This window comes from Cebidichthys violaceus, unplaced genomic scaffold, assembly GCF_023349555.1.
Source record: "Cebidichthys violaceus isolate CVI_PGR_0920_01 unplaced genomic scaffold, fCebVio1.0.p SCAF_50, whole genome shotgun sequence".
Lineage (NCBI taxonomy): Eukaryota > Metazoa > Chordata > Actinopteri > Perciformes > Stichaeidae > Cebidichthys > Cebidichthys violaceus.
In genome coordinates, this window is record NW_027176706.1 from 1,794,642 (window position 1) to 1,861,426 (window position 66,785).

The window sequence follows — 66,785 nt, forward strand, 5'->3', positions numbered from 1 at the left end:
AAAGCCGCCCAACTGCACAGTACCATCAGCTTATCCCATTTTTTTTTTTAAATGTATTCATCGATTTAAGTTCATAATGTGATACTAACAATATAGAGCCATGATATCCAGCAAAAACGATACGAGGATATTTTACTGAGCTGTTCCAAGACAAATGGCAAATTAGCACAACAACAACCCGCCGAACGAAAAGCTACAGAGGCCGTTTGGAGGGGATTTGTTGTTTTTCACGCGTGACAAAGCTCATTTCTTTGAATTGTCTCGCCGGCCAAACGTACTGTATAGTTGAGTCCAATGGCTCTCATCAACTCTTAACGACGTCGTTTCTGGCACGCAAGCTCAGCCGAGTGAACGTTCACTATTTGGCACCAGAGACGGTCGTGCGATGCGCTCTTTCCACTGGTTACTCTCTCTGTCCTCTCAAAACTACTCGACTCCATCTGAAACGAGACGCTGCAGGATGTAGCGGCCTCTCGAGAGTCTCCCGGTTTTTTTTTTTAGGACTGTATCTGAGATTTGAGTGTCTATAATAATTTGTGTCTGGGTTTAACATTTGGAATGTGTAAAGTTTGGAAGGACCAAAAGTTAATTTACTTGGCGAGAGGATTGTGTCAAAGTATTTCTGGATGCAATCAGCCTGTAAAAATAAGGGTAAAGGTTTGGAGACTATCTACTGCTTGGATGACCCCACTACTTCTACTGTGTTTATATCTAAATCCCATTCTGACTCGGCTTTAACTAAATTCAACCTTTTACCTCCGCTGACCTTTGAGAGCTCTAACTTTGCCTCACATGCCTCGACATTGCCGCCCGGTTCCAGGATGAATCTGCAAAAAACTGAGAGTAAAAGAGGTTAAATAATGTAATGTATTTCTCCAACCCTTTGGTTACAACAGAAAAACGCTCCAGTTTAGCTCTCGCTCTAATTGCTCTTCCCCGCGGAGCTGCAAGCGCACCAGCCGAGCGAGGAGGGAACGTCTTTGACTTCATTAGAAAAAAAAAAAAAACGCTCCTCCTGTTGCCATAGAAGCGTTTGCATTAGTCGAACATTTACAGCAAGAGTAGTCCGTCTGCCGTTGACCGAAACAATTGTCCTACCCAATATTTAAATGAATATTTAAATGTTTCTTCCAGTCTAACCACGAAGGAAGCACTTTGCTGTGTAGCCTGTGAGGGATATTGAGCGATGATGCGCCGGGAAATTTGAGGGAACAGTTGTAAAATCTAGATCTAATCAAAGTCCCAGGAGACTGAGCCTCCATGTCATGCTAATGCATATGTATATATATATATATACAGTATGTGCAGTATGTGTATATATCTATGGCACAACTTTCAGCCCGTTTAAGTTGCTCATAAATGTTGTTGTTGCCAACTTTAAAACGTTAAAACCGGACCGCTCCCTCTCTGTTGACTTCAGTCCATCAGTTCTAGCTGTGTTCATTGTAAATGTGTGTTTTAGGGCAGCAGAGAGGCAGCGAGAGGCGCATTCGTCAGGCAACGGCCATAATTATTGACGGTATTATAGATTAGGTTAGACCATAATGACACTATAATGACCCCCATGGGGAATTGTGGTTGTCACAGCAGTAGAGAACAGGATATAAATAACAGTGTATGGGCATACGGGGAGGAAAAAAAAAGACGGCGTGTTCCTGGTACTTCAGAGCTGAAGTGGATGGTCAGCTATTCAGCCGCAACCATTATCAGGCCTACGGACAGAACAATGCTTTAATGTATCCAGAAGGGCAACTGCGCGGCGCAGGCTGTTATCAGAGCAGGTAGTTACAGGTAACATGCGTGCAAGTTGTGTAAAATGAGTATTATTGGCTTTTTGCGGAAACATAATACAGATTCTGTTCAGCAAAGTACAGCAAGCATCTGGCACGAAGTTCCGCAGCCGTCCCTAAAGAACCGAGCGTAATAAATACATATTGACAAGCCACAAAAGTGCTTGGGCCGAGATCAATGCCCACGTGTGTGTGTGTGTGTGTGTGTGTGTGTGTGTGTGTGTGTGTGTGTGCGTGTGTGCGCGCGTTTGAGTTATAGCAGTGTTTTCAGACGATCGAAAAAAATATATATATATATTTCTGAAATGATTAAAATATTTTGATCAGACTCCATGGCGGTGGTGGATTCGACTTCTTCTCCTTCTTGCCAAAGACGATGTTTTTTTAAAAAAGTTCCAGGGAAAGTAATCATGCTTATGTAATTATTGAATCTGGGTTTGAGCAGAATACTTTTCCCGCTAATTAAAACTCTGCATCCTAATCACACACACACACACACACACACACACACACACACACACACACACAGAGTGAGACATACTGGAGGAAATTCACCAAACCACAGTGGGGGAAATAAGATATTATTTGGTCATTTTGAGAAATGATTAGACTCACAGCAGGTCGCAAAGCTATTAACTCAGTGGGAACATTCGTCTTATTTGTTATAATTTGTGTAAAATGACTCGAGTGAGCTCCTATCGGCTCAGGTTTCTCCCCCCGAGGCAGGTTACCCCCCCCCCCCCCCCCGAACCATCCTGCTCTCCTGACTCGCTGCTGCCTCTTTCTCAGGCAAGTAATCGCAAACCCAGCATTCAATGTCACAGATTTTACACTGAATGAAAGTAATTTTAAGGTTGTGGGAGAAGAATTAAGACGAGGATAGAAAAATACACTTGACTGACAGTGTTTGGACGTGGAGTTGACAGGCGTGAGGCCCTGTGCTGACGTTGAAATGCAGCGTGTTACTTACTTTTAGTACTAATGGTTATTGAATACATCGTTAACTGCGGGGGGAAGGGGGGGGGGGGGGGGGGGGGGGTGCAGAAGCCTATATCCCAGCATGCACTGTGTGAGTGGCAGGAGGCCGTCAGTCTTTTTCAGGGCTATAAATAGACAAATATATATTTAGTAAGTTTACAATTCCCCGAAACTGCAGCCAGTAGTCAATAAATGACATAAATGAATGTGGAAATGAAACGTTGTGAATGTAGTTGAGTTGAGCAAACACGTGTTCTTTCACTTTGCAGTTGGCTGTGCACAGTTATTGCCTCGCATATCCGAAAAAAAATAAAGAAAGTCACACTCATAGTAACCTTCTGACAGGGAACTTTGGTCCAAAGTAAAACATCTCAACAAATATCGGCTGGACTGCCAGACACAGACATTGAAATAACGTTTGGTTAATCCCCAAATCTAGCGTCATCATCGGGTTAAGATTTCAGTTTGTCAAATAAAAATATCTGCAAAAACATCATTCGCACAACGACATCCACAAAAACACCTCGGCTGTAATTTGTGTTCAGCGCTAACCAGCAAATGCGAACACTTTAAAAATAAAATGGTGACGATGGTAAACATTTCTTTCTGACACATCTGTGTTTTAACGCTGTTGGCATTTATCCCCAAAGCACTGCTGAGCCTCTCATCCACTGTGTGGTAGACTGTCCCCGAATGCTTTCCACTGGAAAGCTCAGGGAAGCCAGTTGTCTGCGCGTTACAAAGCTGGACACAAAGATGAAATGCTATCGGAGGTGTTTCAAAACCATGTTTTTTCACTTTTACAACGGAGAAGGCTTCGAGGATGAGCACCAACTGATTCTGGTTTACTTCCTGGAACGGTCTCCCATGCGGTAGATAAGACATTCCCAAAAGGGACTAGTGTAACTATAAATAACCTGACCATTTAAGTGTAGTATTTTTGGCTTTAATCTGCACTTTTGCAATAATGCTAGTGTCCTGCTGTCACGTTATGGCGTGAGCTACAGATCCACGAGTTAGGTGTCTTCTTGTAAAGCACGTAGGAAGCAGAAGTCCGCTTCTATATGCATTTGCTTCATCGGCAGCACCGACTGTTGGTACTAAAGCCCTTTTCATCCTGTATGTTACTGGTTTCATTCACGCGCGATCCCATCATTGTTGTGAAATAAGATGCCGTCTTTGTGAAGAAGCTTATTAAGATGGTTTTCTGGAAGAGAGCGGGAAGCGTTGAAACTCGATCTGAGAGCAAACACACACGAGACACTCAAGTGCACACAGTGGAGCCCAGCGGGGGTGAATGAATAAATCCATTAAAAGCATGGGCGTGCCGAGGACAGAAACCAGGCTCGGCACTTGAAGTCCCCCTGTTTGTGAATCACACCCACTCCCAGCGTATCCGCGGGGATCAGAGGTGAGGCCGCCGCCTCCCTCGTTGTTTGGTTTGCATGCTTGTCTTCAGCTGTGACAGGGGTCAGAGTCCCCTGATCGCTGAGACGGATAATTGTGTGCTTTTAATTTTGATCCTCCTGCGCTTCTGCCTACATCAGAGGCTTCTCGGTGTGGAGAACGGGCAGGCGGGAGGGAGCGGAACATGCACTCAGCCAGAAAAGCCTCCGACAGAGAGAAAACAATACAAATACGCTGGTCAAATACGGAGGAAAAGGGACAGTATCGGGTTTTTAAAAAAAACAACAACAGACAGACTCCCTTGTGGACGCAGGAGAGCAGAAAGACAGAGGAGGTGTGAAACTTACTGGTTACCATGTGAAAAAACACACACGAATGAGCTCCTTAAGGATTTGGACAGGAGCAGATATATTTGTCTTGGCTTCAGACTCGTTTTTTATTTTGGATGTGGAATGACAGCATGTGGTTAGAGGGTGGATTTCAGCTCAAATTTTGAATTTCTCTGCAGCGACTCCAGAGCTTTCGACGTTGCCATGTGCTGCAGAGCTTTAATGTGCCCCGCAAAATGCAAAAAAAATGTGGTGTTCGGGGAAACACTTTGCACGAGGACTCAGAGGATGGATTGATGACCCAGCCATAAAGCGGATAATGAGTTAGAGAGAGAATACAGAAAATATGCTACTGACGATATGCAACTTAATGGAGAGGCTCTTTTGCTGAATATAATAATATTCAGCAAAGTACTGTTTCCTCTATAATCTATCCAAATGGTTTTGGCAATCCCAAAATGGGAGAATGTAACATTTCCTTTTCAATTTCTGGTCCAATTCGGCTTCAAATCCCCTCACGGAGAAGCTGACAATCTGTGCTCTTAACCTTGCAGTTATTTCATCATTTCACATTTAAAAAATAAGAACATATAGGCTTGTTAGCAGCTGGCCAGGGACCTATGGAGCCGTGCCGAGGAAGAGAACCAACTCCGTATTGTTCATTTTAATGTTGGCTGTGGACGGCAGCCAACAGAGACTTTCTGATGTGACTCTGACTAACAGAAAATTAAAATCCTCTCATCCTCTGCTTTTACTCCTCAGTAAGCCGGCTGTGTAACTAAACTAAAATGTCTGTACTGTAGCTACACCTCGTCTGATGTAAACAAGCCTCCATCGCTACTGTGGCAACCCACGCAGTAACATTGTGATGTAAATGATTGTGATTTTTAACCACTTTAGCAGCAGATTGCGTAGAATCTCCTATATAATCAGTGAAATGCAGTTTGATTAAAGAGAGCTATGTGTGGCTGTACTTGAGCTAAAAGCACATTAGCATGCTAATACGTTTCCAATTGTGATTCTGGCATGTTGATGTTCAGCTTTAGCGCGTTAGCGTTCAAACATTTGCTAATTAGCGCTGAACACAAAGTGCAGATGGGGCTGAAGGGACTTTTCATGAAGTTTTGAGCAGATGACAGGTCCGTATGAAAAACCCAGGGGATCAAGATCATCGGGATGTGTTGCATTTCATCCTCTGGGGACCATGCATGCTTGTAGAAAAGGGACATGGTGCTTCATCACATTATTGTTGAGATATTTTAGTCTAGACCAACAGACTGACGTGCCGCTAGCGGGGCTAACAACTGTTCAGACAGCTAGAGGTACTAACAATGAACTTCACAGCTAAAGACGATTGCTAGCTAGCTGGTGAACTCGATGGAATGTTTTCTCGGTCAAATCTGCAATTTTGCGATGCAAGTAATGCCGACCGGAATTTAATTGCACTTTCACATCGCGATGACGACTTCTCCAAATCCATATAAGCAGTTAATTGCTTCTGCTGCTGCTGCTGCTGCTGCTGCTGCTGCTGCGGAGAAACTGCAACTCCAGCTGTGCCGATCAGTTATATACATGGTCCTTAATGGGTTTAGCAAGTTTTAGCTCTCTAGGGCAAAAAAAACTAAAAAAAACATGCTATATGCAAAACTGAGTCTATACTGAAAAATGCATGAGGCTCAATCGGTGAGGAGGACTTCCTTTTCTTTGAGGCCACTCGGTTGGAATGACGTCTCCATGGCAGCAGAGCTGTTGACTGAGCAAATACTAAAGGGGGAAAATGTTTTGCTCGTATATTCACTCTCATGCGCACATTCTCACCTGGAGAAAATCTTTACAAGCACAGCGTTGTGTTTTCACAACGCTAATGTCATCATATGTTTCTAAGCACAACATCAAAGTCACAAGTATCTGAGCCACGAAACACGACGGATTCTTTAGAGGTATCTATTTCTCAGTGTTACACATTTCAAAGAGGAACTTTCTGTATGGTATTCTCGTATTCCATTTAATCCACACATAATTAAGTGACACAAATAAAGCAAAGTATATTGTTTGTAATTAGTAACACTTAATTAAATGCTGAAAAAATGTTCAGTGTCCTCCGGGGGTAACTTTGACTTAATAACCAAGTAATCTCTTATAATTATATTTTTAAAATATGTATGAACCCTATTTCAGCAGAAAAAAAAAAAATAGATTATCATTAAAAGAGGGAATATTTCAGCCGCGGTAGCCTTCAGAAGGCACGATGACTGAGACAGTTAATTACTCGCGCAGCATTGTCTGCACGTCTACAGCGCTCACCTCTCAATCCGTCAGGTTTTTGACGTGCGAGTCGGCGAGGGTCTACTAAATGAGATAATCAGAGCCTTTTGTTTTACACTTCACGAATCTCTCAGCAACCTTCTCTTTCGCGTTTTGTTCGCCGTCACCTTTTTGTTGTTGTGAGATCAAACGCGTCAGCCTCCTCTGTCAATGACAAACCCCACAAACCAAATAGCAGGCTTTTGAAATAGTCTTAATCGCTGACTACACTGCACCTTATCTGAAGCACTATTTATCTCGCACACTGAGGGGGTGTTGTTGCTGTTTTGTAATGTAACACAACCCGTAGTTAATCTTTATGTGCTTTTTTTTCTTCTTTCTTTTCTTCTCTCCGTAGGGTGAGTGCTCCCAGAGGTGCTACAACATCTTCGTGCTGGAGACGGTGTGCGTTGCGTGGTTCTCCCTGGAGTTCACGCTGCGCTTCATTCAGACGCAGAGCAAGTGCATGTTCTTGCGAACGCCTCTAAACGTCATCGACGTGGTGGCCATCCTTCCCTACTACATCACCCTCATCGTGGACTCTCTGTCGGTGGGGGGGAAGCCCGCGGGCTCGGGGAACAACTACCTGGAGAAGGTGGGGTTAGTCCTCCGCGTCCTGCGAGCTCTGCGGATCTTCTACGTGATGAGGTTGGCTCGCCATTCCTTAGGCTTGCAGACGCTCGGGCTGACGGTGAGGAGGTGTACGCGGGAGTTCGGCCTGTTGCTGCTTTTCCTTTGCGTCGCCATGGCTCTTTTCTCCCCGCTGGTGTTCCTGGCTGAGAGCGAGCTGGGCGCCAAGCAGGAGTTCACGAGCATCCCTGGCAGCTACTGGTGGGCCGTCATCTCCATGACGACGGTCGGCTACGGCGACATGGTGCCCAGGAGCATCCCCGGCCAGGTGGTGGCGCTCAGCAGCATCCTGAGCGGCATCCTCCTCATGGCTTTCCCCGTCACGTCCATCTTTCACACCTTCTCCCGCTCCTACTTGGAGCTCAAGGAGGAGCAGATCCGGGCGCTGAGGCAGAAGCCGGACTCGCAGGACAGCACCAAGTCCCAGAACAGCGAGGACTCTCAGGAGACGGACAGCTACCACGGCATCGCGGAGGCCGCGGCCTCGTCCATGCAGCGGAGGAAGTCCATGGCTGCTCGCAGGGCTGCTGAGATTAAAGCGGCCATGCAATCTTAGAGCTGCTCTGGCTGTCTGTGTTCAAGCGGCAGTGTGGGAGGCCGTGGCAGCCACCAGCGCTGGGACTTCCAAGTTGACAAGCTGCAGGACTTGTGAGCAGGGAGGAGATTTTCTCCTCTGGAGATTGAGGTCTCCGCTTTGATCGTGGGAAGCCGCTTGTGCACCAGAGTGGATCTGACTTTCTAACGTTTTTTTCTCCACAAATTTGACTTAGAACTTAGATAGTTCAAGTACATCATTAAAGAACCAGTCGAATGAGAGAAAAAAGTGACAGACAGGATTCTCTCTGACTGCGATTGAGACGTGAGACGAGTCTGAGCAAACGGACACGAAAAAGACAAGTTGTTTTTCAGACCCTAGACTTATAAATAATGTTCCTCATGTAGCTGCATCTGAGAGGATTGTCTGAAATAAAGGTATTTGCTGAGTTGTGAGACATGTAGTCTGTTATTGATGTGCAATACCATCTCCATATTGCATTTTGTCCAAACCAAATAACGTTGTTATGTAAGGTACACACATGCACGTGATGATGTCAGCACATTTATTTGCAATGAAGCGGAGCTTATTAATCTACGACATAACACAAAACTCATTTATTTGTCAAAGGGCTATGCACACACTCGTGTCTGCAAACAATACCTGGTTCCCATGCAAGAGTAGTACGAGTAACAGGCTTGTTCGCTTTTATCAAGGTTTCAGCAAAGTTTTAGTTGTTGCCTTGTTAAAAATGATACACGCATATCTGTTTGTTCAACCCTTTGGTTCAGGAGCAACTTGCCATGACGCGCAAATTGCCGTGAAATCTGGTTTGGCCACTCGTATTTTCAAAGAGGTATCTCCTATTGATCGTAGTGACCTCCTCCTGAACTTTTGTGTTGCACCATCATCAGGTCAAATTTATACTTGCTTTGTACTGTTAAAAAATAAATAATATTAATAATTTGCCAGATTTCCTTCAAATTGCTTGTCAGTAGTCAGGGTCAACAGAAGATGACTTAATGATTTTGCTTATAATTCAACATTAAAATGTATCTGAGCTGTCATTTTGTTGAATTGTTTTTGTGTTTTTTGCCCAATCCTCTACATAAATCTGGAAGGTTTGTATATGTTTCATTATAGTTATAACCACCCAAAGTTTAAATTACTGCTCAGTTTCTCATTTTTTGGGTATTATGAGTGATTACTTAGTGTCCTTGATACTGACCGCACTAGTTAGAGCTACTGTGTCTTTTGGAGAGATGGATGTTGGTGCCAGACGTCTTACCGCATTTTGAGGTAAAGTGACCAGTGGACACAAATATTAAAATAAATTCATAAATTAAAATGAAACCGGTTAGAGAAGCACAAACACACACTTACAAATATGTGTCATCATGTGTAATTTTCTTCAAAGGGGCTGACTGAAAACAATGGACCCCAAATGCTCACGTCTAAAAATATTTCAGATTATTAATAATTCTAATAATAATGTTCACAGTCTTACACGATTTCCTCATATGATTGCAAATAAAACACTTCATTTTTTTGACTTGAGTGCCTTGTATACCTTTGAAGTGACACATTAAAAAAACGAATTATTGTCAGGTTAGAACCTATCAAAGCAAAATGCTCGAGTGTGCAAATTAGTTTTAGATATGTTTAATGTGACATACAGGTTGTAAAGACACATTTAATCTGCTAACTCTAAATCGCAGTCTTTGGATTAATTGACTTGTTAAACAGTGTGGAAATATGACTCTCTTAAAACTATTATATCTACAGTATTAAATATTGTTTTAATGATGAGGGATGGTGCAATGACACACCATTTGAATAGAAAGCCATCTTAAATGGATTTGTGCTTTGCGTTCTGAATCCGTAGCCTGAGGAACAGCTTCTTTTAAAAAAATGTAATAAAGATCATATTGATCATATAGAAGCTTTGATTTAACAATTTATTATACAAAAGGATGCCGTTGAATTTGCAAGAGAGTGTGTGCTTTAGTTTTTGCACTTCGAAACTCCTATCTGCTCTTTGGTTAATGTTTTATTTTCCACATTCGTTATTGATGATAAATTAATTCTGTTCATTTTATGACTTTTTATGACATCTTATATGACACACTATACAATGACATTGTCTGTCACATTTTTATGACATACTATACTAGGATTTTTTATGATTCTCTTAAGGAAATATGACTTTTTTATGATTTTTTTCGACATGCTATACTATGACTTTTTTATGACTTTTTTCAACATACTATAATATGACTTTTTGGTCTTTTTTTACATACAATAATAATATTTTTTTTACATACTATATGACTTTTTTTTGACATACTATAATATTACTTTTTTTTGACATACTATAATATGGCTTTTTTTTTACAAACTATAATATTACTTTTTTTACATACTATACTATGACTTTTTTTACATACTATACTATGACTTTTTTTTTACATACTATACTATGACTTTTTCACATACTATATTTTTCAAATTTTTTTACATACTATACTATGACTTTTTTTTACATACTATAATATTACTATTTTTTTACATACTATAATGTCTTTTTTTTTTACTAACTATAATATGACTTCTTTTTTACATACTATAATATGACTTTTTTTGACATACTATACTATGACTTTTTTAATGACTTTTTTCAACATGCTATACTATGACTTTTAAGTCTCTTTTTAGAACCTCATGTTCTGTGACTCTTCAGTGGCACAGAGGTAGACTCAGGGTCTTTCCTTCATAAGATCAGCAGTTCAATCCCTGGTTGTTCTTGTACATGACAAGACAAAAGTAATACGTCCTGAAGCTGGTTCCATCAGAGAATTAATTTGTTTAAAAGTGTGAATGACTTTCATTGCAAACTGGCTTTTATCACCTAACATACTATACAATGACTTTTTTCAACATGCTATACGATAACTTTTTTCGACATACTATACAATGACTTTTTTCAACATGCTATACGATAACTTTTTTCGACATACTATACTATGACTTTTTTAATGACTTTTTTCAACATACTATACTATGACTTTTTTCGACATGCTATACTATGACTTTTTTCAACATACTATACTATGACTTTTTTCGACATGCTATACTATGACTTTTTTCAACATACTATACTATGACTTTTTTATGACTTTTTCAACATACTATAATATGACTTTTTGGTCTTTTTTTACATACAATAATAATATTTTTTTTACATACTATATGACTTTTTTTTGACATACTATAATATTACTTTTTTTTGACATACTATAATATGGCTTTTTTTTTACAAACTATAATATTACTTTTTTTACATACTATACTATGACTTTTTTTACATACTATACTATGACTTTTTTTTTACATACTATACTATGACTTTTTCACATACTATATTTTTCAAATTTTTTTACATACTATACTATGACTTTTTTTTACATACTATAATATTACTATTTTTTTACATACTATAATGTCTTTTTTTTACTAACTATAATATGACTTCTTTTTTACATACTATAATATGACTTTTTTTTGACATACTATACTATGACTTTTTTAATGACTTTTTTCAACATGCTATACTATGACTTTTAAGTCTCTTTTTAGAACCTCATGTTCTGTGACTCTTCAGTGGCACAGAGGTAGACTCAGGGTCTTTCCTTCATAAGATCAGCAGTTCAATCCCTGGTTGTTCTTGTACATGACAAGACAAAAGTAATACGTCCTGAAGCTGGTTCCATCAGAGAATTAATTTGTTTAAAAGTGTGAATGACTTTCATTGCAAACTGGCTTTTATCACCTAACATACTATACAATGACTTTTTTCAACATGCTATACGATAACTTTTTTCGACATACTATACTATGACTTTTTTAATGACTTTTTTCAACATACTATACTATGACTTTTTTCTACATACTATACTTTGACTTTATTTTTTTTACATTTTTCGACATACTATACGATGATTTTTTTCAACATGCTATACTATGACTTTTTTCAACATGCTATACTATGACTTTTTTCAACATGCTATACTATGACTTTTAAGTCTCTTTTTAGAACCTCATGTTCTGTGACTCTTCGGTGGCACAGAGGTAGACTCAGGGTCTTTCCTTCATAAGATCAGCAGTTCAATCCCTGGTTGTTCTTGTACATGACAAGACAAAAGTAATACGTCCTGAAGCTGGTTCCATCAGAGAATTAATTTGTTTAAAAGTGTGAATGACTTTCATTGCAAACTGGCTTTTATCACCTAACATACTATACAATGACTTTTTTCAACATGCTATACGATAACTTTTTTCGACATACTATACAATGACTTTTTTCAACATGCTATACGATAACTTTTTTCGACATACTATACTATGACTTTTTTAATGACTTTTTTCAACATACTATACTATGACTTTTTTCGACATGCTATACTATGACTTTTTTCAACATACTATACTATGACTTTTTTCGACATGCTATACTATGACTTTTTTCAACATACTATACTATGACTTTTTTCGACATGCTATACTATGACTTTTTTCAACATACTATACTATGACTTTTTTCGACATGCTATACTATGACTTTTTTAATGACTTTTTTCAACATACTATACTATGACTTTTTTCGACATGCTATACTATGACTTTTTTCGACATGCTATACTATGACTTTTTTCGACATGCTATTTTTTTTACATTTTTCAACATACTATACTATGATTTTATTTTTTTACATTTTTCAAAATACTATACTATGACTTTTTTCGACATGCTATACTATGACATTTTTCAACATACTATACTATGACATTTTTCGACATGCTATACTATGACTTTTTTAATGACTTTTTTCAACATACTATACTATGACTTTTTTCTACATACTATACTATGACTTTATTTTTTTTACATTTTTCGACATACTATACGATGACTTTTTTCGACATGCTATACTATGACTTTTTTCGACATGCTATTTTTTTTTACATTTTTCAACATACTATACTATGATTTTATTTTTTTACATTTTTCAAAATACTATACTATGACTTTTTTCGACATACTATACTATGACTTTTTTTGACATACTATACTAAGACTTTATTTTTTTTACATTTTTCAACATACTATACTATGATTTTTTTAATGACTTTTTTCAACATGCTATACTATGACTTTTAAGTCTCTTTTTAGAACCTCATGTTCTGTGACTCTTCAGTGGCACAGAGGTAGACTCAGGGTCTTTCCTTCATAAGATCAGCAGTTCAATCCCTGGTTGTTCTTGTACATGACAAGACAAAAGTAATACGTCCTGAAGCTGGTTCCATCAGAGAATTAATTTGTTTAAAAGTGTGAATGACTTTCATTGCAAACTGGCTTTTATCACCTAACATACTATACAATGACTTTTTTCAACATGCTATACGATAACTTTTTTCGACATACTATACTATGACTTTTTTAATGACTTTTTTCAACATACTATACTATGACTTTTTTCTACATACTATACTTTGACTTTATTTTTTTTACATTTTTCGACATACTATACGATGATTTTTTTCAACATGCTATACTATGACTTTTTTCAACATGCTATACTATGACTTTTTTCAACATGCTATACTATGACTTTTAAGTCTCTTTTTAGAACCTCATGTTCTGTGACTCTTCGGTGGCACAGAGGTAGACTCAGGGTCTTTCCTTCATAAGATCAGCAGTTCAATCCCTGGTTGTTCTTGTACATGACAAGACAAAAGTAATACGTCCTGAAGCTGGTTCCATCAGAGAATTAATTTGTTTAAAAGTGTGAATGACTTTCATTGCAAACTGGCTTTTATCACCTAACATACTATACAATGACTTTTTTCAACATGCTATACGATAACTTTTTTCGACATACTATACAATGACTTTTTTCAACATGCTATACGATAACTTTTTTCGACATACTATACTATGACTTTTTTAATGACTTTTTTCAACATACTATACTATGACTTTTTTCGACATGCTATACTATGACTTTTTTCAACATACTATACTATGACTTTTTTCGACATGCTATACTATGACTTTTTTCAACATACTATACTATGACTTTTTTCGACATGCTATACTATGACTTTTTTCAACATACTATACTATGACTTTTTTCGACATGCTATACTATGACTTTTTTAATGACTTTTTTCAACATACTATACTATGACTTTTTTCGACATGCTATACTATGACTTTTTTCGACATGCTATACTATGACTTTTTCGACATGCTATTTTTTTTACATTTTTCAACATACTATACTATGATTTTATTTTTTTACATTTTTCAAAATACTATACTATGACTTTTTTCGACATGCTATACTATGACATTTTTCAACATACTATACTATGACATTTTTCGACATGCTATACTATGACTTTTTTAATGACTTTTTTCAACATACTATACTATGACTTTTTTCTACATACTATACTATGACTTTATTTTTTTTACATTTTTCGACATACTATACGATGACTTTTTTCGACATGCTATACTATGACTTTTTTCGACATGCTATTTTTTTTTACATTTTTCAACATACTATACTATGATTTTATTTTTTTACATTTTTCAAAATACTATACTATGACTTTTTTCGACATACTATACTATGACTTTTTTTGACATACTATACTAAGACTTTATTTTTTTTACATTTTTCAACATACTATACTATGATTTTTTTAATGACTTTTTTCAACATACTATACTATGACTTTTTTCTACATACTATACTTTGACTTTATTTTTTTTACATTTTTCGACATACTATACGATGATTTTTTTCAACATGCTATACTATGACTTTTTTCAACATGCTATACTATGACTTTTAAGTCTCTTTTTAGAACCTCATGTTCTGTGACTCTTCGGTGGCACAGAGGTAGACTCAGGGTCTTTCCTTCATAAGATCAGCAGTTCAATCCCTGGTTGTTCTTGTACATGACAAGACAAAAGTAATACATCCTGAAGCTGGTTCCATCAGAGAATTAATTTGTTTAAAAGTGTGAATGACTTTCATTGCAAACTGGCTTTTATCACCTAACATACTATACAATGACTTTTTTCAACATACTATACAATAACTTTTTTCGACATGCTATACGATGACTTTTTTCGACATAGTATACTATGACTTTTTTCGACATACTATACTATGACTTTTTTAATGACTTTTTTAATGACTTTTTTCGCCATACTATACTATGACTTTATTTTTTTTTTACTTTTTTTTGACATACTATACTATGACTTTATTTTTTTTTTACTTTTTTTGACATACTATACTAAGACTTTATTTTTTTACTTTTTTCGACATACTATACTATGACTTTTTGAATGACTTTTTTCAACATACTATACTATGACATTTTTCGACATGCTATTTTATGACATTTTTCGACATGCTATACAATGACTTTTTTTGACATGCTATACTATGACTTTTTTTGACATACTATACTATGGCTTTTTTCGACATGCTATTTTATGACTTTTTTCAACATACTATACTATGACATTTTTCGACATGCTATTTTATGACTTTTTTCAACATACTATACTATGACATTTTTCGACATGCTATTTTATGACTTTTTTCAACATACTTTACTATGACTTTTTTAATGACTTTTTTCAACATACTATACTATGACTTTTTTCGACATGCTATACTATGACTTTTTTTGACATGCTATACTATGACTTTTTTCGACATACTATACTATGGCTTTTTTCGACATGCTATTTTATGACTTTTTTCAACATACTATACTATGACATTTTTCGACATGCTATTTTATGACTTTTTTCAACATACTATACTATGACATTTTTCGACATGCTATACTATGACTTTTTTCGACATGCTATACTATGACTTTTTTCGACATGCTATTTTATGACTTTTTCAACATGCTATTTTATGACTTTTTCAACATGCTATTTTATGACTTTTTTCGACAAGCTATACTATGACTTTTTTCAACATGTTATGTTATGACTTTTTTCGACATACTATACTATGACTTTTTTGACATACTATACTAAGACTTTATTATTTTACATTTTTCAACATACTATACTATGATTTTTTTAATGACTTTTTTCAACATACTATACTATGACTTTTTTCGACATATTATACTTTGACTTTATTTTTTTTACATTTTTCGACATACTATACGATGATTTTTTTCAACATGCTATACTATGACTTTTTTCAACATGCTATACTATGACTTTTAAGTCTCTTTTTAGAACCTCATGTTCTGTGACTCTTCGGTGGCACAGAGGTAGACTCAGGGTCTTTCCTTCATAAGATCAGCAGTTCAATCCCTGGTTGTTCTTGTACATGACAAGACAAAAGTAATACGTCCTGAAGCTGGTTCCATCAGAGAATTAATTTGTTTAAAAGTGTGAATGACTTTCATTGCAAACTGGCTTTTATCACCTAACATACTATACAATAACTTTTTTCGACATGCTATACGATAACTTTATTTATTTTTTACTTTTTTTTGACATACTATACTATGACTTTATTTATTTTTTACTTTTTTTTGACATACTATACTATGACTTTATTTTTTTACTTTTTTCGACATACTATACGATGACTTTTTTCGACATGCTATTTTTTTTTTACATTTTTCAACATACTATACTATGATTTTATTTTTTTACATTTTTCAAAATACTATACTATGACATTTTTCGACATACTATACTAAGACTTTATTTTTTTACTTTTTTCGACATACTATACTATGACTTTTTGAATGACTTTTTTCAACATGCTATACTATGACATTTTTCGACATACTATACTATGACATTTTTCGACATGCTGTACTATGACTTTTTTCGACATGCTATTTTATGACTTTTTTCAACATGCTATACTATGACTTTTTTCGACATACTATATTATGGCTTTTTTTGACATGTTATACTATGACTTTATTTTTTTACATTTTTCAACATACTATACTATGACTTTTTTTGACATGCTATACTATGACTTTTTTCAACATACTATACTATGACTTTATTTTTTTACATTTTTCAACATGCTATACTATGACTTTTTTCAACATACTATACTATGACTTTATTTTTTTACATTTTTCAACATGCTATACTATGACTTTTTTCGACATACTATACTATGAATTTATTTTTTTTTTAATTTTTCGACATATTATACTATGACTTTATTTTTTTTACATTTTTCAACATACTATACTAAGACTTTATTTGTTTACATTTTTCAACATACTATACTATGACTTTTTTAATTACTTTTTTCGACATACTATACTATGACTTTTTTCGACATACTATACAATGACTTTATTTTTTTTACATTTTTTGACATACTATACTATGACTTTATTTTTTTACATTTTTCAACATACTGTACTATGACTTTTTTAATGACTTTTTTCGACATACTATACTATGACTTTTTTCGACATGCTATTTTATGACTTTTTTCAACATACTTTACTATGACTTTTTTAATGATTTTTTTCAACATACTATACTATGACTTTTTTCGACATGCTATACTATGACTTTTTTTGACATGCTATACTATGACATTTTTCGACATGCTATACTATGACTTTTTTCGACATGCTATACTATGACTTTTTTCGACATGCTATTTTATGACTTTTTTCGACAAGCTATACTATGACTTTTTTCGACATGCTATACTATGGCTTTATTTTTTTACATTTTTCAACATACTATACTATGACTTTATTTTTTTACGTTTTTCAACATACTATACTATGACTTTATTTTTTTACATTTTTCAACATGCTATACTATGACTTTTTTAATGACTTTTTTTTACAAACTATAATATGACTTTTTTTGTATACTATAATATGACTTTTTTTTACATACTATACTATGACTTTTTTTTACAAACTATAATATTACTTTTTTACATACTATAATATTACTTTTTTTTTACATACTATATGACTTTTTATGACATACTATAATAAGACTTTTTTTACATACTATACTATGACTTTTTTTACAAACTATAATATTACTTTTTTTGTATACTATATTACTTTTTTTGACATACTATACAATGACATTTTTTTTTACATATTATACTATGACTTATTTTTTTACATACTATACTATGATTTTTTTTTACAAACAATAATATGGCTTTTTTTTTACATATTATACTATGACTTTTTTTAACAAACTATAATATGACTTTTTTACATACTATAATATGACTTTTTTTACATACTATACTATGACTTTTTTTACAAACTATAATATTACTTTTTTTGTATACTATATTACTTTTTTTGACATACTATACAATGACATTTTTTTTTACATATTATACTATGACTTATTTTTTTACATACTATACTATGATTTTTTTTTACAAACAATAATATGGCTTTTTTTTTACATATTATACTATGACTTTTTTTAACAAACTATAATATGACTTTTTTACATACTATAATATGACTTTTTTTACATACTATACTATGACTTTTTTTACAAACTATAATATTACTTTTTTTGTATACTATAATATTACTTTTTTTGACATACTATACAATGACATTTTTTTTTACATATTATACTATGACTTATTTTTTTACATACTATACTATGATTTTTTTTTACAAACAATAATATGGCTTTTTTTTTACATACTATACTATGACTTTTTTTAACAAACTATAATATGACTTTTTTACATACTATAATATGACTTTTTTTACATACTATACTATGACTTTTTATATACTATAATATGACTGTTTTACATACTATACTAATGCTTTTTTTAACATACTATAATATGACTTTTTTGACATGCTATACGACTTCTTTTTTTTTTACATACTATATGACTTTTTTTTTACATTATAATATGACTTTTTTTTTACATACTATAGTAAGACTTTTTGATGACTTTTTTCAACTTACTATAATTTGACTTTTTTTCTACTATACTGTGACTTTTTAGTATTTTTTTTGACATACTGTACGATGGGTTTCCACGGCCTGCAAATCCCATGAATTGTGGTACTTTCTTTGTTTTAATTTGCTACTTTTTCCAGTTCATTAGTGTAGCACTATTGGCATATGACAGAACACATTCATCAACATCGGAAGAGGAAGCCGTGGGAATAAGTACAGCAGTCCTATCACTGCCCAAGGCCAACCACCATTCCTGACCCACCAAAAGTGAAGTCAACTTCCCCACAGAGGAACGCCGCGATGGAAGCTAAGCTAACTCAACTGGGACCTAAAGCTACTCACTACCCGGCCTACTCCTGGCTGTCTGATGTCCGGTTGCAAAAATGTAAGACGGTTGAAATAAGACATCAGGCTAAGCCAGCAACGAGAGGTGGGTGACATCTTTACGAGACCTGGCTTCATCATGGCATCCCGGATAAAGCTGCAGTTGACAATCACACCGCAGGACAGAGCGCAGCACCTCGTGGGACGAGAGGAGGTGGACTCTGTGTTTACGTCAGTGATGCTTGGTGCTCAAACAAAGTCGAGGTTGATGAACAATGTTTCCCTAAAGTGTGAACGTTTAATGTTAAGATGCCGGCATAACGACATCACTTTATATATATATATATATATAAAAAAAAAGAAAAAACGATTCCATTTTTTTTGGACATACTATAATATGACCTTCATGGTATTAGCATACTCTATGACTTTTTTATTTTTTTTTACATACTCTACTATGACTTTTTTTTTTTTTTTTTTTACATACTATACTATTACTTTTTTTTACATACTATACTATGACCTTTTTTATGACATATTCCAATTTGACTTTTCTAAAAATTTTACCACATCTTAATGAAAAACTACAGGATTACTTTTTTTTTTTAGACATACTATACTATGACTTAACAATTTTTTGTATAAGTATAGTATGACTTTTTTCATCATAGTCTCTACATAAAATATGTACAAATATAAAACCTATGCACATTAAGTAAGCCACATCTATAGTATAAGAGACACTCTTGGTTAATGACACAGTAATACATTTAAAAAACAAACATAAATCTGGATCTACTTTTAGAAAATACATTTTTAAATCCACTTATTTTTACTGCTTCTCGGCTGTATTATCTGTGTACCGTCTCATCTACGTACCGGTGGAGCGGTCGACTTGAGAGCCCCGCGCATTACAATTGACTTACTATTTAGATGGCCTATGCCCAAAGACGGACCTCGACCGGTCGGTTGGCTTATTCTTCCTTTGACAACTGATGTCTGCCAGAGCTGCATCGCTGATGGGGGCAACAGGTCGACGTCTGCAGGCCCGACACAAACAAAACACGACTCATGAATCTCTCCGCGTCCTCTTTATTGTGTGTCGATGCCATGTTGGATTCTCAACTTGGGTGTTTTAAACAAGTGTTGATGGATGTTACTAGTTATTGAGATGGAACAACTGGCACGTCAAAAGACAATTTAAAACACAATGTGTAACGTCGTAAAAATGGCATAAAAACTGAACGTACAGGCAATTATATTTTTGGTATACAATAACAAAACTAGGTGTTGGTTTCACAGATGAGACGACGCATAACATGGCAGTGAATGTGAGAAAATACCTCTTATGTGAAAATGAATGGATCAAATGATACAAAACACAATGTAATAATAAAAAAAAGGAAGTAAAAACAGACACATGGAATGAAATAGTCAAACTCTTTTGATCATGTTGAGTACAACAAGTTGACCTGAACAAACAGCAAGCATCCATTATCTTACACTGGCATTTTAAGATTTATAAAAAAACAAAACAAGGATAACTAAATAAATAGGGTGACTAAACAGGTGTCAAACACAAACAAGTGCACAACCTCAACTAAGAAACCAAGGTGCAGCCATGTGCTCTTTTGTGTATTTATAGGCATCTCCTGCCGCGTCCCGCTGGAACAAAAAAAGGGAAGTTTCCCTGTTTCTAGGACAGAATGAGGTCTGCTCTGGTACACAGTTCACTGACGGGCTGACAGTCCTGACACCTCCCGGTTTGGCATTTCACCCGTCCCCGGAGAAAGATTACAAAACAACAATAACACACAACGTCTCCACCGTGTTATGCGGCGGCCTTTCCTTCTCAACAGGAAATTAATTTCGTCAGACAAAAATGGTGATTGGGAGGACAACCTGCCCACAGCAGCAGCAGCAGCACAGTGTGGAGTAGTGTGGAGGGGACAATCGGGAGGGGGGGGTGTTATTGGATTTGCAATATAAATAATAAACTTGAGACATTATGGCGAAGTGAAGATACAATTTTGCTGAACATATTCAGAAGGATCAATCGATTAAAAAGAGTGAACTAAAAAGGATAATTTGGCGGTAATTTCTGAGCTTTGTCTGATCTTTGTAGAGATGTCGCCGCTTTCCCACATCCCAGTAATTAACTTACGGTGACCTTAACCCTCCACCCAAAAAAAATAAAATAAAAATAAAACCTGCTGTTGCTAGCTAGCAATGTATGCTTAGCCTCAGCACTGTTATTTACTCCAGTAAACCAGATTTAGCTGAAATTAACACATTTTCAACAGAGAGTAACTCGTCCTTGCTTCACTGCGTCTTCAATTGTGTTCAGTCTAAAAGCACATCAACTACTTTGGCGGTTTTTTTTGGAATGAAAACGATCAAAATATAAGATGTACAAATGTCATTAGCAGCTTCAGTATATATATAAAAAAAAAATCTTGGCGTCGGCCTTTTAACAACCGGACCGCGATGCTCCGTGATGCTTCCAAACACTGAACACCGTTGACTTCCAGCAACACCGGCTAACACACAGAAGACTTCTACAAAAGCTTGATTATCTCATCGCTCCGTCACCATCAAGGCCTCTAATGTTTTTTCCTTCGGATTGCCTCTAGAGTCTTACAATTAGATCCCGCGTGTCGCAGCACACGGCAAGAGAGCCGTCCAACAAGTGGTCGACTGACCAGCACTTCTTCACTGTGTTGGAAAAACAGAAAACAAAATAACAAATACCATTTTGTACATTCAGTAACTTTGTGTATTCAGATCAATTTGCTTGATTCAAACATGTATGTTGCTGGCAACGCGGCGAGCCGTGTGATTTTAAGGCAGAGGGTCCATGCGTCGATCGTCAGCCGGCGACAAAAGCTGGTCCACGTTTCCTTGAGCGCAGCTTGCGGGCGCACACATCTGCACTTTGTGTATTCATTTATGTGCATAACATTCTCCACATGCACAGGTCGATTCAAGGATATATTCTTTCAGAAGTCTGCCTTCTAAGACACGAGCATACTGTCGCATTGCGAAGAAGTCAGGAGGATACATAAAAGGAAGAAAAAAAAAAAAAAAAAAAAAAAAAAAAAAAGGTTGAGTTTGTTTGGAAGTGTCCTTCGGGTATCGCTGCAGACGTCAACACCGCCGAGTGTCTGTTCATGCCTCGAGTGTGTTTGTTCATGCCTTATTTATGGGTGTGTATGTGTCTTGATGTATACTAGAGGGTGAGGGTGTGTAGCCTGTGTCGTCTCAAGGCGCTTTGGTACTCATGTATGTTTATACGCGTCCACAGCTCCTCTGAAATATGCTTCCTCACTGGTGTTTTTTGGGGGCGTGGACGTCCTCAGGGAGCGTGCAGCGGCTATCAGAGGGCTTTGGCACTGGTGGTGTGGGAGACGGTGTGGGACACTGGCTTCTGTGGGTAGCGGCTGTAGTAGTAAACCTGGAACAGGATGGTGAAGTCCACTAAGACCTGCAGCAGGCCACACGTCCAGAACTGCACAGGAGCCTGGGTGAGCAGGAAGTAGCCGGTTTTAAAGGTGTCGCCGCTGGTCCACATCAGCACCATCTTGATGCTGGAAGGAAAGAGGAAGAAAAGGGGATGATGAATGTTTTAGTACAACTTTATTCAAAATGAAAAGCACTCAACTCATTATCGTGACATTTCCATCATGTCCTCAGTGACAGTTGGCCTTCCTTCTTCAAACATGTTTCAAATTATATTTTTATTATATTATGGCATTGTTGTGACACTTTAACTTCATGTCAGATTCCAGATTGTCAGGTTTTCTCAAACACTTTTGTTGTTCTCAAAAGTCACAGTTCAGCCAATCACTGAAGCCTCTCTTAAGCTAGGAAGCTCAACAATTGCTACCGCATTTAGCCACCCAAACTCCTGTTAGCTAGAGCTACACCAGAGCTACACAAATGTCAAAGTGAAGATACGGTGTTGGCTAGCGCGACCACAGAGAAAGACTCTTTTAGCTGCGTACCGTTCTCTGACGAGCATTTATAAAATCAAAACTCTGAGCTATCCAGCTAACGCTAGCTGCTGCCGCTAACACCGAAACTTCTCAAGCTAACAACCTAGCCTCGCTAGTTAGCGGGCTAGGTTGTTAGCATGCAGAGTCTTGTTATTAAGCTAAATAAAACAACTGGTTAGTTGCCGTGTGTACTGTGTTTTAGAAGCCTCTAGTTTTTGATTCAGAATGGGATTGATGTTGCTAACAGGAGCTAACTGGCTACATTTTTGGAAAGCTATATTTCAAAACAATCTTTAAATGGATAAAAATGAACTCAACGTTAAAGCTCAACAAACAATTCTGACAATAAGAATGATTACATGTATTTTATAGAGTTGGTCTCTAATAATTGTATTTATTTCACAAATTATTGCATAATCTCTATATTTCACAGAAATGATTCATGTGGTTCCAAACATTTCCACTTGGCATTCCCATCTTCTCTTTAATGCATCTTAAATAGACATTAAACACATCATTTTGCCGTCTAAATTATATTTGGTTACCAAGAGCACATGTTAATGAGAACAGGAAACGGGGACAGCACTAACAGCTCAGCCAAGACGAGACAAGCTAATTTGCCGAAATAACAAACATGGGAAATTGAAAATGAATCTTCTCAGGGCGCAAATTTTCTCATCAACTCGACATCCTGTGGCCCGTTTCTCAATAAAGCTCATAAGAGCGTTTCCGGTGCACAACGAGCCGACGTGTGCCCATGAGACAATCCATGGAATGAGTTAAATGAGGAAAAAAAAAATGTCCACTGTGGTTTGAGACGGCAGAGAGCTCCTTTAAGCGTACGCTTTGTCCTCTCGCTGGCACCGAGGAACAATGTGAACTCAACTACTGAGGTTGAAAAGGAAGTCTAACGAAGGTAGAAGAAACATAGGAAAAGAACGAAGCCCCAACCACCACCACCACCACCACCAGGGTCCAAACACAAAACTTTCTACACATGTCAGACTCTCCAGAAATAGACATAATGGGGGAGGGGGGGAATGTAGGTGCATCGGCTCTAAAAGCCCTTAAATGGTTAAGGGTGTTTTCCCAACACCAGTTTATAACAACATCAACACACATCTCCACTTCTGCAGAGCGCTGTAGATATTTATTTTTTTCAGAAGCGTTTTGCTTGAGGCAGGGATACATGTAGGCAACGCTGGCAAAGAAAAAAGGACTGAGCAAGCACTGTGTCTACAACGCACCCCCCCCCCCCCCCCTCCCCCCTCTGTGCACACATACAGGAGTCTTCAGATGTGCAACCTGCCTACAACAGTACCAACGCGAGCTGAGACACCTGAAGTCCCTTTCACTGAAGCGTGTCAGGTTGGCTGGTCAGCACTATTTGAAAAAGGCTTTGTGGGCTTTTTTGCTCCTTAAATTTATATGGTGTGTTTCATCCCCAGTGTTATCAGCCATGCAAGAAAACACGATGCATGATGGTTAGCAGAGGGAGTAAATAATCGGCGACATCTCTTTGGGTTCGCATATTAAATACTACCTGTGGTAACTGTGCTGGAAAAGACATGAGGTGTTTTCATGTCATCTTTAAATGCTCCTAAAATGAAATTCAAATCGACAGCCCTGTCCTCGTCCGTTTAGTCTGGGGCTGTTATCGTACGGTTTGGGGGAAACCAACAACGCTGCAACACACAAATATATGTATTTTGTATGACGGTGAAGGGAACAGGACGAGTCTCTTGTCTTTCTGTAAGCCTTTTAACAGATGTAAAAAAGACGGATGAGAGGTAATCTAGTGTCCCCCCCCCCCCCAGCAGAGCAGAGTGTAACCCCAACTGTCTGTCTTTCAGCCATTGTCGGGGCAAAGCTTTGCACAAAAAAAAACCCCTCTTGCATTATTCATGCATCCAGCTTCACCTTAGCCCTTTTTTCATTTGTCAGGCCAATTTCTGCAAACCTTGCTGTTTTCCCTCATACTCCTTTCTTATTTTCTTTCCCTGCAGCATCTCTGAATGTCCCCTCTAGCTTCCATTTTCACATACTTTTTTCTTTTTTTTTTTCTTCATAAACCCACTCTCAACAGCACTTCTCTCTTTCTGCTTGTCCATTCATCTTCCCACCAGCTCCTTCGCCTCTCTATACCTGTTTGCATTTGCCTCCCCCCCCCCCTGTCCTCGCACTCTTCTTCCTCAGTAAGGATCTTGTTATCTCTGTGGAAAGAGATCCTCCGTCCCCACTCTCTTTTCTCCCTCTCCTCCTCCTCCTCCTCCTCCTCCTGCTGCTGTCTGCGTTGCGACAATGTATATCTCTGCAGGTGATGATGAAAGAGGCACGGTATACGTGTTTGATCAATGCCTCCGCTCGTTCCCTAACAAGAGGTAACGCGGGGGAGGGCCGGGGGAATAAGGGGGGAGGGGGGGGGAACATGTCTGGCGACTCATTTATCGCCTTCTCCAAGACAAATATAAAAGAAGGGAGGAGGAGAGAAAGCCCGCTGAGCTCTGGACGGAGGAGACGGCGGTGGAGAAGTAGAGCCGCACACTGGACCAGACGATTGCTAGAAGGGGGACTAATAGATGCACCGAATAGAAACGCTGGCTTTGTTTGCGTTGCTTTGAGTACATGGAGACACATCGAAGGTTAAAGCACACGGCGTGTTTATGTCGAGGCTATTTTAAGACACGGCGAATGCGTTGCCATTTTGGAACGGGTTCAGGGTTAAATAAGAAAAAAAAAAATAAAAAATAGGAGAAAGACTGTAATATTGACAAGATGTCACAATTTCTACAGTAGAAGTTCTACCAGGTTGTTTGGTTTAAGTTCTTAGTAATACTCACTAGTTTACTAGTTGCTTTGTAGCAAACCAAACATTACAGGTTTTACAGTTAACTGCTGTGAAATCATTTTTTGGACTTTTCGTCTTTTTTTTTTTTTTTTTTTTTTTTACATCACCTACTATAAAATTGTAAGTTCCCTTAAATACCCCATAAGTCATGTCAACACCTTGTCATTGTTGCTTTTTATAGAAAGAAAACTGCTTTAGGGAACAAAGATATTAAAGTTAATTCTTAAGTGTAAACAGGAGATATATGTATTTTTTTTTGGGGGGGGGGGGGGTTTAGTATCAAATACAGTTCAGAGAGAGTGGGACATATGAGATTATGCTAACCTAGCTAACGTTATTGACTTCATATTTTATAACATCACATCATCACGTGTGAACTCATCTTAATAGGCTGTATGTTAACAGCTACACCTGGTAGCTGCTGGCTGTAAACATGTAATAACTAATTAGTAACTAATAAGAAGAAGATATTTCCATAATTCTGTTACATACCGTGAACCTCTTTATATAGCTGTAACTGTTAGTAAGCTGGACAAAGTGACGTAATAATACATCATTTAATAAAGAGTTATTTTTTTCGTACTAAACGGACTTCGTGAAGTCTGTGCTGTGACGTTTCTTATCGTCTCTCTGCAGCTTTAATGCACTGAATCATAATGCACTAACTAAAAACACTTACCGGGAGAATCACTATGGACTTCAGAGGGAAATTATTTGGGCGTAACATAATTAAGTAATAAAGCTGCATATCCCAAATTGAAAGCCTTCACTGTTTTAACACAGAATTTGCTCTCGTTGATAAAGAAAACTCCAGTCCGCTACTGTTACGGGAAAACTAGGAGTCGGTTCATCAAGATAAACAGTTTATGGCACCAAGTCTCCGGTCAGGTGGTAGTATAGCATTGCAGAGGGGGAGGGGCTTACAAGACGGTGTAGTTAAAGGAGTGCCAAGATGTGGAAATATGGCATTTCTGTTTGTTTCATGCATTCATTTGAGGAACGTTACAGACTCCTCATCGCTCATCTGCTGCTCTTTCTCGTGTCTCGCTTGAGGCCGAAGCTTCAGCGGACGTTTAATTCACACGCTTCATGTATGTCATGATTTATTGTCTAAGTGTGATTCTAGACACTTAACAAACTGGTTAAGAAGGCCGGCTCCATCATCGGCTGTAAACTGGACAGTCTGGAACAGGTGGTGGAGAGGAGGACACTGAAGAAACTATCATCCATGTTGGATAACCAGGACCACCCTCTCCACCGCCTACTGCAGGGACAGCGGAGCGCTTTCTCCAACAGAATGATCCAGCTCCGCTGTCATAAGGACAGGTACAGGAGAACATTCCTGCCTACTGCTATAAGACTGTACAATAAATCACCTCGGGACAAATCAAATCGTTAAACCTCTGCACTACTGTTTATTTAGTTGATTTAATATTATTCTGTTCTATTCACTGTGTATATAGTGTGCATTTTGTATATAACATCTTTACTATATTATACTTGTATATATTGTGACATGTGTATTTTTCTTGTATTTTTCTTTATATATAATATTAAGATTTTTTTACCTGTGACCTATTGCTGCTTGTAACAAAATAATTTCCCCTCGCGGGATCAATAAAGTTACTATCTATCTATCTATCTATCTATCACACTTTGTCGCATTTTGCTTCTATCGATAAAACAACATTCCCACCTCAGCCAAGTGTGAATGTCGTATTGTAATATTTTTTTTTCACATTTTCAGCTTTTTCCACCATCGGCATTTACGAGCACAACTCAAAACGCAACTCAAACAGAAAACATTCCAGTCTTGTTTTAAGACACTGGACAAACATGTGACTTTAAAGGAGGAAGTGTGTCACTGGATGGCGGCGGGTTACCCTGACGATCTATCTTTTCACACACACGCACACACACACACACACACACACACACACACACACACACACACACACACACACCGGGGATATCGAATGAAAACAATATGTCACCGTGCAAATATTTGCTGAGGTTCGATGCTCGCTGTGCATTCGCTCTTACTCGTTCCAATTGTCTGGGCCGTAAGAGCGTTATCATTTTGTGGACGAGGCGGTTTAGTCGCACTTGCGTTGAGTTTCCTATAACAACTCACTTTGCTTTACGAGAGTGGATCCCACATTAATGATAACGGCTTTTGCGGCCCTCGCCTGCATCATTTCTATCGCTCCCTCGCAGTTAATGAATGATATGAAATTAGTTTTGCGAGACAAAACGCATCGCATACAAAAAGCGCAGGCAGACGTTTCCCCGATAAAGACTTCGCTTAGACGTCGCCTAAAAATGTCCCCCTAAACGAACGGAGACGAATTGATTAACTGTCGTATCGTGAGCGAGAGGAAGCAGCGCTCCGAGTGATGCGAGCAGACGGAGGGAGGGAAGGGAGGGAGGGAAGGGAGGGAGGGGTTTTTGGGGCGGACGATCCAAAAGGTTCTGCAGCTGCATTGATCTGCATGCAGGGAGCCGGAGCTGCTCCGTTCTACAGCCCGGCTGCACACGGCAGCGCCACGCGTTTCGGGCCACAGGGGTGATGGGGGCCCAGCGGCATCGGTAGTCAATACAACTCTATCCCAGCACGTGGCTCTGTGTGTGTGTGTGTGTGTGTGTGTGTGTGTGTGTGTGTGTGTGTGTGTGTGTGTGTGTGTGTGTGTGGACCAGCAGCCCGCCCGGCTAAATAAGGCTCTCTGGCGCTCTTATCTAGCATACTGGGATGCAGCTCAACGCCACGAGCCTTTTAAGGCGGCCCTTGGCTGTCTGCATGTCACCATCTCCATGTTTCATGTTTCATGTTTGTCTGCGAGTGTTTTTTTTTTTGTTTTGCTTTATGGCATGCTGTTCAGAACCGGCACGAACCTCTGGCTCTCCAGTCTGGGGACCGTCTAATAATAGTTGCGGCCTGACTAACTTTTTTTTTTTAACACAAAACCCTGTCATCCCCCCCAGACCAGAGGTCTGTGCTAACAGTGAGTGTGTAAGTGAGCTGGTTTGGGTTTGATAACTGCATCAGAGTGCAGTGTGATCACCAGCGTCTACGAAAGAAAGAAAGAAAGAAAGAAAGAAAGAAAGAAAGGGCCCTCGGGCAGTGTGCAAAACTAAAAAGCTGTTTTTCAGTTCAAATACGGGTGAAATGTTGACAACTGGTGGAAAGGAGAGGATAAACAATGAACAAAAACTAAAAAAAGAAATCAAAAAGATTATTCGGAGCCAAAGAGAATACACAAACGAGCTGAGACAGGAGGAGCACATCCACAACACTTTCTTTAAATATTATCAGTGTGGAAGAAGAAGCTCTCAGTGTCCTGAATGGGAATAAATCAGCTGCTCTTATCTGGATTTTGGGGGAAGTTAACACTCCATGCAACCTCAGTCAACATTACCTGAGCTAGTGTTCAGTTAGTAACTAACTAACTAACTAACTAGTCAGTAAGTTATCCTCAAGTAGTTTCTCTTGTAAAAAAAACAACAACATCGACAATTCAAAATACAAGCAATAATAGAATATATCTAACTTCTGTTGCTTTGTCCAAGACTATAGAAAGCTGAGCGTCCAAACAGGGGTCGTGACATCACCATACAACAGTGTGAACTTACTTTGTTCCTTTTCATACTTATAATACTACGAGTAGCTGTACACTGCATTACAGCCACTGCGCCGTTTCTTTATTTCTAAGTCTTCTGCGTCGGCATATCGTCGTCTGGTGAGGTGTCAAGTTGGCAAAGTTCCCGGTTGTTAATTAGCAATGACTCCTTGTTTTAAAGATCACCGAGACTTTAGAGCGGTAAACATAGCGGTAGAATAGAGAAAAGAGTTCTCTATTCTACTACCTATCATCGCAGTGAAGCAAACCTCCAGGGACCCATTATGGTAACAGAGGCGTTAGCGGCGTCGAGCGGCATCAGTGAGGCTAACGGAGAACCTGGGGGGGGGGGGGTCAATTAGCTTCGGACGAACGCCGAGTAGCTTCAGCCACGTCCTCAAGGGACCGACGCCTCCAACGCAGGACTCCTCCTCACCGGAGCCCCCGAACTCTATCCATACTTCAATATTAAAAAAAAGTATGCTGGTGTGTGTCCACATCCAATATGACTCACTCTGCTGCCAACTTTCACGCTGCTCCGGCTGCATCCCCTCTGCCTACTTGGGAGGGCGTAGAAAGCGCTGGAAGTAGTTTGGACATTTGTTATGAATGCGTCTCCAGTCGGAGCTGGGCCCATTAACTGGGAGGAGGGTGTTTTTTTCCACACATGTACGCGCTTGCGTGGGATCTGAGGCTGTGTTTTTTTTTTTTAAATCGCATATTTACCTACCATTCATAATAAACTGCAGCGTGTGTGGATCTTTTGTGTGTACGCGAGAAATGCTCCGGATGCAGATTTAAAGAGACTTAAACCCCCCCCCCCCCCCCCCAGAATGCATTGCGGCTCTTCAGCCTGTCCAATGGCGGACTGCGAGGAAGGTTAACTGGTTGAATAAAACAATGACGGCGAGTTATGAGGTCACATTTATAATGTACTGAAGAAAACAGTCTCAAAACAGAAAAATATCTCCTCATTTTAATATCCCTTAAAATATTAAATTGAGAGGAAGTGGTAATGTTCACAATTTTCTGTCGCCTGTAACTCGGACCGGTGACGTCCGGTGAGAGCAGTCTGCTGGTACTGGCGTACTAAATCACTACTTAGGAGGCGGTATGCGGTCCACACGGACTGTCTTTGTAGTGCGCAGCACCATATGTGATCTCGAACATAGATTTATCGGTCGCTTTTCTTTTTGTTCCATGCACTTACGGGAAAGAGCACTCTGCTTTACTTCTCCTGTCTGTTTGTTTCCGTCTTTGCAAAAAATGCACGTGTGCTTATTCGTCCTCACAAAACATTAAATCCATTAAATCCCTGACGCTCGCTGTGAACGTTCCCCTCGCCACGAACACAACCCTGATCCGGAGCCCACACCTCAGCTAAAACGCTTCTTTTTTGCTTTTAAAAAAAATTGCACTTCGAAAGCAAGACATCCGCACTTTAAAAAAAGGTTTTTGCTTCCTCTTCCACGCACACGCATACACACACACACACACACACACACACACACACAGAAACCTTGAACGGAGTGAGGAGGTAAAGTAACCTAGCAACAGCCTTCCAGACTCAACAGGTTGTGAACAGAGGGACGAGAGAGGACACGAGCGGTAAACAGAAGTAGAAATGACAGCGTCCTCGGCCTCCTCTGACAGCTTTTACTGCAGCCGGCTGCTGGCTGGCAGCACATGTTGCAGGTTGAGACAAAAGAAGATGTCCGGAGACTCGGTGGACCATATATACCTCCTCCGGGGTATTGTAGTGCTTTACGATCAATTTGGCTACATTTCACAAGTTTCAAATTTGCAAAATAGGGAATAATATATTCCTCATTTTTGGCCTTAAAATCCCACATGGCGCATAAAATGAAAATGTCTATATCAGATTAGGTAAAACATACTGCAGTACCTTTATTAGAGCATCACAATATTGTATGTTTATCACTGGAATTCTTATGATCTGAATTTTTTCTGTAATAGCCATTCAATGTATTCACATGCTATGATTTATTTTCCTGCATGGGAACGGCGGACCCATGCAGGATCACGATCGCCTACCTCAGCACGATGGATTCAGAGGAACGGATTCATCCGCATTTCATTTAATGTAAAAATATTATTTTGCTGTAGTTATATAAATGTTATTTATGATGCTGTATGGCTAAACGTTAACATTTCAGAACATTTCATGAAATAAAGACATGGTGTAAAATATGGAAATGATTACATCTATGTATTTTTTTTTAATACATTTGGACTTAGCAACGCTCTGGAGTTATTGGAAAAGTTTGGATCACACAAGTCTTAAACTATCCTAAGCAGCAGTGATGTGTGGGACAAGGTGTATTAATACCCGCACTCACTCTACTTTTTGATTCATTTAACAAAAATTTGAATGTCAATGTTGTGAATGAAGCTTCGAATTTGTCAGTGAAGCTCTACCACATTTTTGGGAATTTGTTTTTACAGAGGATCAGCTTTAACTTTCGCAAGAGAGCAATAGAGCTAGAAGGACAAAACGTTCCTGTGTCCTGCTTTGTGGGGAAAACTGCTTGCGTCATTGCCATTATTATTGACGGACTACATTTTTGAAACAATGCGAGTTTGTTGGGCTGCATCCATTGTAGGTTTTTTTTGTTGTTCGGTTAATCCCCATGGGTTACTGGTCAAATACAGACGACGGGATACTTCCTACGCTTGGGGTTTGACAGCAGTACATTGTCGAGCTCTTTTCTAAAACGTCAATAGCAATTATTAGGTTTTGTTGAAAGGATTTCAGAATAAAAGTGCTTTTTTTTTTCTCCTACAAGCTTCAACAATCAGACGGGAAGAAATCGATCGCGGAAGTGGCACGCACACCCATTTCTGCTTCTACAGCAGCTGAATAGACCAGAATGCACTGCAACCACAAGAAGAAAAAAAAGTTATGTTTATAGACATCGTTATGTTCAACCAGCATGCTTGCAACCGTTGTCTGGGGGTTTGTAGAAATGTATTTCTAGGGCTGTAATGTCGAAAGTCAGATACACTAATCACAAAAAAAGAAAATCATGAAATCCATCAGACTAATAAGAGTAACCAAGGGTGAACTCCTTCTGTGGGGCCATACTGTAGACAGTGTCGGGGGGGGGGAGACAAAGAAATCTAAAATAAATAAAGCATGGGACAGAGAGGGTATGGAAAGCCCAGCGTGGGAGCTGTCATGGCCGGTTAAGTGGACAGGCAGCTCTGCTGGAGCGCCGTTATCTGTCGGCTGCAGAAAGCCAACCAGCAGAGAGAGCGAGGAGGAGGGGGGGGGGGGGGGGGGGGGGGGCAGTGCTCTGAGGCAGGACATGCACAGCCAGAAAGCTTTTAATCAGGACTGTGTGTGGACTCGCAAGTCTTTAAATACATTGTCAGTTTCAACTTCACTATTTGTCTTCGTGGCATTTCTTTGACCCCGTATCTGATTCTAAATCCGCGGCGCCGTTGGGTTCTTTTGTTGATCCGTTCACGTCTCGCGCCTGCCTTGTTCATTGACTGGACTCCACCCGCTCCCTCCCTCGCGAGAGCATTGGAGATCAGGTGTGGGAGAAGAGACACACACCTGGAGCTGATCTCCTCACCGGGGAGCTGAACAAAACGTCGAGCAGGGAAGCTGATCAGAGATATTCCCATAAATATTCGCCTTCTCCGTACAATCCTGCGACGACTGTTTTTAAAAAGCACTTTTTTAGGGCTCGACTACAGCACGGAATAGATTTTTGAAACTGTACATGCTTTAAAAAAACGCCCCCTAATTACAGCCCGAGATTTGATGCAAATCAACATTAACGACCTAAAACGACACATTAGCAGTAGATACGGGCAAGACAGAACACCTCATTATCATATTGATTTTCAGAGGGTTAATTGTCACGTCGGCGTTAATAAATAGCTGTCAGCAGCGCCGTCCTCGCTTCTCGTTCGACAGGTGCCAGAAATACTTAATGAGCGTGCGTCGGTGTTAATAATCGTATGTGAGACAACATGATCCGGAGGGCGTTGCTCACGAGCGTGCGCTTCCAGTACAACACAGAGACGCCCCGCGATGGAAGTGGCGCTCATCAATAAAAACAGCACTCTTCAGGACAAAGAGACATTATCATTAATCGGGGATGCAACACGCTTTGTTTTGATTTCAATCTTGACTGTTAAATTATACTCGGCAGCCCAACTAGTTGAAGGAAAAGAAGGCGACTTGTCAGCGCTCAACCGTGTGTTTTTACACCGTGGGAGTTTTGAGCTCTCCAAGACATGAGAGTTGACAATCGTGAGAGGAAAAGAGGAGACCGCTTTCTTTTAAAAAAGGGTGGTCCTGGATCGCACCGAGACGCTGACAATGTAGAGCAGCCTTTGGTTGAAACTCGACTGCTGCTAAAGCCAAATCAGAATAAATCGTGAAGTTACGTCGTCCTTGTTTCGTGTGCTTGTAATTTACGCCATTTCATAATTCACAGATGTGAGAAATATAATATATTCACTCCCCGCTGCCCAGTTGGTGTCAGTTGAGCTCAGAGCTGTTGAATTTTTCTAATCAGTACTGAGTCCGTACCTCATGCCCTCTGTGGACTTGTTCTGATAATTGCAGTAGAGCTGCGGGGTGCCCAGCATCGCTTCGGTGAAGACGGCCAGGAAGCCCAGGGTCTCCACGAACAGCACCGAGTCCAGGAAGAGGTAGGTGACGTAGGCCGCCGTCAGCGTGAAGGCCAGCACGCACTGCATGTAGTCCAAGAAGCGACTCCACAGCCAGAAGTAGCTCCAGTCGAAGTCTGAATAGCAGGTAAATCACAAATGAGACAACAGAAATGGATATCGTGGATGACTACTACCTCCTCCAGGGAGTGCGGTTCTCAACCAGCTGGCCAATACTGGCAGACTAACAGAGACGGTAATTGATGTGCACAGATCCTGTAAAAAAAGTAAAAGACATGAAACAGTAATGTTGTTCCTCGTTGAGACGAAAAATAACTTTTTCAGACACATCACAGTTGAAGAGTTTCATTCCAGTGGGACTTTTGGGGGGAAAAACAAGACAAAAAGTCAAAAGTGTAGCTAGTGGCCCCGAGAGGACGCAACATTCATTACATCCAAAAAACACAGAAGTGCCGTCCCGAAAAAACAAACATTGTTGCTTTGAAGCCTCGAGTCCACCATCTTGTTTTTTCTGCAGGAAGAAGTGACCACCGAACACCGACTGAGACGTTTTAAGGCAACCAAAGCGGTTCCAATGAACTGAAAAACACACTGTTAAAGCTGTGAGGCAAAAACATGGTGGCAATAAATCCAGCGGTCATCGTCTCATGCACTTATATACAATGAGGCTTCTTTTTGCAAGTAGAGGAGTCGCCCCCTGTTGGCCATTAGAAAGAATGCAGGTTTAAAGCGGTTTCCGCATTGGCTTCACTTTTCAGACCCGGAGGTTGAATATGAGTCGTGTAATGCGTGCGTGTGCGTTTGGCGGCATCGTGTGAAACGTACGATCCAAAGTCAGAATATCTCAGCCTCTACTGCTTTCAAATCTGACCTTCCTATGAGGTCCGTTGTGGAAGCGCGATAGTGAATCGTTTGGAGTTCTTACCAGCAGCGAATGTGGTAATGAAGTAAATGTTAATCAGAATGACGAAAAAGCTCAATACAGACGATTTAATATTAGAAATCAAATATTGAAAAAAATCCCTTTTAAGACGTCACCTACGATGCTATTCTGTAGTCAGTGAGTATAAGTGAAGTAAAATGTATTCATACAGTCACATAAGTCACAAGGTGCTTTGAAACTCTCATTAATGACTTTGCGTGTTGTTATTAGAGACTTTGTTTGATAGTGTGTGAAACATTCACGACACACACATCGTGGTTTAAATTTCCGGTTGGTTAGTAAGCTGAGAGACACTTCTATACTCTTTTGTACTTGCAAGTAATCACATTTTTCTTTTCTCCTCATTCCTCCAGCACCGGAGGAATTAATTATCTACAAATCCTTTTTTTTTTTTTTTTTTTAAAAGCTGTATCTAGTTAACAAAAGGAAGAAAAAAAAAAAACTCTATTATTGTGAACATTTTTAACTAACTTCACACTTGAGCTGCGAACGTTCACACACCTCCCACAATCCCCTTCAACTATATGTCACTGCCACAAATAGGCCGTCTGAACCGCACACGACTTGGACTTCATTCAGCTCCTTGCGAGTACAGACGCCTTTTAACTTCAGCGTCTTGAGGAGGAGGGGAGGGAGGCTGTGTGAGGACAGGGTGATGGCGGGTTATAGTGTTTTCCACGCGGCAGTAATGGGCCGGGTGGGAATCTGGACACCGACGAATGATTAAAACTCTCTGCCCCCCCCCCCCCCCCCGACACCTCTTGTTGTGTGTTCTTTCTCCAAGGAAATGATTAGATGGCAATTCTGAGGCACAACGACGCCGGCTTCCTGTAATAAGCGGCGCGACGCAATGCTAATCGAACCACGGTGCCGTCCGGAGATCACCTCAGGTACTGCAGTACGCGACGTCAGACATCTCTACTTCTTAATTTCTTCTCTGCAAAAAAAAAAGAAAAAGAAAAAAAAAAGCCCATTCAACATATCGTTATGGTACAAACGATGTGAACAAAGTGCCCGAGTAGCTGCTGGTTTAATGTGAGAGCAGAGGACTCCGAAAGAGTTTATCACGAAAATCTAATCACGGCTGAGAGAGCGAAAGCCGTTTCTTCTCTGCTGTAACGCAAATGAGATTTCTACAATCCTCGAATGCAATAGAGCCGATTTGTTTAATCACGTTTAAATGAGGTTTCTCTTTATCTAAGAGGCACATCTAAGCACTGCACTGTATAGGCCTCCAGAGAAGGGGGCCTATACAGTAGATAAAAGCTAAAGAGAAATAAGTAAATAAAATGCCGGAGCAGCGTTTGGAATGACTTCATAACCAAATAACATAAAAAAAAAACCCTGCAATTTATCAAGACTTTATCAAATCAAAAGTGAATGAATGCAAGCCCGTATGACATTTCAGTTTCAGATTTAATAAAATATTGTTTCATTAGAGAATTAACTGAGCGATTGTGACATTTAGATGGTATTTCTACATGAACACGCGCGGCAGGTAACCTGGCTTTGCACTGTCACATCCAATTGTTGCCGTCTGACAGGCGAGTTCAACGAATCCTGAAAATGTAACCGAATAAACCTCAAAGAGCAATTCAGATGAGGTCAGGTCCCGGCCTTCTGTCTACCGAACGACGCGCTCAATGCGAAAACCTTAAACCATGTCGGACGGCGACGGCAGCAGCAGCAGCAGCAGCGAGCAAACGGTTCTTAAAAGCTGATAACGGGGGCATGGGTTTCTGTTTCGGAGTACAATCAACACGAATATCCTCCCAGCGCTGTTATGCTGTTACTGTATAGTTGTTTATTCTGTAGGTGTTGTAGCTGCGGAGCCCCTGCTGGCAGCAGAGGACTGTGAATCTGGGCCAACTAGCACCAGGCTGGTGCTGCATGATAACAGCCAAACACAGAGGCTGAGGATATCAGGGGCGATAGAGCAAGCGCTCAACACCAACCGGGCTGCTAACAAAAAAGGCATGCGCAGCTTGAACGTGTGAGACGTTTAATGTATGGCTCCAAGGGATGGAACGACTGGGCTCCAGATGGGATAGTATAACGGGGAGAAAAACAAACAAATAATGTGGTAGTAGCTGGCGTGGAGCACAAGGAAACTTTTACTGTGTTTTTCTTTGCTGCTGGCTAGTTAGCTAGCTAACAGTATGTTCCAATTAAGCAGACTTTTGTAGAGTAGAGACCACGGCTACACACACACACACACACACACACACACACACACACACACACACACACACACACACACACACACACACACAACAGTGTCACGCATGTATTAAGTTAGCTTCAATACATTTACACAGTGTAAAAGAACATGAAAAGCCCCCGAAGAGCGCTAACAGAAGTGAATGCTAACGTTGGTCCGTGCTTACTGGATGTGCAAATAAGCTAAGTTTGCTAAAACAACCTCACTGTGCTTCTGTTAGCTTGTCTCTTCTGCTCTCAAGTAGCTAAACTAGAATTACGGTTCATTATAGTTCATCCTTGAGGGTTCGTGCCAAATTTGAAGAAGTTTGCTAAAGCCTGAAAGACAACCTGAAAACAGAATGCAACACGCAACACGAGGCATAAAAATGCAGCTAACGTTAGCAATAATTACAGCTGTACTTTGATGTAAGAGGTCTTGCTACCCCATATTACGTTAGCTTGTTTAAAGCGTGTGTCATAGTTTTGAGCTTTTATTGTTCTGAGATAAATAAAGTTAAGTATAAAGTATGATTTTTTTTCCCTTCAGGGTGCAGTAAAATCAGCCAGTTCCTCAAAATGTTACCAATTACATATTTTATGTTATAACCTCAAACTCCTTGAGACCTTTTTAGTTGTTCTAAAAATGAACAAACGACTTAATGTCATCTCAGTGACGCTAATGATTGGGGACATAATTGCACGGACTGCGTATGCAACAAGATTTGATTTTCATTTTCTCAACTTTTGTCCCCAGTCACTGCTGTCAAGGGCGTGGATCGAGGAGGAGGAGGAGGAGGAGGAGGAGGAGGAGGAGGAGGAGGAGGAGGAGGGATAATGCATTACATTTCCTCTGTGGCGAAATAAAAAAAATATTTTGCAACTTCATTTTGTGGCCAGGGATTCCGCAAAGTACACCAAAAAAGAAAAAAGAGGCAACATTGTGATTATGACACGCTTTTAAATTATTTGTGCGGTCCTCGTCTTCCGGCTCATGTTTTAGTGATTACACTCCTTCACGCCGGTGCTGTGCTGTCACCATCTCTTAATCCTGTGTGTGCACACTTTAAAGATGCATGCAAATCTGCCTCTAATTCTGAGCGGCAGCGGATGTAAAAAGAAAAACAACAACAACATCTTGTAGGCAGATCAGAGTGTCACACTACTTCCACACTGACCATTAACCTCAGCCACACACTCCCTGTCCTCCTCTTCCTCCTCCTCCTCCTCCTCCTCCTAAATCCCGGTATCTGCGGCATCACTGTGTGGGAACAGACCGGAGCTGCATACAATGGACTCCCTGCGGTGGCCAAACGTCTTGTGCGCAGCTCGGTTTTGAAGTCCCACAGAGTTGCGGTACTCGTGTAGGAAGACGCGGGTCGGACTCCTGAGTTTTCAAATCGCTTTGTTTACCGACTGTTTCCTGCCAGCTTCGGTTAGGCCCTGGAGAAAAAAAAAAAATGAAATCTACGGAGGCAGTTGAAATAATGGCTTGCTGTCACTCAAAAAGCAGGAACGTTATTATGAACGACAGATTTTAACAGCCCGGGAAAAAAATTGAACCTCGGATTTCGACGAGCTTTATCGTCTGAAATTCGGTCAGGGGAGCTTTTTCACAATGACTAATGGGGCTTTCACTGCCGAGCCACGGCACTGCAACTTCTCCGCACCGCCACCTAGACTAAATGCGAGGTCTCTTCGACGAAAAGAGGCTAAAAAGTCGGACCTCTAAGCATCCTTAGGGAGGAGATAACTGCACCTACAGGACGGAGTGATTTATTCTAAGCCGACAGACCGCCGTGGGACCAGAATGAGCAACGAGCCGGAACCAAACCGTAGAAAGAAATGGAAATCTCTTGTACCGCCGTGTTCCTCTGTAACGCCTGAGAGGCGAACATCTCTGTGGTTCAGGACCAATCAATCATTGTGACATAATCAAGATAACTGTGGATTCATGTTTGAGCGCCGCCACTACCAGCACAGCGAATCAGACTTTTTTTGTGGGAAAGGCTACAAAAAAAAAAAAAAGTGGTATTTTTGTATTTATTATTTGTGGATGCTATTCCAATAAACCAGTTGCTATTGGCTTTGCTGGTTAGTTACTTAACTTGTTCACAACTGCATTGTGGGTAACGGAAAACCATCACGGTAGTTAAAGTTACCGCTTAGCTCAGCAGAACCACGCGACCTAATGATCGAATATATTCATGCAGCACTTTTATGGTTATTTATGTGTATAAAAAAAAAAAAAAAGCACATGAACTAAGTGTTAAAATGCATTCTCTTGGAAAAACAACTTTGCATTTCTGCTTCACTGTGCAGCACGTTAAAAGTAAAGTGAAATGCTTTTCACGATTTCACAAACGGTTCTTGAGGGAAACAGCAAAAGTAGATCTTTTATTCCACCTCGATGTTTTGACTGGAATGAATTCAAAAGAGATGTTTTGACTGGAATGAATTCAAAAGATCCCCCCCCCCCCCGTTCACAGACGGCTGATAGATCAGAAGCCAGCAGAGAGTGAATGAGGATGTTGACATGAAAGCACAAACAAGTGAGCTATACCCAGGAGTCTGAAACCGCAGACGCCCCCCAAAAGTTTGCATACAGGATTTAGAATCCTGGAGCAGGGATAGAACCCCCCCCCCCCCCCGATGGTCCGCTTCCTGACGCAAATTCATTCATATGCTGCTCAACTAACTCAATCAGGGTTTCCTCTGTCAGGGCTTTAAAAACAACTAAGAGTGAAGTTTGAAACGTACCCCAACTGTCACCCGTCACAACTTTTCCCTACAAATATTTAATCTTGTTTTTTTTTTCCCTTCCAAAAAGCCTTTTTACCTCCACCTGAGTGATCACCAGCGTTCCTGGTCCCGTCACAGACAAATGATCTGATCTGTTAATCTCCTTAAAGGATTCCAGCAGGCAGTCTTCCGTATAAATCACTCTGAGCTGCTATTACACCGGGATTTACTCCGTCTGACGAAATACAACTAGTCTACAACATAGGGCTGTGCAACTCAGACGTGGCCAGGCGTGTTCTTCAGAAACCGTATGCAACTGAACCATCAGCTACCAAAATTACACACTTTGAAACGCCTTTACATAAAATGTTCTCAGACGACCATGGCTATAATAATACAGCCTTATTTGGGCAAAGAGGAAGTGCCATTACAAGTCAGCCACACTGTGCTGTCCACGTCCAGCTGTTTGATGGAGGTACCTGATGGAGGTAACCTGGTGTGATAATGATGCTGCGGTGCTACTATGAAGGCTAAGGGAACATTAAAAAAAAAAAAAAAAAAAAAAAGGGGAACCAACGGAACAATAAGAGGAACACAGGTTGAGAATGTGCCCTGCTGACTAAAGAACACTGTGGTGAGTCACTGCAGAGAGCTACAGTGTGGATCTGTTCCACCTGACGTCTGCACACCGACACCGGTCTGGTGCGATCCTAAATCCGTCTTTAAAAGCACCGGCCACGGTCGCTCCGGGCCTCTTAAGTGATGCCGCGTGTCTAACTGATTTCTTCCTCGGGTGTTTTCCATCAATAGTTCCTACAACGGGCTTATTTTTTCCACGAGCGGCGCGGAGATCAAAGAACACGGCGTTCTGTCGATGGTAATGATGCTCGGCAGAGTTCACGGATCGATGGTGGGCCGTTGAGATCAGATTCAATATGTGGCAAAACAAAAACAAAAAAGGCGGAGCCGGCAGTGAGGAGGGGGGGGGGGGGGGCATCCTGCTGCTCCTCCAGAAAACAAAGCAAACAGACCGAACCGCAGAACGCCACGATGTCTGAGATGATTCCACAAAACATCCAGAACAGCACTTCAATACCAAAACCGTTGTGCCATCACATTCGGTCCCACGAGGACAATTTGTAATATACCGGCCGAGCCAAGCGTTCATCTTCTCGTCACACAAGTATTGTATTCTACTGCCACCTAGTGTCCATACCAGGAATAACAGCCCTCTCTTCACTAGTACTGTGTCCTAATCATACAGCGCATACTACTACAATATAACCACTATATACACTGATATTTCTAGAATTATTACAGTGGAATAAATCAATATACTTTACATGTTTAGTACAAAGAGGAATTAATTCTGAAGACATTTTAAATGTTCTCATTCTGTCAGTTAAACTTTAAGAAAGTGTAATGTGTGATTATTTGTGCAGCTGTGCCTACATTTCCTTCATGCATTGCATTGTGGGACAGTAGCATTAAGTACTTTTTGTGTTTTTTTTGTTAATTCATAACATACCTAGCGTGTGTAAAAGCATGAGTAGTTGAGCGTGGTTTGCATTCTTGTAGCGGTTTCCTTTAAGTACAACTGGCATCAGCCTCTTGTATAAGAAAAAGTACACGGCAGACATGTTGACACTATAGAGCCTAGAGCCTTTTAAACCTGGGCAACCTGTCTGACTGAGCAACTAGATGTGTTGCTGCTAAAGGTCAGGGTGATTTTCCCTCTTATGTAACCTTTTAAACGCAGACGAATGCAACAGTTCATTCTGTAAGACAGCGACTTCACAACGGAGTACAGAGGAAACGCGACGCTCCGGTAGAGGGTGAAAGAAAGGCTAAAGGATGAGGAATAAGGAGTTTAGAGAAGTTGCTTGTCAACCATCTCTTTGGTGTAAGCGTAGCGGCCTTAGAGCCCAGGGAAGTAGAGGAAAGGTAAAGTAAACATAGAAGTAGTCACAAAAGTGTCAAAGGGAACACCAAGCGCTGGACATTTTGGGCCGACGGCCAGATGTGATATCAGAGGAAAGAAGGCTGCGATCGCTCAAATATCAAATCTCTCTCTTGTGTTCGTTACCGAGTTCCTAATAGCGAGATCCTGTGGTGTCAGATAACGGTACCGAGCCACCCGTAGGTGTTACGTTTGACCAAAAAAAGTCATAATATCCAAGAAGCTGATCATCGACGACAAAAAAAAAAATCACAAATATATGTTGTTTTTTTAATCAGTAATCAGTTTCCTAAAAACTGCTGGGCACTGTAGTTTTCAGCCAATCAGGACAGAGAGGTACATCTGTTGGGGACTATTTTCAGCCGTGGATTAATACGTATCTAGTGAGTTCCAGCAGCAGGACGGTGGACTGGAAACAAACGGTCTGTGTTCCTTGGTAATGAAGGAACATGTCACCCAGTGTCTGTGGCTTAGAGGAACAATATACATCAGGCTTGGATAAGCAGGCATTACTTATTAGTTGGATGAACCTTATTATCTTCTCAGAAAGCTTGATAATGCAAGAAAAAAAAAAAAGATAGATTAACGGAAGAAACAGACACAAAAGACCGGCAGCTTTTCACCCCGCCGAACCGATTCACTGACCTATCTATAATAAGAGAAGGAGGCATTGTGCTGAAACCAAAGTGTAGTTCAAGGAACAATTTTAAAAAAGCCTGTTAGAAGACAGCAATTTGCATAAATCAGCCATTAAAAAGATGCTTTACATTCACATTTAAAAGGGCACGATAAAAATAAGCATGCACCGGTTTAAGGGCCATTAAACACACACACACACACACACACACACACACACACACACACACACACACACACACACACACAAAAACACAATAAACACATTTTTGTTTGAGATCTAATATCAAAACATTTCCAACTGCAAAAACAGAAGCAGAACGTTAGAAGAACTACCAGATGTCAGTAAAAAAAAAAAAAAAAAAGCTTCTAAATATCGTTAGTATTCTGGAACTAAATGAGAGTCAGAACAGATGAGCTTTTGAGTTCCTTCCTAAATCTGTCGTTTCATATAAAATGACAGATTCAAGAACAAAAGAAAACGTGCAACGTTCACACAGGGTTGATTTTCCAATGACAGCCGATGCTTCATCCGCACCGAGGGCGTGAGGAGCGACGTGCATTGAAAGCATCACAAGCGGGCGGCCAGTGAGGGATGCAGCAGGAGCAGCGGGACGGCATGCGGAGTGAAATGAGCCGTAAGTGTCGATGGCGTTAGTCATCATGCAAACGACACACACACACACACACACACACACACACACACACACACACACACACACACACACACACACACACACACACACACGTGTGTTGAGATGGAGAGGCAGATGAACTACAGCTGATGTTTCATGGCAGACACAGTGAGTGCTGTACGTACCCAGAAAGAGCCTCTTAAGGATTCTGATCTCCTCGTCCTTATTGTCTGTCGCTACGGGCGGGAAACAAAAAATAAAAAGAGAGAAAAATAATAATAAACAGGGAAAGAAAAAAAAAAAAAGAAAAAAAAAAAGGAAAAAGAAAAAGAGAGCTTTGGTTTTCTTCAGGAGGTGAGCTATGAAGCGTCAGACATCAGAGTAATGTGTGACATTTCAGGTCATGGTGAGTAGATAGTGATACCACAACAACAGATTAGTTACAACACTGGTTATTACACTGATGTAACGGATCAGAACCTTAGAGGCTCCGAAAACATTCATTTATCGGCTTCTTACTACGAGTGATGAGGTCCAGCATAGAGACGCAGGTGTGCCGAGAGATTTATGCATTTGAGGTTTTGTCGGTGATCATTTTAATAGTTTGAAGTGGGCGGGGCTTAGTTGGAAAGAAAGGCGATGTCACCAATCAAAACTAAGGCTGTTTGACAAGCTACTGTCAGTTAATCTCTCACACACACACACACACACACACACACACACACACACACACACACACACACACACACACACACACACACACCAGATTAGCCTAATTTTTTGGAGTGTTAAATTCTTAATTATTCAGAAGGATTTTTCCCTCCTTGTTGCTCATTAAGTCACGGCAATTTAAATTTGTTTTTGGGGCAATAGCAATAATCTTTTTTTGGGGAAACTACTTGTTTATTACTGGCAATATGCTGCGCATTATAATCTAGTTTTAGCGCTAACACGCTTACATTTGCATAAAATCGGAGTCATTTTTTTTGGACAGTTGGATCTGCATAACAATCCCTGCAACGGCCGACCTCGCAGCACAACTTTTTATGCAACCTGAGCCACTCCTGCAATGTAAACTCTCAATTAAAAGAGCAACAGTGTTTTAGAGAATCGGCACGGTGTCTCTAAACACAATAAGTCAAGACTCAAGCGTATGGATTGTGTCTTTCATCACCTTTCTTTAAGAACGTTACTGCTGCTGGTCAACAGATAGTCCTGCACATAACCACATTACACCTTCATTGTGCCTTGTGTTAAACAAACACTATATAAACCTGATAATTAGTGGACTTTGGGGAGGTGCTGGTTGGCAGATTTTGTTCCCGCAACCGTCTCATCTGATTCACGGCAAAGAAAGCAGTTACTTGTGCTCATTATTCCACGAACAAAAAATAGTTCCATTGTGACAAAATGCACACAACACGTATAGAAAGAAGAAAACTCAACTGCATAGTTGTGACTCAGCTGTGAAGTCTATCTGGACTTTTTTTTTCCCTTCACTCACGCTGGTTTGCCAAGATGGCTGACCGGCCTACAGCCTTCAGCTTCTTTCCCCTTTTTTTTTTTTTTTTTTTTTTTTGAATGGAGACGACTAACTGCTTTCTGTACTGGATTCATTTAACGTTTGTTTTTGTCATCTGACACTGAGGCTAACGGACATTAGCGCTCATTCTCCGAGAGTGTGTGTGTGTGTGTGTGTGTGTGTGTGTGTCCTCATGTCATCAGACTGCCACGACGACAGGAAGCGAAACTTAAGCAAATCCAATCCTGGAGCAGGAAGCAGCGCAAACGACACCTGATGCAGGCTTGAAGCACACGACTAAGAAAACCTGCTCTTTATCCGTTTGTTAAGCAGAAGAATGTACATAAAGAAAAAGCAGGATCCAAAGTGTCGACACAAGGTGTCAAATAACTTGGATCCACATGGCCGTGGGCTTTGAACTGGGGGCACTTTGCTGTATTTCTCTCTAGCTCAATTACTTCTTATAATGATCAGATTTGATCAATTATTATTATTCTTAACTCATTTGTAACCAAGTATTAACAGAATAGTAAAAGATGTCCTTGTAAATGTAGATTTTCCCTACTAAACTTACAACCAAATATAATATTAGGCATCTATCAACTTTGTTTTTAGACTGTCGACTAATTAAAAATTGTAAATAGCAGCAAAAAACCCCAATAATACATGAAATACCTGTTTATTTACAAGTATTAAGACGCATTAAGATGGGTTTTTTCCCCCGTTTAGAAGGCTGGCTTTGGGGAATTTGTTTTCGAACATCTCTTGACAAACTCATCCCACTGGTGGCAAAGTTCACTCGTTTGCTGCAACAAGCAGGTTGAACTGGATTATTCAAACAAAAAAAAAAAGAAAAAGAAAAAGCAAACAGAGCATTTTGAAGGAGTGGCTCTGTGGTCACTCACACAGGGAGGCGAGGAGGAGACCTGTGAACACCTTTCTCAAACACACTCACATATTTATATACTCTCTCACACACACACACACACACACACACACACACACACACACACACACACACACACGCGCGCGCTCTTTCAAGCACATTAACATCTGAACTCTGCGTCACACTTTCGCCAAAGTAAACTCAGATAAGCGTTGCTTTTTTTTTTTTTTTTTTTATCTGCGCTGGGGTTTCTGACCTATGAAGGAGCGCCTCTTGGTGTTGAGTTCGGTGGCCGTGCGGACGTCGGTGCACAGGTTCAGCATGATGAGCATGGTGGCGATCATGATGATGCTCTGCCACAGCAGCAGGGTCTCGAAGTAGCGGCCAAATCTGACGGAGAGAAGGAAAAAAAAAAAGAAAAAAGAAAAATCTTTTAGGAAACTTCAGCAGAAGCTTGTACACTGTTATTAACCCCCTATGAAGATATTCATACAGGAAATCAATTTGTCAGGGACTCGTGTGATTTTGCCTGCGCCTTGTTAGTACTCCAGTTTAATTAAATCAAATGCACCTATCAATTTAAGACTATTAGAAACCATAATTTAATCCAGCATGCGTCCAATCCACCTATTCAGTTCCCTTGTGTAAGTGGAAGGATGGATGGATCCAGCATCTGTAGAAGAATTGATTCCTGAAACATCTTAACTCTATAGGCTATACTTTTGCATTACAAGCAAGTACAGAAGCTGGTCTTGTTGTGAGTGAACAGCCAGGAGGGGGATGGTGTTACCTGAAGAGTATCCGTAGGATGTTAGCCACCAGGAGGACCAGGCACACGTACGTGGAGAACCCCTCTGCGTTCTGGGTCCGGCGGATGTCTCTGTACTGGGGCACGTAGGGCACCACCCCGCCGAACACCATGGCAGCAGCGGCGATCCACGCCACCAGGTCGTGGAACACGGACACAATCTGGTCAAACACCTCATCCTCCATCGTTCAGCTGCTCACCGAGGAAGTTGTTGAGCGATGTCAGTTGGCCGTCACCGGCGCGAGGGAGACTGTTACGCGGTGTTTATCCTCCCTTTGGTTCCTTGTAGTGATTTGTAACATCCGTGTTGCTCGTGCATAGTCCTGACACGGATTACACAGACGGTACAGTAATATCGGAGAATAGTCCAAACACTGGGGACGTCAATATGCTACTGTACCGACAAGAACGACGCTCACCGAAGGCAGCGGTGGTTTGTTGCAGTGGAGCAGACGGCCGATAATCTGCTCATTACGTCACATTTCTCAACACTTCTGTTGATGCTAGCTGTCGTTGTTTGAAAAGGCTGCACCAAACTCAAGAAGAAGAAACTCCAACGGTTCCTGGTGTTGTATAAGATGCTATTGGAATAGGCAATGCACTAGTAAAAAAAATGGTATTCCTTTTGTGATAGCGCCCAAAATTGTGACAGTAGTTTCTTCACTGACTGGCTCATCTGTGTGTTTCTTCTTCTTTGGTGCTTGTTGGCTTCTTTTTTTCTTCTTCTTCTGGTTGTATGGTGGTTGTCATCCATCTTATTGGCGCATTACCGCCACCTTCTGCTCCGGAGTAAGCAGTTTTATTAAAATAAAATAAAATAAAATAAAATAAAATAAAATAAAATAAAATAAAATAAAATAAAATAAAATAAAATAAAATAAAATGTTTTCGCTACAGCAGCATTTGTGGTACAAGTATACGGTACGGTTTATATTCTGGTGCATTACTTTTTCCCCCGTGAATGTTCCTCTCAACCCACAGATGTCGGGACCTTGAAGGCAGCATCACTGCCATCTGCACACGGCCTCCTGCTGCCATCTGCTGGTCAGCACGAGCACAACAGCTGCTGCGCAATGACTTGTGGGAGGACGGCCCTGTGGCCCCTCCCACTTCAGACAGAGCGCGCGAATGCACCCCACGTCTCTCACAACCTAGCTAGCTGTTAGCCTAGCGTCTTTCACTGTGTGCCTTTTAACAGCACCAGGGGGTCTGCTGGCGCACGAGAGGAGGATCTGGGATAAGGGTTTTTGGGCTCCGCATCTCAATTATTATCCTCAATTCTATTGTGGACTATCAGCGACTTATAGCTGCAATGGCGGACAAAGAAGGTAAGACTAAAGGCTTTTTAACGTGGCCAGTGTTTATCTGACATATCTTTGCTAGCGTTAGCTACCTGGCTAGCTTGGTTAGCAGCTACCGTTAGCTACCGTAGCGGCCGTAGCCGACAATAACAAAAGCCGGGTGCATTTTTTTCGTGTGTGTACGCTGTAACAACCTCGATTTCAGCTCGCAGCTCTTATTTTGTCACCAGTTTTTGTTGTTTACTCTATAACGTTACACCATAACTGCAATTGAGGCTGCAGCGGGACACATTCAGCGTTACAATAAGTAACGTATGTTAACACTAGCAAGAGCATAATGATGTTAGCCTGTTAAGCTAACGGATGTGTTTCTGTACTCTCATACCGGTACATATTGAACAATAGTTAGGCTTTGGCTCGTGTTTGTCGCCTGCAGAGACAACGTTAAACATTTAAGTGCCATAGAATTAATGAACTATCTTTAATGCATTGATGAACACTGAGATACATTGTCAGTTTCCTTCACATACTGGTCTTGCCTATGTCTGATGAACGGTTTTTCCACAACAGTGGAATCACACTCTGTCTCCTCTCACTCAGCAGGAGCATTTGACGATGCGGTTGAGGAGAGGGTGATAAACGAGGAGTACAAGATCTGGAAGAAGAACACTCCCTTCCTGTACGACTTGGTGATGACCCACGCTCTAGAGTGGCCCAGCCTCACCGCTCAGTGGCTGCCCGACGTCTCCAGGTACACACACACACACACACACACACACACACACACACAGTCATTTCCACACGCATACCAACAAGCATTGAATGACATTAATAATAAAACTAATTTTCTTTTCTCCCTACCAGGCCGGAGGGGAAGGATTACAGCGTGCACCGGCTGGTGTTGGGCACTCACACGTCCGATGAGCAGAACCACCTGGTCATCGCCAGCGTTCAGCTGCCCAATGATGACGCCCAGTTTGAAGCCTCGCATTACGACAGCGAAAAAGGAGGTGGGAGACCTGTACCGTATGTTTATAGTAGGCCCCAATGTGCTTTAATGACACGGGTAACATGCAGATGACTGATCTTGGAACCAGATTGATTTGGTACGATAATACTGAATGAAATGATTTTGAAGCCTTTTAGTGAAAAAGGTGGTTATTGCATTGTGATGCACGGGGGAATTGCACCTTTTTTTTTTTAAACTCGCTGCTCCGAAATGAATTGCCCGTAGCCACAAAAGTCAGTTGTTTTTTTTTGCCTCCTCGTCGTCTCTTTTAAACACATTTCCTCGTATTTCCCCTGCAGAGTTCGGAGGCTTCGGCTCAGTGAGTGGCAAGATCGAGATAGAAATCAAGATCAACCACGAAGGAGAGGTGAACCGTGCTCGCTACATGCCCCAGAACCCCTGCATCATCGCCACAAAGACCCCCACCTCAGAGGTGCTGGTGTTTGACTACACCAAGCACCCCTCCAAGCCAGGTAGACACAACACACACAACACAACACACTGCTTAATGTATGTTTAACGTCATCATCATTACTGCGTATCGGCTTTTGTTCTGGCGGTGAGTGAAATGGACGCTGTGCCATATTTTCGTCATCAGTTGACGCCTCGGGAGAGTGTCACCCCGACCTGCGTCTCAGAGGCCACCAGAAGGAAGGCTACGGTCTCTCCTGGAATCCAAATCTGTCCGGCTCTCTCCTCAGTGCGTCAGACGACCACGTGAGTGAAAAATGCTGCGTCTCATGGAATTACAGTGCTTTCAGATGTGGTGTCTGAAGTATGAATGGGTTTTTAAACTCCTCTTTTCTAATCTGCAGACAATCTGCCTGTGGGACATAAGTGCCGTGCCGAAGGAGGGGAAGATAGTAGAGGCGAAGACGATCTTCACCGGCCACACCGCCGTGGTGGAAGACGTCTCTTGGCACTTGCTTCACGAGTCGCTCTTTGGATCCGTCGCCGACGACCAGAAGCTCATGATGTAAGACGCTCGATGACGAGCAGATGAAATAGTTCAAAAAAAGTTTTGTGACCTTGCGTCTTCACAGTCCATGAACATTTTGTCTCCCCCCCCCCCCTCCCTCAGTTGGGACACTCGTTCGAACAACACGTCCAAACCGAGCCACGCCGTAGACGCTCACACGGCCGAGGTCAACTGTTTGTCGTTCAACCCGTACAGCGAGTTCATCCTCGCATCCGGCTCTGCAGACAAGGTAATGGGATCTTCCACCACATCTTCATCCTCTGCATTTTACCGATTATATTGTCGCTGTTTAGTAAGAAAATCAGGCAGGTTTGTGTAATATATATCCCTCTCTCTCTCTCTCTCTCTCTCTCTCTCTCTCTCTCTCTCTCTCTCTCTCTCTCTTCAGACTGTGGCTCTTTGGGACTTAAGAAACCTGAAACTGAAGCTGCATTCCTTCGAGTCACACAAGGATGAGATCTTCCAGGTATGATATTTATCGCTCATGGTCAGCAGGGTGTCTTCGGTGCAAGTCTGTATAATCAGTTTAAAGGCGGGTTGATTCATTTTGATCACAGTGAGGCAATTTTAAGTTGAGTTCTCAGACAAAACAGTAAAGTTATTATAAATCCGATTAATCAACGCTCGCCGAGCAAACGCTGGACACCGAGATGAATGTCGCTGGCGGACTCTTTGTGAGGAGAGTTTCACTGTTGTACCTAATGTGACTCCTCTGTCTGTTCCAGGTTCAGTGGTCACCTCATAATGAGACCATACTGGCGTCCAGCGGAACAGACCGCCGCCTCAACGTCTGGGACCTCAGGTAAGCAGCTCGACGTCTTACTCCCAGTGTCTCCTCGGGTGTGGACATGTGGGGTTAGTCATGCAACTCTTCTTTCTTCTTTCTTTTTGTAGTAAAATCGGAGAGGAGCAGTCGCCAGAAGATGCAGAGGACGGCCCACCCGAGCTTCTGGTGAGTCTCACTGACGCCTGCTGAAGTTGAGATTCTCCATCAGTTGGGAACATCAGCTTGTGTCACAATAACGAACACGGCGTCTTTTTCTTCTGTCTCCTAGTTCATCCACGGAGGCCACACCGCTAAGATCTCCGACTTCTCCTGGAATCCCAACGAGCCCTGGGTCATCTGCTCGGTGTCTGAAGACAACATTATGCAAGTCTGGCAAATGGTAAGACTGCTGAGGCGGCAAATTTATGAACGCGTACGTTAAACACTTTGTAGTTTTTGTAACATTTGGATTGACGCCGATTCTCTCTTTTTTTGTTCAGGCTGAGAACATCTACAACGATGAAGACCCCGAGGGTTTGACGGAACCCGAGGCCACGGCGTAACTCCCTCCTGCCGCGCGTCTCGCCCGACCAACCTCGTCACAATCTGCGATCTCCTGTACTTCCATGCAGCTACTTCCTCCCACCCTTCCTTTCTCTCTCTCTCTCTCTCTCTCTCTCTCTCTCTCTCTCTCTCTCTCTCCTTTTTTCCCCGTGGGACACTGTACGCTGTAAATCACTGTAAATACAAGAAAGAGAATAATCATGTCAGCCGTTTTTTTTTGAATACTCACAGTGAAGAGGTCTCCTTTTAACTGAGTAACTTATTTCCTGAAGAATCTCGCTCATGTTTTGTTTTTTGTTTTTTTTTCCCCCTGCATTGCGTATAAAATATATATTTTTGTAATCAAATTGGCTCTCCCTCGTCCACGGACACGTTTTAGCGAATTTATTTTCAACAATAAATTAAAATGCTGTAAGTCCACAACAAGTGATAGTTCACAATGCCGTGCTGTTGGAGTGTGAACAGCTCCCTCTGCACATGGTGGAAAAATAAAAAATAAAATCATGTTTTAAGTGAAATGCAGTCCATCTTTTTGACTAGATGCACAGCGTAGTGACAGTTCCTCTTGATAGTGTGTTTTGCAGGCTAGCTTCCGGTCCTAAAAAAACCCCCGTCTCCTTGTCTCCCTGCTTCAGTCACCTACTTGTTCAGATTTTCACACCATCTGCTCCTCAATGAAGTAAAACAAAAAAAAAGTTTTAAATGTCCATTTGTGGTCCCCGACCTTCCCTCATCTTAGTCCTGCAGTAATCATTTGTCGTGATTATAGAATAGTGGTTTGAACTTTTTCTATATTCAATATTTTGTAATTGTACAGTGAGTGCATTCTTAATAAAAATGTGTTTCATTGGTCTTTTGCCTCCCTTTGTTTGACATTCCTCAATATGAACGCGTCACTTGCATATTTCATCAATAAGATCAGCTGGAGTATTTTTAAACAACCCTAAAAATAATCCTCTTAGTGAAAGAGTCTGTCGCGGCACTCCGCTCCAAAAACCTTTTTCCCGTGTCCGGTGTGACGGACTCGGTGTGTCTCGAGCGTCCTCTCGTTACTCCCGTGTCCCACTGTTTTTGGTGCTTCAGCTGCGTTGCCCTTATAAGTACATGAACCCCTCTCGGGCTCTTCGGAGACATTAACTCATCAGTCGACACTCGCGTTCCAGCGAATCACAAAAGCCTTTATTCATAACAAAAACCTTCCTACCAGCTGCAGCGACTGCTCTAAAAAAAAACAGTGTCTCAATGTGTGTAAAGTGCATTCATTGAAAAAGTGGAGTTCACTATGTTGCAGATATAAAAAAATAATGATCACAGAACTCTTTTCTTCTTTTTTTTTTTTTTTAAATCAAGAACATTCCATCATGTTTCCTCCTCTTCGTCAGACTTGTTATGCTCCTCGATGGCAGCTCTGAAAGAAAAGAAAAAAAGCGTTTGAATTAGAGCTTCTCTCCCCTTCGAGGATTCAAGTCCGATTCAGAATCGACGAACACGTCTTACCTGTAGAGGAGGAGCTGTTTGTTGAGGCTGTCTCTCAGCTCCTCTATCTCTTTGGTTTTTCTCTTCTGGATCTTTAACTCTGTCTTCAGCTCTCTGCTGCTGTCCTCCAGACGGGACACTGTCTCCTGTAACGATGCCACAGCTTTAGCGCTTCGTCTATCGGGTCAAGTTCCATTTTTTTTTTTTTTTAAGACCCCACTTTGCTCACCTTATACTGCCCCACGTCCTCTCTCCGTTGAAAGTGAATTAGTTTGAGCTTCTCCTCCAGACACGCCCTCTGGAGGTTCAGCCTTTGGATCTCCTCCTTTAGGGGTGTCAGCTGGGCCTTCAGCTCCCGGGCCTGCTCTTTGGCTTTCAGCAGTGCGCCGGCCGTTGCCTCCCGTCTCTTCAGCAGTGTGAGCAAGATGGGTTCATACCTGGCCGGGAGATTCAATTCACAGTTTAACGAGGAAACATGCATTTAATCAGACACTAAAAGGTCTGTGTTTTTAAAGAGCCGGTGTGTTCAATCGTCCAGTTGTTCATTCATCTCTTACATCAAATCTCTGTCTTTAATCTGTCTTTAAAATGGTTGGAGCTAACAGAGGAATATGGGGAGCGATAGGACGAGATGTGTGTTTGGATAGCAGTGGGCAAAAGCACTTCGTACAAACTTTGTACATGCAGATGAACGTCCGCCTAACGACGGCTTGAGTTTTGCCCGCAGGTGAGGCCGGACGGCGTTCATCTGCATGTAGCGACACAGGAGCGACTGAAAGGTTTCCCTTCATCTCGACCTCCTCCTCCTCCTGATACAGGTGAAGGAGGTGTGTGTCGAGCTAACGGTCCTCTGTGGCTCTTTATCACAAACTAAACTCTGAGCCCGCACACTTTTTTTTGAAGCACAAAGTTTAACAACTTTACAACAACAACTTTAAAAACTTTTGCAAAAAAAAAATCTGAATGAGACAGTGACAGCACCTGTCCTCCAGCGCTTTCAGCCCGCCCTGCAGATACTGCTGGACGTCTCCACAGGAGTGCCTCCTGCACTCCGTCAGCTCATCCTGGGTGCTGGAGGTCTGACTGGAGGTCTGGGCCTGAAGCGCTGCTTGAAGGTCGAAGAGCTGTTGCTGCTGAGCCGCCCTGAGCCGGGAGCCCTCTTCAGTCAGCTGGAGCACCAGCGACTGCAGCTTCTCCTGGAGGACAGGGATTTCTATGATCGGGGTTTTCCTCTGACATGCACGGATAACAAAATGTCTCGAGGCACTTCTTACCTCCTCTCTCCTCAGCAGCTCCACCTCGCGGTGCTGGGTGTTCAGGGCGGCCTGGTTGTGAGCGCAGTCCCTGGCCACGGCGAAGAGCCTCCTCTTCAGCCTTCTGAGCTCCTCGTGCAGCCCCTGTCTCTCCAGGTTCACCTTCCACAGCATCCTCTCCTCCTCCGCTCTCTCCTCCCTTAAGCCCTGAATCTCTTTCTTCCTCTCCTCTCTTCTCCCCTCTTCCTCCCTCTTAAATGCGTTCAACACCTCCACCACTTTGCTGTCAATTCGCTCCTCTTCCTCACCATTGCTCCCCGCTGACTCCCCTCCGTCTTTAGTGCCTCTCAACTCCAGCACCTCCGTCAGCAGCTCCTTCCTCCTCCTCTCCAACCGCTGTACCTCCTCTATGCACTCCTCCATCTGACACCCCAGCGCTCCTAAATCATTCATGCCAGACTCCAGATCAATGGTGTCCATCTTGAGCTCATCGGCGTCGTCTACTTCGATCCCAGCGACGTCTCCCTTCATGCGCGCCTCTTCCTTCGTAGAGAAATATCCCGTCTTTGTCGCCTCGAAGCACATCGGATCGTTTTCCGTGCTATCTATCGATGGCCCTGAAAACCCGAACAGAGGATCAAGGACCCCACGGTCTTGCCACTCCAGTGTCGTCATCGAGAAAGGATTCTGCAGGCCTCCATTTGTTCCTGAACCCACTGTTTCCTCATGTCTGCTCTCCCTGGAGGCGTCCTCTCCCCCTGCATGCTGACCAGCCCAGGACTCCAGTTGCATTTGCTGGGTCTCCAACGTCATCGGGCTCCCTCGCTCAACTGGCACCAGCGTTGCGCCCCTATTGAGGCGAGGATACTTACTGATGTGCACGTACTCCTGGCTTGCATCTGGAGCGCAGCCTTGGGGCTCGTAGTCCATCCCGGACTCCTCCATAGAGCTCTCCAGCATGGCCAGCATCCCCAGGAGCTGACCCTCGTACTCCACCATGGTGTCACTCAGTTGGGTTCCCGCCGAAGTGAGAGGCATCTCCTTTTGGCGAGAAGCTACTGCGGTTCCGCCACGCCCGCTGCCGATGGTACCCAAGATTTGCGACTGGCCTTGCGTCGGCTGGTCTTCTGATTCCGCCCCATCCATGTGCGTGTCCATGTAGCTCGTGGAAAGATACGCTCGGGGGGAAACGCTCGTTTCTCCGCAGCTCTCCGACGGGCCTTCCTCTTTGCTGTGGCTACGAGTTGATTCGGTGGAGCTCGTTTCATTGTGACTCGCCGAGAAGCGAGAGCCGAAAGGGACGCCGATGAGCTCCTCGCAGCTTTTCAGTAACTCGTCCATCTCCTGTAAGTATGGCTTGATTAAAGCCGATTGATTCAGCTGCGTTCCCTTGAAGGTGAGTCCAGATCGCGCCGCCAGGGTTCTGTCCGGATCCCCATCCTCCTCTTCGATGAAGAGAGGCTCGAACCCAGATGAAACGCTGTCGTCCTCCATTGGTTCAGCCTATAACTCTCGTATCCACCTCCGTTGTAGAAGTCTCCCTTTCACGGCCGCCTCATCCCTTGACAAAAGCACACGAGTACGTTAGATACGTTCAACATGATGATGGCGGTGGTCGTTGGCAGTTGTGTTGCATGTCGCGAATACTCGGCCCTGCGCCGACGGAATGTCGACAGAGGAGCCGGGTTAAGATTTTGCCCCTTCCGCCCGCGTGAGGTATGCAGATGTCATTCGCACATGTAGAGCTGGGCACAGGGGGCAGATAATATGCTACAAGCAGCTGTCCGGCAGGGCTTAGACGCCACCGAACCGAACGACCGCTTGGCAATGATCGGACCACGCCTCAAACAAGCCCACTCATGCAGAACACCGCAGCTCTGCTTAGATAAACACGTACAAAAGGCTAACCCTAACCCCCCCCTCCCCTCCCCCCCCGGTGAATAACGTGGCTGTAATTTCACCAGATGAGGTGTTAGCCAAGACTGTCCAGAGACTCGCGGAGAGTAAATCGATCAAATTGACCCGATACTGTCATCGGCAGCGATTAGTAAGGAAAGAAAGCGTGACGTTTCCTTTCCTAGCTGCTGTTTCCTCGCACAAGCTCTGTCGTTTTTTTTTTTTTTTGTGTTAAATTAGGTCAGATCATGAAAAAGTAATGTTGAGTGCTGAAATCTACAGGACTGGAGAGTGTTGTACTTTATGCATGGCTGACTAAAGCTCCGGGGGGTAAAGACATGACACTCACCAGCTGTCTGGCTGCAAGGCCATGCTTGGGCACAAGTCGCATTCCTTTAGACCTCCACCACACAAAGACAGCGTTCTGAACCCTGAGCGCGAATGTTCTTCTTCTCGTAAACATTACAAAAAAGGACTTTCTTCTATAAGCTTCCTGATTGAGCAAAGTTAGTTATTTGGAAGTGGACTCTTGGGAGCGGCATGCATGGTTAGTGCTTGGATTTTTTTCTTCAGAGGTTTCCGTTCAAATTTGATCAAATACACACACACGTGGAATATTTAGTTTGCACTTACCTATATATATATATACACGTCTATGGTTTGGTTCTTCGGCCCTTGTGCGTTATCCTCAGGATGGAGCCGTTAGAAATGAGTTGAGGTTCCAGCAACAAAGCGACGAGTGAGCGGGAGAAGCGTGTGCAGATAAACTTAGACAGTTGATCCAGCCTCCTCCTCTCTCTCTCTCTCTCTCTCTCTCTCTCTCTCTCTCTCTCTCTCTCAGTGTGTGCTGCTATGTGTGACCATGACTACCTCGATTCTATTTGGTGTTTATTAATAAACACCAGGCCGGCAGAAAGAGGAGCCGCCGGCCGGCTGTTTCCACCCGAGGGACATAAAGGATTTGTCAAAATGGACCTCTAAGAATTGTACTGAACACCTGGTGGCCAAAGGTAGTTTAGAACCTGTTTGTCTCATTTTATATTAATTGGAAGATACAGAAGGACTTCACTACAACCTCCCTGAGAGTGGTTTTTATTCTCAGAGAACTTGCGTTTTCCTTAATCAAGTGTCTTACTGTACAAAGAGTAATCTGCTGTATTTAAATTTAAAAAAATCACAGTGTTTACAGATTAATCTGAAGTCAGAAATTACAATTAGATAATTCACTGGATGAATGTTTTTATTATTTTTGGAAAGGTCTACAGCAGAAGGTGTTTACAATGCCAGATACAGCTGGATGTGTTTATTATGGCTGACAGCTGTGTGTGTGTGTGTGTGTGTGTGTGTGTGTGTGTGTGTGTGTGTATATCATGAAACAGAACATGGTTCCAGACCCCCCCCCCCTCCGCGCCTCCTCATTATCGAGGCGTCTTTAAATAGCACCCCCTCTCTTTTTCTAGCCGCTTCCCACGGGGGGAGGATCGGTTTTCAACCTAAACTTGTGACCCCCGACAATGGAGCACAGGTGGTCTCCTGTAGTCTGAGGAGAGGCCAGAGGGGATGAGGGGCAGGCCTGCGAAAGACACGAGAAGATGTGTTGAGAACGACAGAGCGGTGGAAAGACTTCTCATGTGACCTGCAGTCAGTTGAGCTGCAGATACTGCATGTCTTTGGGGTGTTTTTCATTCATTTGAAATCCCTTTTATGGGTTATAGTTATGTTTTCTACCTTCCGTTAGACACTGTTTATGAATTTCTCTCAATATATAAGAACACGTATGACAGTCAGACACCACTAGATGGCCTCATAGTTTAATTTTGACTCGTCTCATCAGGTTCAACATAAAAGGAAATGTTGGATTTGAACAAGCAGTTTAGTTAAGAAACCTTTCACACTTTTTTTTCTATCTTATTATTTTCTCAACTATGTTACTGAACTCTAATTCCTGCTTTACAAAGAGACACAGAGCTAGAAAGAGAAGGACGGACGCCTGTCTGTACTGAAATGAACAAGATTAATTCACCACAAATCCCACTTCAGAGATCAAGCTCCTTTTTTTTTTTTACTACATATACTTTTATTTTGCAGTTAACACCCTGTAAAATAACGACGATTCCTTTTGAGATTCAGCGTCACTCGTGCTCAACAAAAGATGTAATGTTGATCTGATTCTCTCTCTCTCTCGCTGTGACTCTGTGCTTTGGGAGCGAGATGATGATTCACATGAAGGGATTTACTGTTTCCGACCCCGTTGAGCTGAGGCACACCACCGCTGAGGCCGCTGGGATTTGGGGAGACTTCGAGACTTTTTCGCCACTTTGACCTCGGCACGAAAATCGTCGTCTTTTCAGTCTCTGTTCTCTCATTTCCCCTTTCGCAGAGGATGGAGAGATCATCAGTGTGTGTGTGGGTGTAGAGTCAGACAAGGAGGAGGAGGGGGGGGGGGGGACAAATATGTAAGGGGGGGGCGTTGTGGTCGAGGACTGAATGTCCCGCTGAGATAGGCCATATGTTCTGTTTTCTGTCTGCTCCAATCTGCAGGAGTGTCCTCCTCTTCCTCCTGTTCTTCTTCTCTTTCCATCCTTCAATCGGTCTCACAAACAGCTGAACTCAGAAATGTTGTTTTATTGTTACTTATTTTGGTCTATATTGTGGAGATGTAAAACAAACATGGTTCCTTACGTTCGTATTGTTCAAATTTCAAACCTTTTTTCTTTTTTTTTTGGCATGTATGGCCGGCAGCACAATATCTCTTGGCTCAAAATTATACTGCTATTCAGGAAAGCATGCAACGTATTATTCACTCAAATCTGTTCCGTGATCTTCTGTTTTAGTGTATATTCCAACACTTGTGTGTTAACATTAAGTGCATCTTCATAGTGCATATCTCATTCAAAACAAAACGTGCATTTGGTCTGTTGTTTGCTCTGAAAACATTGTTTTCAGTTTGCATAAAGGAACATCTGAAAGAGCCTTTATGGACTCGTGGTTTTATTCAATGTTGGTGGTCTCACCACATTTGGTGCTCAAGGGATTTGAGATTATTTCCTTATGTGATTAAAGTTAAAGACATTGGTGCTAAATATGAGCAAAAATAAAATAGAAACTAACTCAGATCTAACACCGAAACAAACCACCGCAGTTGCACTCACAGTAGCTCAACATGTGTTTTAATTAGAACATGATTTAATCCAGTGGTCACAGTTCTTTTCAGTGTATTTTTTCCAGACAAAAAAGAAAAAAATGGTTGTGCGTAATAAGTGACCTAAAATATGACCCACCAGCCTGCATGTACAGCCAAAATAATTGCGGCCACATGTTTCTCATAGATGCATTAAATTGCAGATGTTAATCTGTGCTAAAAAACATTTAAAGGAGCAATACTGCAAAATCTGAAAACATTCAAAAGTGCCCCAAAAAGAAAACGTCTCAAGACTTAAACAGTGCATCTGTGACCACCCCCCGCAACATTCAGTGAACAGGAGTGTCTCAGTGTATGTTTATGCACTGATACATGTTCAAAATTATGAAGTGAGTCAGAACACTAAAACCAGCTGCGGTAAACTTTTCCTTTAGAGGAAGTCAGAGGAGAGCGGATGTCGTCTTCTGGCATTATGTCTTATCTCCGCGGTGGACGGCAAGTGCGAAAGTGAGTAAGAGAGATAAACGCCTTGCTCAAGGGCACCATAACAACTATTTATTGTGGAAGGAGAGAACATTGCTGCTGCTTCCTATTTCCCCAGGCACATTCTCATCAGCCCGGTCTGGGGTTTTTTTTTTTTTTTTTGAACCGATGACAAACACTAACTTCTGCTCTCTCTCTCTCACTTGTCGGGCCGTCGTAAAGCATTGTCTCACTCCGGCTAAGTGTGCTTTAATGGCGGCGACCTTATCGGGTGTTTACTTTAAAGAGAGTGCCTCGGCTCCATAATTGTCAGCCGCCATCTTCTCACTGTCGTCAGCCACCCAGTGTTTGTAGCAGTTGGCTTTTTTTTTTTTTTTCGTCGGCCTTAAGGGATCACTTAATACAGGAGGCCCCTTGTCCTTCTTCACTGTGTTTTTCCACTGATCTGGGTTAAGAATGTCCTCTATTTAAAGATGTCAGACACACGCTTGTCCTTAAAAAAAAAAGAAGACACAGAGCAGCTTCGGCTTGTTTTTTTTTACCTCACCAAAAAAAACGTTTTAAACCAAAATGTTGTCATAGTCGGGACGTTTCACAGTGTTGGGACAGCGCCCGGGTTTTTTGTTGTATTGCATCAACTTTTTCCGGCAATTGTTTATGGTTCAGTGAATCACCTTTCAACTGTTAAACAGACACAACTAGTTCACTGCGGACGATACACATCTGAGATGAGAGCTGAGATAAGCTGACAGAAGTGAGCTCACACGCTCACTCAGCGATGATCACACTGTGGGTTCAGTCATGGGCGACTGCATCTACAGCGTGCGCAATTAAGCAATCATTCAATCTTGATCTGGAAATCTTTAACCGCAGAGTCTCGGTTTCGCATCGGTGTACTCGCGTCTGTTTGTGTGTTGAACGGGCTTTTTGTGTGTCTGCGCGTGTCGACACAATGTCAGCGTCGATTTAGTGTCGGTAGTGGTGGGAGGATTCATCGACTGCAGAGAGACTGATTTATTGTTCAATTGTTAGCAGGAAATGCGTTTGCCATGTTAAGCCACGCCGGCGGCGTTGCGCTACCAGCGTCCGATTGCGGGGGGGGGGGGGGGTGCGCCGGGATTTTGTGAGGTTGTCAAAATTAGAATTTCACATGTAGAACTAAAATCATCATAACACACTTACTGGATGATATTTAAAAAAAAAAAGTCTATATATAAAATTATTTAAAAAGATATATTGTATTCATCCTCAGTCAAAAATAGTCGTCCATTCTGTTTAAACCTGGCATTTGTGCTCAGTTTCTATCTACTATATAGGTTGGCACTTTTGTTTTTGTTGCATTCATGGTTCCAGGACAGTGTACCGTCTGACGTTGATGGGCCCTTTTTCCACTGTGCAGGATAAACACAGCTGTAATTGATATAAATAATTAGGGCCCTGTTAAGTTAGGTGGACCAGGGCCCCGGTGTTGTGCATGCTGGCTCACTGGAACGACTGTTACGCACTAAATGGAACGGGACCACAATACATCTGATCAATAACACCTGTGTAAAAAAAAAAAAAAAAAAAAAAAAGTCCAACGCTGGCCAAATACCTGCCAAGCTGATTTATTTTTTACTGTCATCATGCATGTTAGCGTTAGCATTTAGCTCAAAAGCGCTGCGCTTACAGTAAGCACAGCCTCACAGAGCTGCTAGCGTGGCTGTGGAACTCGTTGGTCTCGTTTCAACGTTAGCATACGTGGACCTCGCTTGGTTCCAGTAGATTCCTCTGCTCTTACTCATCTCCCTCCAGCAGACGCTCTCCGAGCTCTTGCTGGTGCCACTTTAAGCACAACCATCTATCATAAAGGCTTCCCAGGCGACATCCTGTTCACCCGAAGCTCGCTCCAGACCCAAACACGTAACGCTTAAACGTTAGCGCTGTCACTGCTAACGAGTCATTGGCTGGTGTGCGTGTACAGAATGTGCAGATGTGTACATTTAATGGGGACGTAAATGTTAGCTTGAGGCTACTTCAGGAAATATTAACATCGCTTCCTACAATAGAATAGGTTTTATGACTTTTCAAAAGTTAACAAATAGGTTCTTGCACACTCCCAAAAGCCGTAGAGTGGGACTGAACAAATGTGTTCTTAATCCCCGTTGTTTTCAGAAACGCTTTCACCGGAGACTCTTGTTTTCCAGCTCTCTCTTAATTGGATGCTGTGCGAGCGCCAATCCTGTTATTTTAATAAAGATATTCAAACAGAGGTCACCTCGGGTTTCCTGGCCGTGACGTCAGTGCCTCATTTAAACGCCCCCCCCAGAGAGATTGAAAACAGGCTGATGGTTCCTCTTGCAAATGGAGAGAGGGAGAGACAAAGAAAGAAAGAATGAGAGATGGTTGGATGGATGGAAACTTGTGGCCTGTTTTTGTCCGGTTCCAAACAAACCCAGCAGCAACCACACCCTCTCAGGAATTCCTGCTGCTGCTGCAAAAAAAAATACTTCATGTCATGTTTTTAAAGGAGCAGTTCACTCTTTACCATAACATGTTCAGTGTGTTCTTACTTAGAGCCTCCATATTCCATAAAAAGGATTTTTATGGAACTTGAAGCAAACTAGAGTTAAGTCCGTTAAGACAGCAACACATGCTAACAAGGGAAGAGTGGATAAAGAGAAAATGTATACAATTCCAAGTCCAAGAAAACAAGGTTGTTCGTAATCAAAAGTATCTTGCATCTCGGCCTGAATATTTCTGCGTGTTTTCCATCAGAGTAAATTGTGCGTTCAAGTCTCAGTGTGTGTCTTCACGTGCGTGCGAATTGCCGGCCAGATGGCTCCGCACACAGCCAGTGTGTTTTGGCTCGTGAAGGCTCCTGGATTCTGGGAAATACTTCGCTGTCCGCTGTGCAGACGCTTTAACGCCGGGGCATTTGTGTGTTTGCTCTGACTCGTTGTTTTTTTTGATACTGAATCTTTCAGTACAAACCGTGATCCAGTGTCACCGGTAATGGACCATTTATGACATTTATTGTTTATTTTGTTTACGTCTGAGCATGTGTGTGTGTGTGTGTGTGTGTGTGTGTGTGTGTGTGTGTGTGTGTGTCCAGAGACGGTCAACTGAAAGCAAGAACCATCAACGGGCCGGCTTCAACTTGTCCGGGCTGAAGCAAAACACCGATTGGCTAATAAAATATGATGGACGGCTTGAGGGTCACTAAACTGATCTATGACCGGGTTACACACACACACACACACACACACACACACACACACACACACACACACACACACACGGAGAGAGAGAGCCCACCCATCTTCCCTAGATAGTATCAGGCAGATAGAAAACGCTGACGCTACGGTTCAATTACATCACAGCCGATACGAATGTACGTTTAGCGGCAGCTTCAAGGAGAAGTCATTAGTGACAGCGGCGAACAGGTGTGTTGAGTCATTTGTTCGGACCTGACACGGAGATGTGTTTAAACGCGCCTTCGCTTTGACAGAGCGTGGTAACGTTTGAAGGATATGGCTTTGTTTCAGGGTTGAGCTAACAGCTAGTAAGAAAACGAACCCCCCCCCCCCCGTCCCCGTCGTCTGGGTCTCGGACATTAATGTTCCCTAAAGGCCCCGTAAAAAACAGCCAACAGGCAGCTTTTACCGCTTCACTTTCAGCACGTTCAACCCACATTTTGTCTTTCCTGTCCTCCTCACGTCACTCTCGCTCTAGAGACGTGACTCAACGGTATTTACTTTCTCCCTCTTCTCACGAAGGACATCAGATGGACGCCACCCTCCCGTTCTTACGGCCTGGTCTGTCTCTGCCTTCTCCGTTGAAGGCAGGTCAGAGGAATGTCCCCTCAACAACATGTCTGGACAGGGACAAATAGAGTTCAGCGGGGTCGGAGAATTGGTGTTTTTTCTGGTCTATTTCTTTGCACTTTTACTCTCTTGAACTACTTTGGTTTGTACTTTTGTTCATTCCTCTTTTCCGTACCCTCCTTTTTCAACCTGAACTTACTGCCAACAGAGACTGCACCGTCTATTCTAGTCGCAGAGCTGGAGAGACAAAGCTGTCTCTGTTGCACAGAGGAGTCGTCCCCCCTGTGCGATTCACGGCCGGATATCAACCCGGAACCTCTCCCTCTTCTCTCTAAAACTATTATTACACGCCTCGAATCTCTCTCTCCGTTCTCATTTCTCTTTCTGTCACCTCTCTTTCCACCCCTCCCATCCCTGACGTTATAAATAGCGGGCCGTGGAATGCAACTTTGGAGAGTCTTTTTTGTTCTTTTTTTTTTCTTCGGTACTTTGGTTTTTGAGGATGCACTCGAGCACAAACATGCACAACACTTGTTAGCAAGGTAATGAAACAAAACAGATTTTTTTTTTTCTTCTTTTTTTATGTAGTTTCGGCAATGGATGCTGTCGGACGGAGAGAAGCAGTCGGTGCAGAAAGAATGTGTCTGTGGCCGGACAAAGGCAGGTCGGGAATGATAATGCGGGTCCGAGAGAGCTGGGCTTATCCCAACCGGCAGTGTGGATTTCCTGCCTGCAGCCTCCTTTCAGTCACATCTAACACAATCACACACACACACACACACACACGGTTCATGAAGCTGTTATTACAGTGTTTGGTGCTGTCTTGTGTACCGTGTGATCGGTCGTTCTCAAGGCCTCAAATGTCCTTGAGCAAAGTGCCGTCCTCCTCCGGTAGATTGTTTGAGGTTTAAGTCCAGCCCACCGTAGTCAACGGCGAGAGACAAATATTATTTTGATCCCGTTTGAATTGTGCAATGAATTACAAATGTGATGTTTGTAAATTTAAAAGATAATCACGCTACGACGTTAAAATGATTGCGATGACAATGAGACTTTCTTGACGTGCAAAAATGATCCTTTAAATTGACAGACATCACGTGTGTAATTCATAGCACAATTAAAACGGGATCAAATAAATGTTTATCTGTCGCCATTGACTACCGTACATATCTGTACCTGAAATAAGGTCCCACGGTGGTCAACCTAAAGCAGTCATTGTCACTGATTTGTAACATTTGTTCACGAGGTGTAACACAACCAGGAATACAGGAAGAACAACCTCGGGGCGGGACTCAGCCCCTCTAGATCAGCTGTGTTCTTATATCTTATATTATATAATATATTACATTGTTTAGTAGCTACAAGATGGGAACCAGTCAGCGTTTAAGTGATGACATTACATTATTATTCATACTTTCTTTATTACTGTTGCGACCATTTTCAGTTTGCTTATACAATCGTGTCAGACTGTTCATGGCGAGGTTGTTATTCCTGTATTTCAGGTTGTGTTCGAAACGTGTGAACGATGTAACAAATCAGTGACAATGATCGTTTCTATGAACGTTAGCGTTAGCGCCGCCATGAAGTTATTTCACAGGATTCAAATGAATGTTTTTGGCAACTTTTTGGGTAAATTCTAATGACATTTGCTACAGACGTTCATGCATTAAGTGTCCGCGTTTTAATTAGAAATAAAGTACCTGCAGGACTAACGACATTCACGTCAGCCTCAGCTGTGCTTTGTGGTAAGCGCTAATTAGCGATTGTTAGCATGCTAAACTAAGATGAGGTGCGTTGTCATCGTGAGCATGCAGATGTTAGCATTCAGCTCCAAGCTCCACTGTGACCAAAGACTTCAGCTTCCCAGAGACGATGACACGGTTTCAGACTCGTCTTGTTCAGTTTCATTCACTGGAGCCGAAACGAGACACAAGCATCCGATTATTTTATCTATAAACTTATAGTATATTGTGATATATTCAAGCATTGTGACACAAAATGTCAACATTTGGGATTTAAGATTTTATCCATACTGTCATCTTTATACTTGTGAGTCACCAAAGAACCTGTTTGAACTTGTTTTGTGGATATATTTTCTGCATCACCATCATCATACATACATAACAAGATCCTGTATGTTACAATAAATTACATTTATTAAGCTTTTTTTTTATCCAAAGTGACCGAAGTAATCATGTGTTCATGAGTGAACAGGACTCCTGCACGTCTGTCCATGATATGTAATTAAGTTTGTTGCAGCTACACAGAAATATGCTGGATCCTAAATGCGTGCATTTGTCCTATATGTGCCTTAAAACTTGTTCCACAGCTTTCTTAAATTCTTAGCATTACAAAGAAAAAGTATCATAATCTTCTTGATAGATTCAGCTTAATCTTTTTTGGGGCGGGGGGGTTTCGAGCAGGAGTAAAGCCTAGAAAGTGAGTGTTTCATGTTAACAAACAAACAAACCAACAGTAGAGATATAAAAGTAGAGATGGAAGAGAAGGAAAGAAGCAGGGGAGCAGAGACGGGGAGGATTGGTGATACATTCCCCAGTCGGCTCTCAGTGTTCCGGCGGTTCACGATTTTTGCTCTTTTCACTTCAGACGTACGGACGCTCCGCAGCTCCCTCGCAGACGTACGGAGGGGCGGCTGTTTTCCATTGTATATCGCCATGGAAACGTTAAAACACTTCAATCTGTTAGGCGTGAGTGAACCGAGCTGTGACTCATGTCGACCCCTCCCAAAACACACACTAGTACACGCACGCAGTGTATGGATTCACCCGACCCTCGCAGAAAAAGACTGTGAATCATCATTTACTGCAACGGGTCAGAGGTTCTTTTTTTTGGGGGGAAGAAACAACAAACTTTTAGTTATTTGTTTCCACCCCCAAAAGGGGAATCTGCAGCAGGGTCTGTGACTCTTGGCTGACGGAGATCCCACAGTTCTCCAGAATGTTTGCTCACGTGACATAGCGAGAGGCTGCCGACTCGCACCGAGAGCACGTGATCCGCGTGAGGAACGAAGGCCATTAAAAGTTGCAGCGTATATGCGAGCCACGCTGACAGTGATATCCTTAGATCGTGGGCCGGAATTAGCCCAGGAATCTCAACGGGAACAGGTAATTTAGCTGCCTCATCCCAGGAGCTAAAAGAAGACGGTGACCCGCCACAGCTGCGCTGAGAGTGGAGGAAGCAGAACATGTGAATCTGTTTGGTAATACTTATCACGTATTACATCAAAAAAAAATGTACCTTTTGTCACGATGATGTCAACTGAG

General features: G+C 41.7%; 4 protein-coding genes across 7 annotated transcripts in view; 2 read left to right on the forward strand and 2 right to left on the reverse strand.

Annotated features, from left to right (window-relative positions):
• The window catches only part of kcng2 (potassium voltage-gated channel, subfamily G, member 2), a 20,948-nt gene extending 11,833 nt beyond the window's left edge, over positions 1 to 9,115 (forward strand). Inside the window, exon 3 of the mRNA XM_068731308.1 lies at positions 7,167 to 9,115. Within this exon, the coding sequence (XP_068587409.1) occupies positions 7,167 to 7,994 (828 nt within the window). The 3' untranslated portion in view covers positions 7,995 to 9,115. The remainder of the gene's footprint in view (positions 1 to 7,166) is intronic.
• Positions 9,116 to 20,440: 11,325 nt separating this feature from the next.
• On the reverse strand, positions 20,441 to 47,521 carry LOC137888027 (solute carrier family 66 member 2). Of its 2 annotated transcripts, XM_068731298.1 has the most exons (5): positions 46,809 to 47,521; positions 46,275 to 46,408; positions 43,796 to 43,846; positions 34,395 to 34,611; positions 20,441 to 22,951 (listed from the first exon to the last, which is right to left on the reverse strand). In XM_068731298.1, exons 1-5 carry the CDS (start codon positions 47,009 to 47,011, stop codon positions 22,741 to 22,743), a joined length of 816 nt encoding a protein of 271 aa, XP_068587399.1. In that variant the 5' UTR covers positions 47,012 to 47,521; the 3' UTR covers positions 20,441 to 22,740. The 2 variants fall into 2 exon arrangements, with proteins under 2 accessions (XP_068587399.1, XP_068587400.1); XM_068731299.1 differs by lacking the exon at positions 43,796 to 43,846.
• A 421-nt stretch (positions 47,522 to 47,942) lies between these two features.
• On the forward strand, positions 47,943 to 52,297 carry LOC137888026 (histone-binding protein RBBP4-like). 3 transcript variants are annotated; one of them, XM_068731294.1, is made up of 12 exons: positions 47,943 to 48,154; positions 48,698 to 48,878; positions 48,992 to 49,137; positions 49,436 to 49,609; positions 49,735 to 49,853; positions 49,952 to 50,112; positions 50,218 to 50,344; positions 50,504 to 50,581; positions 50,841 to 50,917; positions 51,010 to 51,067; positions 51,171 to 51,281; positions 51,382 to 52,297. In XM_068731294.1, the coding sequence occupies exons 1-12, from the start codon at positions 48,139 to 48,141 to the stop codon at positions 51,442 to 51,444; spliced, it is 1,311 nt and encodes a 436-aa protein (XP_068587395.1). In that variant the 5' UTR covers positions 47,943 to 48,138; the 3' UTR covers positions 51,445 to 52,297. The 3 variants fall into 3 exon arrangements, with proteins under 3 accessions (XP_068587395.1, XP_068587397.1, XP_068587398.1); XM_068731296.1 differs by having other exon boundaries at positions 48,728 to 48,878; XM_068731297.1 differs by having other exon boundaries at positions 48,731 to 48,878.
• Positions 52,298 to 52,597: 300 nt separating this feature from the next.
• LOC137887987 (uncharacterized) lies at positions 52,598 to 56,799 on the reverse strand. The gene is made up of 6 exons (XM_068731250.1): positions 56,704 to 56,799; positions 54,196 to 55,735; positions 53,903 to 54,117; positions 53,151 to 53,358; positions 52,943 to 53,067; positions 52,598 to 52,853 (listed from the first exon to the last, which is right to left on the reverse strand). The coding sequence occupies exons 2-6, from the start codon at positions 55,666 to 55,668 to the stop codon at positions 52,805 to 52,807; spliced, it is 2,070 nt and encodes a 689-aa protein (XP_068587351.1). The 5' UTR covers positions 55,669 to 55,735; positions 56,704 to 56,799; the 3' UTR covers positions 52,598 to 52,804.
• Positions 56,800 to 66,785: the final 9,986 nt, after the last annotated feature.

What these genes read in the sequence shown, in the direction of transcription:
- LOC137888026 (XM_068731294.1), top strand. An exon ending in CATCCGGCTCTGCAGACAAG is followed by an intron (nt 50,345 to 50,503) that starts GTAATGGGATCT and finishes CTCTCTCTTCAG; the next exon opens with ACTGTGGCTCTTTGGGACTT. An exon ending in TTATGCAAGTCTGGCAAATG is followed by an intron (nt 51,282 to 51,381) that starts GTAAGACTGCTG and finishes TTTTTTGTTCAG; the next exon opens with GCTGAGAACATCTACAACGA.
- LOC137887987 (XM_068731250.1), bottom strand. Translation starts at nt 55,668, where the DNA reads ATGGAGGACGACAGCGTTTCATCTGGGTTCGAGCCTCTCTTCATCGAA. An exon ending in AGCTGCTGAGGAGAGAGGAG is followed by an intron (nt 54,118 to 54,195) that starts GTAAGAAGTGCC and finishes CCTGTCCTCCAG; the next exon opens with GAGAAGCTGCAGTCGCTGGT. An exon ending in AGGACGTGGGGCAGTATAAG is followed by an intron (nt 53,068 to 53,150) that starts GTGAGCAAAGTG and finishes GCATCGTTACAG; the next exon opens with GAGACAGTGTCCCGTCTGGA.
- LOC137888027 (XM_068731298.1), bottom strand. Translation starts at nt 47,011, where the DNA reads ATGGAGGATGAGGTGTTTGACCAGATTGTGTCCGTGTTCCACGACCTG. An exon ending in ATCCTACGGATACTCTTCAG is followed by an intron (nt 46,409 to 46,808) that starts GTAACACCATCC and finishes TCTCTCCGTCAG; the next exon opens with ATTTGGCCGCTACTTCGAGA. An exon ending in CCTTAAGAGGCTCTTTCTGG is followed by an intron (nt 34,612 to 43,795) that starts GTACGTACAGCA and finishes CCTGCTATTCAG; the next exon opens with ACTTCGACTGGAGCTACTTC.